Below are 72,089 nucleotides of genomic sequence, written 5' to 3' on the forward strand. Positions count from 1 at the left end.
GAGGGAATGCTGGGGCTACCTGAAGTGAGAGAAATCAATATCCATACCACTGGTCTGTAAGCTGCCCATGCGAAATATGAGATGTGTTTAGCCTCACTCTGACAATGGAGGAGACCTAGGACAGAAAGGTATGTGTAGGAATGGGAAGGAGAATTAAAGTGTCCAGCAACCGGGAGATCAGGTAGGTTCAGGCGGGCTGAGCGAAGGTGTTCTGCGAAACAATCACCCAGTCTGCGTTTGGTCTTGCCGATGTATAATATTCCACATCTTGAACAACAGATACAGTAGATGTGGTTGGAGGAGGTGCAAGTGAACCACTGGCTAACCTGAAAGGACTGTCTTGGTCCCTGGACAGAGTCAAGGGAGGATGTATAGGGACAGGTGTTGCATCCTCTGCAGTTGCGGGGGGAAGGTACCTGGGGAGGGGGTGGGAAGGGTGGGAAGGGATGTTAACCAGGGAATTGCGGAGGGAATGGTCTCTGCAAAAGGCAGAAAGGGTTGGAGATGGGAAAATGTGGCTAGTGGTGGGATCCTGTTGGAGGCGGTGGAACATTTCGGAGTATAACCCTTGCATTCCCTCCCTCCCCCACTTCCCCACCCTAGTCGTCCTACCCTAGACGTCATAGTCATTCCATTGTTCACATCCTTGTATCTCTTCATTGTCACCTCTTCCCCAGCCACCAATGGGCATTATGGGCTTCACACTTTCTTGTTCATCCGTTGCTGGTCCTGCTTTGTTCTGGCCTTTTCTTACCTCCAGTTTCCTCCCCTCTACTTTCAGTCTGACCCGAAACATCACCCATCCTTTTTCTCTAGAGATGCAGCCTGACCCGCTCAGTTACTCCAGCACTTTGTGTCTATCTTGGGCATCCTTCTTTCCATCCCTTTCATTGTGATGCCTCTCCAATCTAAGCCATTACCCTACCAGTGAGCCTGCATCCTTAGATGAGGAGCAGATGCTGACAATAGTCAAGGACATTTGCTGTAGTTTTCCACCCATCTTGCAGTTGCAACTTGCACTTTGCTTTGGAAGATACGTTTTCCACTTTATTTTATTTTCACTGTCTGCCATTTCCTACTTGTTCCATTGTAAAATGAAATATTTTGGATGGATTACCACTTAATCATTTTTACATGAGGAATACAATAACTTAATAATCTGAGGCCCTTCAGCCTATTGAACATGCTTTACTATTCATCTAGATTGTGGCTGATCTTCTGTCTGCACACCATTTTCCTGCACTATCTCCATATCCTTCTAACGATCCCTTGTTTTGAATGAACACAAAGACCGAACATCCTTGACTGTCCAGGGTAGAAGATTCCCAAAAGTTCACCATCTCAAGGAGCAAATGTCTCCTCATTATAATCCTGAACAGCCCACGCCTTGATTCCTCAACCAGATGAAACATGTTCCCTGCTTCGATCATGTCCATCCATTTAAGAATTCATCATATTTTGATGAAGGGCCATGACCTAAAGCCTTCATTGTGTTGCCTTGCCATGGATGCTGCTTGATCAGCTGTATCTCGAGCATCTTTTGATTTTAGCTATTACCTTAAACATATTGCCCATTGATTTCTAAAATTAAAAGCTGTCTTAATTTGTATTGTGAGTCAGCATCCAATGCATATGACTTGAACGTGACTAATTTTGGCAGCAAATAACATAGTGTCCTATAAACAAATATATGACTCAGCCGCTTATTTGGTTTATAAAATAGGGTCAATCATACAAAACAGTCAACTTTAATGACATAGCATCTTCCATAAATACACTTAAAATGATGGCATAATTCCCTATGATTGATTGCTATTCTCACAAGCCTGATTTAAATAATCAATGTCTGTATTTATCTGAAAAGTTAATGTGGACCTCCTGAGTTTCAACTGTGAGGCAATTGGACAATGATTTTTCAGTAACAGTAAAAGGTTTTACATTTAATTTATCTGTAAATTAATAATTATGAAAGATTTTTGTCCCACTTGATTAATGTCAACTTTAGTTTAGTTTAGTGGGTCAGTATGGACACGGGTACTTCAACCCACAAAATCAGCACCGACCAACGATCACCCATATACTAGTTCTATCTTAAACCCTAAGAGCAATTTACAGAAACAAATTAACCTACAGATCTGCACGTCTTTGGAATGTGCGAGGAAACCGAAGCACCCAAAGTCTACTCGACATTCAATCACAGCTGATCTATATTTCCCTATCAACCCCATTCTCCTGCCTTCTCCTCATAAACCCTGACACCCTTACTACTAATCAAGAATCTGTCAATACCTTCAAAAATACCCAATGACCCCTCCACAGGCAATAAATTCCACAGATTCACCACCCTCTGAATAAAGACATTCCTACCTATCTCCTTCCTAAAGGTACCTCCTTTTATTCTGAGGCTCTGGCTTCTGGTGCTGGACTCTCCCACTTGAGGAAACATCCTCTCCACATCTACTCTATCCAGGCGTTGCACTATTCGCTAAGTTTCAATGAAGTCCCACCTCATCCTTCTAAACACCATCGAGCACAGGCCCAGTGCCGCCAAAAGCTCATCATACGTTAACCCTATTTGGAAGAATTTCAACATTTTACCGCTTGGTTCTTAGGAGAACGACGCTGGAAATTGGAGTCTTGATTCCGTGGTTTTCATTTTATCAGGCTGGCCAAAAATACACACACCAGTTTGTGGTCACGTTAGTGTGGAAAATACAACATAGCTTTTGATCGCCAGAGCGTCTGTCAAAATACAGCTGTTTCTTTTTGATGTTGAACTTACGGAGTGAGTGCGTAATCGGTCTAAATCGTGCGTTATTGTTCTTTCTTCACATATAATTTGTCAAAAATGACAAATTGTAAAGGGTGCTTAGGGGTGATCTGTGTGCAAATACTTGTTATCTTTTTGTGTGTGGACTTTCTGACTCATCCAGGCTGGTCGGTTCCTCGCCAATCTAAACGCCCTTTGTCTCTCCATTTTCCTTACTTTAATGGTGCTATTAAACACTACTGCTTCAAAACGATTCTTTATGGAGAGAAAATTACACTTAAATAGGGCTGAATCGATCGGGACAGGAAGAATTTACGGGGTATTGTTTGTTCGCTGTATGTCAGAGCTTACACTCAATGTGACATTTCTCCTGGTTGCGAATGCAAAGCATTTTTTGGAACCGAAGCTTGTTCGCGGTCTGGAGCAGGCTTGCCTCAATGGGCAAGCAAATCCGTCTCTTGTGCTGCATTGCTGTCTGGTATTTTGACTACATGGCTCCCAAAATAAATCCCAATCCTACCGCCATTGCTTTGAGTTTATGTTTTGCTCTGTAGAACTTCTTAATTCACCTCGAATTTAAAATAACGCAAAAAATAAATGCCCGGGTGATCGGCATCGTTATATATAAGATGCGTCTACAGATTAATACTTACCCCAACCCTCTAATAGATAATTTGAAAGCGTTTGGATGACATTACACAGGTTTATAAAACAAATGTTACACGCCCGTACATTATTATCGTAGAAATATCACGACTTGTATTCCAACAAGTACCAACATAGTGTAAGGACAACTTTTCAATACCAAGTGTAAATGTCGCCGGAGCAAGTAAATGCAATTTATGTCATGCATTATAAATAGAAGCCCGGTCAGTCCAATGGCATAACCCTGTTGAAAAGTTAATGGAAGACCGAGTAAAGAACATGAAATATCACCGGATAATACTCCATGGACACGCATCAGACATTGCCTTCCTCTGGTCCACCAAGTCTCTATTACATGCAGAGGGACGCACTGAAGCTTGGTGCAGCCAACGCCAAGGCTCTGTGGGGGATGACCACAGTCTCGGGTTCTTCCGCTGTTGCACATTGGGGGGCAGGGTGTGGTGGAGACGCCCCTCAAGCCAGGGAAGGGATCTCAATGTAGGGGACACAGGAGTGGCAAGTGTAGACACAAAATGCTGGAGTAACTCAGCGGATCAGGCAGCATCTCTGGAGAAAAGGAATAGGTGACGTTTAAGGTTGAAACCCTTCTTCAGACTGGCAAGGGTGGATGGTGTAAGGATCGTTTTGGGAACACTACCAAATACAACGCTAATTAATGTATGTGTATTTGTAACTATTTTTAATGTACATATTCTGAATAAAGTTTTTTTATGGGGGGGGGGGGGTCATTGCGGTATGAAGGTCACGCAGATAGGGGGGGGGGGGCAGAACTAATGAGGGTCGGCAACAGATTACTAATATAATAATAATACCTAACTAACTACCTACATTTACCTACCAACCTACCTACCTAACTTACCTACCTACCTACCTACCTACCTACCTGCCTGCCTGCCTGCCTGCCTACCAACCAACTACCTACATATGTCAAAATACCTACCTACTTAGGGTGCATCGGAGTAGGAGGTGAGTCAATCCATTGACTTTGAATTGTTTCTGTACCAAATGCAGTACATATAATGTTTATCTGTTTGGAGGAAAGCGAGCATCGCCCCACCAATTAATGTTTCTGTCTGTTACTCCAGGTGTGGATAGCAACTGTTGGCAAAGCTGGTGCATCGTAAGGTATAATTATCTGCTATTACAATAATAGTTATGAGTGTTTATGATGGTTTCATTTTGGGAGGGAGAACATGCGGGGAAAACACAACTCTAATTGCAAATGTGACCCATAGCAATTAGTAACGTTGAAATAAAGCAATTACAGCTCAAAAGATCCAGCATTGTAAACCAGACAAGGCCGGCATTTAGTTCTACCCAGACGTTTCAGGAGCGAGCTATATTGTTTATCTTCTTGACCATCAGGCACAACGTTGCATAAGAAAAAAAACAATTAGATAATGTGAAATAAAAGGACAATTTGTGCATTTGGGGATACCATCAAAAAAATGCATGTTTACCCCGAGGAGAAGAACTATATCCGACGAGGAGTGCAAAAAGCCATAAGCAATTCAGTGAGAGGGGTCTTGGTTGTCCGATTGAGTTTTTCAAGGAAAATGTTATTTGTTGGACAATATTAAATTATTCCCATCACAACACAGACTGTTAATAGGAAGAACTGTTCATCATTATAACACATTAGCAACAGGAATTCAGTCTTCAAACAGCTCAGTATGCTTAGTCTGCAACAAGTTGCATTGAAGGTCTCGACCCGAAACATCACCTAACCATGTTATCCAGGGATGCTGCCTGACCCGCTGAGTTATTCGAGCACTTTGTGTCTTTTTCTGTAAACCAACATTTGCAGTTCTTAGTATCTCCAAGTTGCATTGTATGTCGCCTGCTGGCTTTCTAGAAGGAAAGGCGAAGGAAACTCGAGGTGTGAAAAGGTACAAAGCACAAATGAATCATTTGAACTTGAGGTTCTCGTCACTAGACACCAGACCCATTCCATACCAGCAGAATTCCGCAGTTGGATTAAGAAAGTTTGACGAGGGGTGACTGAGTGTAAACTTACGCGTCCTTGGCTCGAAAATTACGCGACTTCGTGGTCGCTTGAGGCGCACGGGCACCGTTTGGCCGCGCGGGACCGGTCCCACTTAGAAGCGCGGAGGGGTATGTAGTTGTGCGGGGCCGGTCGCGACATCGCGTGGGGCTCCGAAATTCTTGTCGTGAACGAAATCTTGGCGCGCCAACGGCCTGTCGCGGAACTGACGGCCAAAGTGGGACAGGCCCAAGACCCTGGCGCGACGCAATGTCTCACCTCCAACAGCAGCAGAAACAGGGAAACGATCGGCGAACTCGGCCTGGGGCTCACGGCCGTTGCAGTCCGGATCCGCCCCCCACTCTACTCCCAGAGCGGGGCCAAGAAAATTGAAGATAGATACAAAATGCTAGAGTAACTCAGCGGGACCGGCAGCATCTCTGGAGAGAAGTAATGGGTGACGTTTCGGGTCAAGACCCTTCTTTTCAGACTGAAGAAGAGTCTCGACCTGAAACGTCACCCATTGCTTCCCTCCAGAGAGATGCTGCCCATCCAGCTGAGTTATTCCAGCGTTTTGTGTCTATCTTACTTTGGTTAGCATGGGTAAGGAACATTCATTTGAGATCGACCAGTACAGGTGCAGATGATTTTGAAAGGAGATCTTAGATCAATCAGCAGGCGTGGGGGAAATGGGTAGAGTCCAATTATTGGCAAATGATGAGGAACGTTCGACGTTAATATATATGTACCTGTAATTGGGGCGGTGGGGGTAGATAAATGTTAACCAATGGGAAATAATGGGGCAAGTGAGTTAAATTTCAAACAGGAACGGCAATCGGAAAAATGTATACTTTCACAGCGATCAGAATAGACGATGCATGAAGTGGGGACAAAATGCTGGAGTAACTGAGCGGGTCAGGCAGCTTTTCTGAGGAAAAAGGATAGGCGATGTTTCGGGTCGGAACCCTTATTCAGACCTATGAAGTGGATCGGTTCCATCGCCTTAGATAACGGGAAGGGATGAGGTTAAGAATTATAGGGGTGCCAAGAGCAGAAAGTCGTAATTCAAAATCCGTGCGAGCATTGGAGGAAGATTGGATTGAGGTCGGTGAAGAGAGGCGCTGTAAAGTGTGGGTCTGAGATTAGTGCAGTGGAAGAAATTGGGGTTGTCATTCCTCGGGCATTTACATTCTCAGTGGATTACAATATGAGTTTGAGATGCTTTATTTAATTCGTGCATATACTGGTCACTATTTTATAGCACAGTCTAGACTCACGGACAACACCCCTGTAGCCCATTCTCTGACATGAGGTCGGAGATTTAACCTGTTCGCATCTTTCTCGCCTCCAGACAGACATGGTTATCTAACGTGTAGCAGCATTTACAATCACGCAGATTTGCGTTAATATGGAGATCCAGCAACTATACTTTGCCATTTCTCCACATCTCTGCGTCATCGCGTCCACACAAACCTCATGCCTGCTGCAAATGAAAAAAAGGCAACATTTCCTCTGTAAAAAAACATTTCAGCCAATGCACTTGACTCGAACCTGCCCCGTTTGAACCCTGCCAAACCTTACCCATGTATTGCATTATGAAAATATGCGAGTAATTTCTTTTTGAGACACAAGAGATTGCAGAGGCCGGAATAAGTGGGAAATAAACGAAGACGGTTGGACGAATTTAGCGAGCCAGGCAACGCGTGGCGAGGGAAATGGACAGACGATGTTTAAGGTCAATGATTCATTTCGCTCCGCCCACGGGAAGAAGATTCAGGAGCTTGAAAACTGTGACCACCGGGTACAAGAACAGCCTCTTCCCAACAACCAGCTTGGTTGCTACATAACATTGACATCAACTATGGTTTTCTGTGGACTTTGCTTGCACTAAGGAATTCGGATTTTGCACTGCTGTTCCGGTTATTAACGTATTGATTTTTTTTTAAACAATATATTCTACATTATCTGTGCGTCGGAAGAAACTGCAGATGCTTGTTTATACCAACGATAGACACGAAAATGCTATAATAACTCAGCGGGACAGACAGCATCTCTGGAGAAAAGGAATAGGTGACGTTTCGGGTCAGATCCCTTCTTCAGACCGATAGACTTCACAGATGGACTTGTCTCTGGGTATTGCGTTTACGGGCCAGTTGTGCGGCTGCAAGTAAGAACCATGACGCTCATTTGTAGGCATATGCGACAATTAAACCCTCTTGGCTCAGTCTGATGAAAGCTGCCGACCCGAAACGTCGCTTACCCATTTCCCCCCACAGATGCTGTCCGACCCGCCGGGTTCCTCCATCAGCTCTCCTTAATTGCCATTCATTCTGTTCTGGCGCTACAATATGTAGTGAACACTTACACCATAATAACTTTAACGTGAAAATGTGATCCAACTCTAAGTTCATATGGCGTCCGTCCATCGCGTTGCAAATTACTTTGGAAATTTGCACAAAAATTAACCAGTTTTAGTTGCACCGGTCAGTTGTGGGTAACTAAACGTCGTGTGTAGTCTGAAGAAGGGTCGCGACACGAAGCGTCACCTACCCATGTTCTCCAGACATTCTGCCTGAGCCGCTGAGTTACTCCAGCACTTTGCGTCCTTTTGTTTTTTTACTCGGTACCTCCTTGGTCACCGTGGTTGGTTCATGCAGAGCTTTTTCATGTTGAATATGGAGAAATAAAATGATGTTTCCGCGCTAAGATAAATAGCTGGCGATCTTATATATTGTCTCAGTGGACTATATATATATATACATTGCACTTAATCTAAGATGTACTTGTGTATAGTAATACTTTACTGAACTGTCTGCAAAATAAATACTTTCACTGTACCTCGGTACATGTGACAATAAAAAAAATTGAACCATTTGCGTGGGAGAAGGAACTGCAGATGCTGGTTTACACCTAAGACAGCCACACATTGCTGGGTTGACTCAGCGAGACAGGCAGCATCTCTGGAGAGAAGGAATAGGCGGAGTTTCGAGTCGAGACCGTTCAGACGATGTTCTTTCTCAAGTTAGGTTAGTCAGTCGGGGAGTGCGTGTTGAGCAAAGATCCTATCGCTATAAGATCTTTGGTATTGAATAGGCGCCTTCCACACTCAGACTCACTACTCGGTACACAGTTTGATGTGGGGTTTGGGGAGATTGCACCCACCGTTTCATCGTCGCTTCCCGTAATTTGGCTCTTAATCCCATCAGTTTTTGTAACGCAAACCTGTCCCCCGTCGTTGTAAAGTAATTATCTTACTCCGAAGTCCCCGAAATTGAGTGGGATGAAGTGGCCGAGCGACTGCCACCGCTCGCTATAGTTTGACCACACACATACACTGATACACATACTAGCCACACACTCTCACACACAAACACGCACACACACTCTCACACAGACACACATACACACGCGCACGCACATACACATACACAGACGCGTACAGCTACTAACACACAGACACTCACATTAGTGTGAGTCACATACACACACACGCACGCATAAACACGCACACACGTACACGCACACTGATACTAACACACACTCACACGCACACACACACACACACACACACTCACACATGCACACACACACACATACATGCACACACACATACGCGCGCGCGCATACACACACATACGCACTCATACTCACACACACACACACACACATAAACGCACACACATACACACTCACGCACATACACACACACTCACACACTCACACACACACACACATACACACACACACATACCCGCGCGCGCATACACACACATACACACTCATACTCACACACACACACATACACACTCACGCACATACACACACACTCACACACTCACACACACACACACTTCACACACACACACACATACGCGCGCGCGCATACACACACATACACACTCATACTCACACAAACACACACACATAAACGCACACACATACACACTCACACACACACATACGCGCGCGCACATACACACACATACACACTCATACACACACACACACACACACACACACACACACACACACACATATACATACACACACACACACACACACACACACACACACACATACACACACACATACACACACACATACGTGCGCGCACATACACACACATACCCACTCATACTCACACACACACATAAACGCACACACGTACACACTCACGCACATACACACACACTCACACACTCACACACACACACACGCACACGCACCACACACACGCGCGCACACGCACACACACAAGCGGTGGGTGATTTTAAACGTGCCCTGGATCACCCGAGCAACTGAAGCTGTCGCTACTGCTGCTTCATCGAGAGCGGACAACTAATGGTAAATCATCCTCTCACACACACAGGGATGGGTCTTCCCGCCGCCGCCACGCAGAGCCTCGTCTGAAGGCTCTTGCTCGAAGCCCGCGTCGAGAGGTGTGGATGGGTTGGTGGGGAGACTCCGCTGCTCATCAAAGGCATGACAAGAAACCTCGTATCTCTTCACCCAGAGAGAAGGGGAGGGTTAAACAAACCCAGTCACCGAGTATAATGAAGACAGAAATTTATACATGTTTAGGTTTCATCTAATTCAAATGATTTAGTGTCAGTCGGCGCTTAAAGTAATAGATGAGCTTCCAAAGGCGAGCAGTCACGATGGGGCGAATGGCCGGCTCCCGCTTCTGTACATTATTCATGATACTGAACAGAATGAGAGGAGACAATTAACAGTGGGCCAGGGGTCACTTGTTTAAGACAATTCAAGACTAGAAACTACATTAGGGTAAGCCCGCCCTAACAGGGTTAGGCGCAAAATGCTCTGCGGGTCAGGCACCATCTCTGGAGAACATGGGGAGGTGACTTTTCCAATTGGGACCCTTTTTCCCATTGTCTTTGGAATGGCTGTGGGTGCAGATCGAGCGGCAATAAGCACAAGGATATTGAACAACGGTTTGAAGGCAAAGAATACCAGGGACTATATCGGTGCAGGCTCGAAGGGCCGAATGGCCTACTCCTGCACCTAATTTCTATGAAATATAAAAAATGATGAGAGGCGTTGAAAATATAGGTATTCAGAATCTTTATGTTTCCCAGGGTGGAAATGTCAAGAATTAGAGCGCATAGCTTTAAGGTGGGAGGGAGAATGTTTCAAGGAGTTGTGCGGGGAGAAACGCATTGCCCGAGATGGTGTTTAATGACGGTTTAGATAGGCACATGGATATGCAGGGAATAGAGGGATATGGACCATGCTTTGCTTGGGCGTTGGGGGCAGAATTACTGCTCCATGCTCTATGTAAAGAAGGGATGCAGGATTAACTGGATCAACCATTTGGGGAGGGGGGATTTAATGGGAACTCGGGGGGTTATGTCTTTACACAAAGAGTGGTGGGCGTATGTAACAAACTGCCGGAGGAGGCAGTCGAGGCAGGTACTATCGCAGCGGTTAAGAAACATTTAGACAGGGATAGGACAGGTTTAGAAGGATATGGGCCAAAAGCAGGCAGGTGGGGCTAGTGCAGATTAGGACATTTTGGTCGGCGTGGGCGGCACGTTGGGCCGAAGGGACATTTTCCACGCTATATTACTGTATGACTCGATGAATCTATAACCAGTATGGGCACGACGGGCCGAAGAACGATTTAAATCGCGAACATACATATAGAGTGGTTTACCGATGTGGTTTAATAAAGTGAGCGGGTCGAGGGTTATGCAAAGTATCGGACGCTCGTGCAGAGTTGGAAAGCTCCGTGTGATTCACCTCCGGGCTGGGGGCGGAGAATTACAACTGGACAAAAACTCTTCCGATATTTCTTATTGGAAGAGGACCAGCGATACAGATCTGTTGTTTGCTCGATGTCGAGGAAGTCCAATAAATGGGCGCGATGGGGTGTCAAGATAAGTAAATGAGAAGACCTGACGTAAGGAGGAAGATGGAACTCGCTTATAAATAGGAGCGGCGGGAGGACGGGCTGGCTGGCAAGTGGCAGAAACTTGCAGGGCGCCTCGATGATGCCCACGTCGAACCCCTCGTCCGCCAGAGGCTTCCGCAGGGCGGTCTCTGAACTGGACTCCAAGCAAGCCGAAGCCGTGACGGTGAGCTCCGATGTCTTTCTTCCACCTCTTTGATCGCATATGGGTGCACTTATGCGCGCATAACTTACATCCATCCGTTTTGCAGAAGGGAAATATTTTTCGGTCTGTCCCCCCGAGTTCCAACATTTTGTGTCTGTCGTCGGTTTAAGACAGCATCTGCAGTTCCTTCCTACACTATTTTCCGTCCGTAATGTATTTATACGTAGGATGAGATGCTGGTTTCCACTTTTACTGCTGTTGTTAAATTTGAGGTAGACTTTTCTTGAGTTGAGTTGAATTTAGTTTACGTCTACCGAGGTACAGTGAAAAAACTTTCGTTGCGTGCTAACCAGTCAGCGGAAAGACAATCCACGATTACCCACGAGGAAACACTTTTTCTCACAGCGAGTGGTGAGTCTGTGGAATTCTCTGCCTCAGAGGGCGGTGGAGGCAGGTTCTCTGGATGCTTTCAAAAGAGAGCTAGATAGGGCTCTTAAAAAGGAGCCCGGGGCTATGGGGAGAAGGCAGGAACGGGGTACTGATTGGGGATAAACAGCCATGATCACATTGAATGGCGGTGCTGGCTCGAAGGGCTGAATGGCTGACTCCTGCACCTATTGTCTATTGTCTATTGCAATCGAGCCATCCACAGTATACAGATACATGATAAAGCGAATATTAACCAAAGATATGAAACAAAAATTAGTAAATGGAGTTATGTTATTGAACATTGACACACAGTGGAGTAACTCAGTGGGTTGGGTAGCATCGCTGGGGAAAAAGGAATAGGTGACTTTTCGTGTCCAGATCCTGCTTCGAACTGAGTCAGGGGAGAGGGTTACTAGAAATATGAAAAGATACAAAACAAATCAGATGGATACCAATAGTGACACTGGTGGGATGACCAGGGGAGGGAGGGACAGAGAGAGAGAGAGAGAGAGAGGGGAAATGGAAGGGTTACTTGAAATTAGCGAAATCAATATTCATACCTCTGGGTTGCAAGCTGTCCAAGCGAAATATGTTCCTCCACGTGTTATTCATACGTGATTAATGCTTTCGCTTAAAAATATGTAGATGAATCAGATTTTAGCCTCTTCCCAATCGCCACCATGGGTCAATAAGGATAACATATTTGGAGACCAAGGAACTGCAGATGTTGGAATCTTGATCACAACACAAAGGGGCTGGAAGAACTCAGCGGCTCCGGCAGCATCTCGGGAAGGATGGTCCGGCGACGTTTTGGGTCAAGTCTGAAGAAGGGTCCAGACCCGGAAAGTCGCTTGTCCATTCCCTCCACAGATGCCGTCGGACCCGCTGAGTTCCTCCAGCACTACGCGCGTTGCTCTGGGTGAAACATTCGAAATGGGCAGTGAAATCATCATAAACTTCACGATAATCGAGCATCTTACAAATATGCCTTGCCATAAAGGGGAGTTGTTTACACAGCACGAAGGTTTAACTCTCACGCTCACAATGGAGAGTGTCGAAGGGTAAAGAGTGAATTGATTTACCCGGAATATGTTTCAGAAAGTGCCCGCGGTGCAACAACAGAGCTCCGCCGAAACGCACAGCAATGCAAACTAAATATAAGATATAAGCTCCGAAGATAGACACAAAGTGCTGGAGTAACTCACTGGGTCAAACAGCATAGACACAAAACGCTGGAGTAACTCAGCGGGACAGGCAGCATCTCTGGATAAAAGGAATGGGTGACTTTTCGGGTCGAGACCCTTCTTCAGATCCCTAGAGAATCGGAATAGGTGATGTTTGGGGTCGAGACCCTTCTTCAGACTGACCCAAAACTTTCAGTCTCGACCCGAAACATCACCGATTCCTTTTCTCCAGAGATGCTGCCTGTCCCGCTGTGTTACTACAGCATTCTGTGTCAATCTTCGGTGTAAACCAACATTTGCGGTTCCTTCCTACAGCGAGTATAAGCTCTATTTGGCATCCAATGATTTTTTATTTATTGCATGTGAACCTCTTTAAAACATTGACAGTTCATCAGCTCGGTAAAGAGGCAGAGCGTTTGGAAATAAGAGACCTATCCAAATTAGTAAATGCACATCCATGGAGGAGGTGAGTTCATTTTAATCAGGATCGCTCTCGGTGCGATGCTGAACTCGCCTGAAAGTTGGGCGTTGTGGGACATTTTTTCTCTCTACAACTCTCTATTTCAAGCTGCTAACCTGCTTGAAACAAATCGCTAGTGACATCTGTCACTGCAACAAACGTTATTCTAGCGCCCCGCCATTCACACAGCAAGCGAGCAAACTGGACCACCATATTTCTCTTTGAGGTGGAATTTTCTGATTTGTACTTTCTTAGAGGTTTGGTAGGTGATCAAGAGGAGTGCATTTGCTCCTGGTAACATAACGATAATATAATTTCACATCCCAGACATCATCATCCCAGACGAATGGTTGGAACTGTTTATCTATCCCATGTCAGAAGAAGGGTCCCGATCCGAAACCATTCCCTCCACAGATGCCCTCCGACCCGCGGTATTCCTCCGGCACTTTGTGTTTTACTCATGATCCCAGCATCGGTAGTATTTGTATCTTTAATTTCCCCATGTGCTTGTTTGACCCACCTCAATCTAATCTCTTACCTGTTAAGCATAAAAAAATAGTCCAACTCCTTATATACATGAAACGATTCCAAATCAAGGATAACCGGAATCCCAGTGACCATATTACCTTCAGACGGATACTTTACATCGTGAAGGACACAAAGTATTGGAGTAACTGTGGAAAACGTAGAGAACGTGCATGAGTGAAGGAGAGTCCAGGCCCTAAACTTCACCTGTCCATGTTCTCCAAGGATGCTGCCTGATCGGCTGAGTTACCCCAGCACGCTGCGTCCTTCTCTGTAAACCAGCATTTGCAGTTCGTTGTTCTACTTTACACCGTTTGCTGTTCAGTTGCTGTGAACAGTTTCTTTACAGTGGCGCAGAGGTAGAGTTGCTGCGTTACAGCGCCATGCGTGCTGTCTGTACGGGGTTTGTACATTCTCCCCGTGATCGCGTGAGTTTTCTCCGGGTGCCCCGGTTTCCTCCCACACTCCAAAGGCGTACAGGTTTGTAGGTTAATTGTAAATGTCCTTAGTGTGTAGGATATTGCTAGTAAACGGGATGATCGCTGGCCGGCGTGGAACCGGTGGGCCGAAGGGCCTGTTTCCACGCTGTATCTCTAAAGTCTAAAGTAAAGTCTAATGCTGAATGGGGCGCACTGTCTGTTTGTTCCTAACCCAGACACGGTGCAATCCCGTATATAAATGCAGGAGGATTCATGAAAAAAAAAATCTTCTTCTGAGATAGTCTCACATGATCTACCATAAATTATTTCTATTTGTTTGGGAAGTGAATAATGGGAGCAATGTGGTGCCACAGACCATGTCTCGATGGGCACTATGGTGATGTGGGCAGAAAGAACTGCAATAGGCAGATGGGTAGTTTGGGGGTGTGGTGCACAATCGATAAGTTTTGCTTTAAAACTATTTCCATAAGTTCACTTCTATCCATAAATCTAATGAGAAAGTAAACCTGGAGAATCAAGGAACTGCAGATTCTGGAAACTTGTGCAAAACACAAAATCCGGAGGAAATCCGTGGATTGGGCAGTATCCTTGGAGGATATGGATAGGTGACATTTTGGGGAGGGGCCCTTCTTCAGGGAAATAATGTATTTTACTTGAGAATTTAAACCTGTTTGTTCTCTCCATCCAACCTGTTCTCTTTAATTGAAAAAAAGACACAATGTGTTGGAGTAACTCAGCGAGTCAGGCAGCATCTCAGGGGAACATGGATTTGGGTTAGGACCCTTCTCAGAATGGAATCTGACAGGGATCTGAAGAAGGGTGCCGACCCAAAATGTCATCTATTCATTTTCACCAGAGATACTGCCTGACCCGCTGAGTTAATGCCCCTGTCCCACTTAGGAACCCTGAACGGAAACCTCTGGTGACCTTGTGCCCCACCCAAGGTTTTCATGAGTCGCCAGAGGTTTTGGTCCCTCGCCTGGAAAGCCTCCATCGAAGTGTGAGTTGCATCTGACCAAAGATCCCACAGGATATTTGCTACCGACCGCACACACACACACACACACAAACACATCATGAAGGTGGGGGCCAGGGACAACCGAGGAGCACTGTCTGCATGATGAAGAGGAAGGTAAACAGCTGCCACAGAGCACGGTAAGTCTTTTAGAGAGCGCGGGAGCGAGGGAGAGAAGGGGAAAGAAGGGGAGAGAAGGAGAGAGAAGAGAGAGAGAGAAGGGAGAGAGAAGGGGAAGAGAAGGGGGGAGAAGAGGAGAGAAGGGGAGAGAGTAGAGAGAAGGGGGGAGAAGGGGAGGGGGGTGGAGATAGTTTTAAGAAGTTTAATAAAGTTAGCGGGCATTTTAGCTTCCGGCGGATCTTCTAGGTTCTGAAAACCAAAGATCCTAGGATCTTTGCTGAAAACTCCAATGAGCCAATCAAAATGGTCGGTCAGCGAAGGAGATTGCCTTCAACTGCCTGTAAGTAAATAGCAACCCCACTCCACTGGCTTCGACCAAACGGGTCGGTTTTGAATTTGTTGAATTAATCGCAGGAACATAGAAGAAGCCTCGACTACGCGGAAACCACTTTCGACCATTAGGGAGAGTGACCAAACCTCTGGGAACCTCACGGAAACCTTGGGTGGGGCGCAAGGTCACCAGAGGTTTCCGTTCAGGTTTCCTAAGCTCTTTGTGCCTTTTTATTGCCACCTGCAGTTCCTTGCTTCTACTTTCCCTCTAACCGATGCAAGTTTTGTTCCCTATGGTTATAATGTCATTATCATTTTAAAACAAAGTCAGAAAGGGCTAGAACACTTGGTGGGTCGGTCAGAATCTGGGGATAAATTTGCTGATTTGCTGCCACAGGTTTAAAATGTTTGTTCAGTCATTAAACGAATCATTTCCCATTTCATCTTAGCATTTGCTTTGCCTGGCCTACGGATTTTTCTGTCCTTTTATGTGGATCAACACATTTGAATGACCTCATCCTGAAACTCCCTTCCTAAGCTATACTTCTTTGATCCACTCTTTCTTTGATCTCTTTTCAATTTATCAAGAGTAAAGAGTGTAACCCAAACGTCACCCATTCCTTCTCTCCAGAGATGCTGCCTCACCCGCTGAGTTATTCCAGCATTTTGTGTCTAACTTCAATAGTAAAGAGTGTTTTACAGTCATATGTCCCGAAATGGAACAATTAAATCCTTACTTGCAGCAGCACACCAGATAAGTAAACATAGTACTCTGTAAACACCATTGGTCTCTTTTATTCCTCATTTTATTATTTCCTATTGTCGTGTCTTATAATTTCTACCTCCCTTGGGAATCCCAATGATTCAGATGTTTCTAACTATCCATCAGAGGTTGTCAGAGGTGTCAGAGGTTAAGGGGAGAAGGCAGGAGAATGGGGTTAGGTAGGTATGTTACAATACTTACCTTCAGCGGTGCTGCAATTCTGCCACTGGCCGTGTGCGCAATTCTGGCGCGTTTGAGGGAGGGCGGGGTTAAAACGCGTTTTTTTTCCGACCTGGTCCTGGATTATATTTTGTTGGAGTGCAAGATTTTGCTAAAGAATCGTTCCGACGGCTGTTCTGTGTGTTTTAAAAAAAAATTATTACGACAAGTTCATCTCTGGAGTGATTTTAAAATCAGCTTCTGAAGCCGTCAATGCCGACAACGGGGCCGGATTTTATGTCGGGGACAGGTAAAAGGAAGTCGTTTATTTTTATGTATAAAAGTGTTTCTTAAGATGCATTTAATTCACATTTTAAGTTGCAAAAATATATATTAGGCATTTTGGTGCCATATGATTGTACTTACTTCTAATAAAATAAAAAATAAAAATAAAAAAAAGTTGCGAAACAGTGATTTTTTTCCCCGAAGAACCGGCAGTGTATTTGCTGCCGATATGGGGAACTAAATTCACCACAACATCAACGTTCCAAATGGTCGCGTTCCAGAAAAACCCACTCGCAAGCTGATTTAAATGGCCATTAATTTACAGGTATTAAACATTAAATTCCTTCCATTTGGTCTATAAACCCATGACAATGAGATTTAAAAATTATGTTATATTGTGAATTCTTGTGTGAATGTTATTTGGACACTTAGGCTATTTAAAAATGTTAATCTATTCTTAAGAAATGGATAGATGTTTAGATCTAGTAATTGAATTTTGTAATTTGCTACAATTAGGTAACTAAATAATTATATGCTTTAATTTCAAGATCTAAGTAAGATTGTTTCATATTTGTTTCAGAATGCTTCAATCTAAAATAACTAAAATTTTATTTCAATTCTCTTAATTTTTAAGAAAGTTATGGGCTTTTGACTGTTCTCGATCACAGCTTTTCTGTTAAGTCAATGAAAAAGCAATAGGGAACAAGATGCCAATTCCTGAGTATGAAAATGGCTATAACCTTTTAAATACTGAAGATATGAAAGTGAATCAGGTGTCAAATTAAACTTCTTTTTATGCTTTATCTGATGGGATAAATTAAAGACTTGATTTTTTAAAATCTCAACATTTTGTAACATTGCTAGGTTAGGAGGGAGAAATAGATCAGCAATGGCAGTGTAGACTTGATGGGCCAAATGGCCTAATTATACTCCTATCTCTTATGATCTTATCCTCTATGTCTGCTTTCCACTCCTCTTATCCCCTTTTGCCCTTTCTCTGTTCAGTTTGTGTCACTTTCGTCTGCACCTTGTTTCTATCCATTCCTGATTATTTGTCTCTGGTGTGCTTATCTATTCACCCTATCTATTCCCCTCATGATTTTATACATCTCTACGAGATCTCCCCTGCACTCCCAAGGAGTAAAATCAGGTTGAACGTTGCTTTCGTGAATTGTCAATGGGTCTGTGAGGCTGAATTCTGAACCTGTCTGATGTCCTTTCTTTGCGTTGTCAGTCTCCCCACTTCATCGGACGCAGGCAGTCGCTGATCGAAGATGCGCGGAAGGAACGGGAAGCAGCCGCTGCTGCCGCCGAGTCAGCGGATTCTGGGGACCAGCTGGTGTTCGAGGAGAAGGATGGCAGAGCTATGGTTAACCTGTTCTTCACTCTCCGCTGCAGCAAGGGATCTGCTCTCTCCCGCACGCTCAAAGTGTTCGAGGTAACATCAAACATTAGCCATTGCGGCCATCAGTGTGTCACAACATCCAATATTGGGCATGATTCATGAAGTTAAATTAACTGTTTTGGACCTTGGATAATACAAGATAATCTTGTCCTTCAAACTGGTTAACAATTACCTAGTTAATGAGACGAAAAAAAAATTACATTTGTCAGATTATAGCTTCGAGCCTAGAAATACATAAAATTATAAAAGGCCTAGATACGGTAAACAATCAGTACCTTTATCCCATGGCGAAAATGTCAAGGACTAGAAGGTGAGAAAGGCAGAGTTTAAAGGAGATGTGCAGGGCAAGTTTTTTACACAGAGGGTGGTGGGAGCCTGGAATGTGCTGTCAGAGGTGGCGGTGGAGGCAGATTCTATAGTGGCATTTAAAAGGGTTTTAAATAAGCACATGGATATGGAGGAATATGGTTCATATAGAAAGATAGAAAATAGATGCAGGATTAGGCCATTTGGCCCTTTGAGCCAGCACCACCATTCAATATGATCATGGCCGATCATCCAGAATCAGTACCTTTTCTGTTTTCACCCCTTATACCTTGATTCCGTTAGCCCTCATGTGCAGGCAGATTAGTTTATTTTGGTATCATATTTGATGCAGATATGGACCGAAAGACCTGTTTCCTTATTGTACCTTTCAATGTTCTATGTGTTTTGATTGAAAAAAAAGCATGGATAAAAGCTTTACGTTTAAGAAGGAACTGCAGATGCTGGAAAATGGAAGGTAGACAAAAATGCTGGAGAAACTCAGTGGGTGAGGCAGCATCTATGAAAGCTATAAAAGCTTTTTGGTCCACCAAGTACACCAAGTTCACCAAGTTCACCAAGTACATCAAGTACACCAAGTACACCAAGTACACCAAGTACACCGTGACCAGTGATCACCCGTTCACACTCGTTGTATGTTATCTTACTTTCTCATCCACTCCGTACACATTAGGAGCAATTTACAGAGGCCAATTAACCTACAAGCCTTAGTTCTTTGGGATGTGGGAGGAAACCGCAGCACCCGGATGAAACACATGCGGTCAAAGGGAGAACATGCAAACTCCGCACAGACAGCTCCAAAGGTCAGGATCAAATCCGGGTCTCTGGCGCTGCAAGGCAGCAGCTCCACCAGCTGCGCCACTGGACTGTAGCTGACACTCTGAGATCCTTTGGTGTTCACGTCTCAGAGTTACACTGGCAACTGCTTCCATATTGAGGTCAGTGACTGAAGAGGTCTATACATTCATGTCAGAGTTGGTGACTTCAGACAGACTCAGGCAGTGTGGACAGTGTTTGAAATGATTGAGTTAAGGCGATGTTGAGTTAGGGCAACACAGAGGTGCAACGGCAGAGCTGCTGCCTTACAGTGCCAGAGACCTGGGTTCAATCCTGACTACGGGTGCTGTCTGTATGATGTTTGTGCGTTCTCCCCGTGACCATGTGGGTTTTCTCTGGGTGCTCCGGGTTTCCTCCAAAGTCATGCAGGTTTGTTAAAATTGTCCCTGGTGTGTAGGATAGTGTTAATGTGTGGGGGTGATTGCTGGTCAGCGCTGACTCGGTGGGCCAAAGTGCCTGTTTCAGTGCTGCATCTCTAATGTCTAAAGAGACAGGAGTTTGCTCAAATCATTATTCCGATGAATTATTGACAATTCAATTCCAAAATAAATTGGTATGGTTCAAGGTAAGAACAAACTCAGGCAAGATTGTCCGCACTCTAGTAAGATGAAAAACATTGGCAATGCACTTTATAAACATGTTCAGAAAGTTGTCGATTGCGCTGCTTTAAAATAAATCTTTCACCTGAGTTTAGGGTTCATCCATTATTAGCAGGGCATGCAACCTGACATTTCAGCTTCTGAAGTCCACAAGTTGTTTGTGGTGATGTGATGGTAACTAATGCACAATGAGTTAATGGGGCTTGAGGGCTTGAGCCTTTAGGGCTAAATGTGGACCTCGTAGGTTCATGCAACGAGTCTGAGGCAAAAAGCCATTGCCCGAGTGTGAAGAAGGGTCTCGATCCAAAACGTCACTCATTCCTTCTCTCCAGAGATGCTGCCTGTCCTGCTGAGTTACTGCAGCTTTTTGTGTCTACCTTCGGTGTAAACCGCCATCTACAGTTCCTTCCTAAATAATTCGCCCAAGGATTCTTTCTCTTTTGGTTTATCTTGAGTTTACAAGGAGGAGACAAACCATCACAAATTTCACTTCATATATCATGTCAGTTTTTGCAATATATTTGGGGCACAAGGAACTGCAAATGCTGAAATCTTGCATAGAACACAAAATGCTGGAGTAACTCAGCAGATGAGGCAGCATCTCTGATGGAAATGGATAGGCGATGTTTCTGGTTAGCGTCCTTCCTCAGTGATAGTAGTGGGGGTGGGGGGGGGGGGGGGGGGGGGGGAGAAAGCTGAGAAAGAGGTGGGAGCGGGCCTCATTTGCCAGGTTTTGTCCCAACCCCATCTCTTTTCCTGCTTTCTCCATCATGCTACAATCATTCTAAAAGAATGATCTCGACCAGAAACGTCACTTATCCATGTTCACCGGAGATGCTGTCTAACAGTAAAGATGCGGGGGTGGGGTGGGGGGGGGGGGAGGAAGGATGCATTTGGTGCATTTTTGTGGAATAAAAGGTGAAACAAACAAAGTCCCATTTCTGTTCTGAGGCACAGACACTAATGCACAATTTCAAATTGGAGCTATTACCTTAAGAAAGGATCAGAGATTGGCAGACCCACATGGATGATATGTGAGATAACGGCATTTATTTCTAGGTCCCTCTTGGCAAAACAAATAAATCGTTAAAACAGATTCAGTTACAATGGTATTTGCATGCTAAAGAACAGCCTCTGGGGCAGAAGCAAGAAACCAGCCATACATTATTATGGTCACACAGAAGGGTAATTTAATATTCCATGTCAGGTTTTTTTTAACTTCCAAGCTGATTGAACAAGTGGCCTTAGCAAGGGTAGGAGGCCGGATAACAATCAGGCAGAAATTGAATTCACAGTTAACATCACTTTGTTTTCATTACATCAACCATGTGAATTAACAACTCCTTTTCCCCATGCTGGAGTCAACCCGAGGGAATTGAAGGAATTGAAATCACTTGCATCACTATTTACTTCATCACGCAAATTGGAGGAACAGCACCTCATATTTCGCTTGGGCAGCTTACAACCCAGTGATATGATCTTGATTTCTCTAATTTGAAGTAACCCTGTCAAACCCTCTTTCCCCTTGGCTTCTGTAAATTCTCCCAATGTGTGTAGTTTGCAAAATGTGGGGCAACATAGAACTAGATAGACACAAAATGTTGCAGTAACTCGATGGGTCAGCCAGCATCTCTGGAGAAAAGGAATCGGTGACGTTTCGGGTTGAGACCCTTCTACAGATCAGTGTGTGGATGATTGCTGGTACCATTTTATTTTACTTTGACCCTTAAACCTAAAAACATGGAAAGTCCGACCAATGAGTTGTCTATTTACTTATTTGAGCCTGTTTTTGTCATTCAATGTGATCACTGCATATCCTGTGTTTAAGTTTAAAGATAGAAACATTGCCATTGTTTCAATGTACAGAAGGGGATAAAGCAGACTCGAGGGGCAGAAATAAAGCAGACTCGAGGGGCAGGGCCGAATGGCCTATTCCTGCACCTAATTTCTATGTTTCTATATCACTTAAGCAATTCCCACAGCTAAAACCTGGGCTCTAAGCTCCATTTTTTATAGTAATGACAATTGATTCTTGAACCTTGTAGGAGTAACAAAACACATTCTTTAGTCTAAGGGTGGTGAATCTGTGGAATTATTTGCCACAAAAGGCTGTGGAGGCCAAGTTAATAAATATTTTTAAGGAGTAGATAGATAGATTCTTGATTAGTACATGTGTCAGGGGTTATTAGGAAAGGGCAGGAGAATGTGGTTAGGAGGGAGAGATGGATCAGTCATGATTGAATGGTGGAGTAGACTTGACAGGCTGAATGGCCTAACTTTGCTCCTATCACTGATGACCTTATCACATACATGTACTTTTGTGGCAGAGTAATACGTTTTGTATTGTATCACATAAGAATTTGATTACAAGCAACACAACATGCATTAGCAGTAATGGGAAACCGTGGAGATTTTGCCTTTTGGGGTAGCCAGCATCTGCCACAACCTGGGGTAACGGAGTAGTGACAATCTGTAAATTATTTTGTAATTTATGCAGCCAAACTCAGTTAGATTTGCATCACTGGGATGCGGAAGGACAATGGAGTGACACTAATTGAGACAATTAAGATTTGTAGTGAAATTTATAGCCATATAAATTAAAAACTCACCAGCATAATTAATTTTGTTTTCACTACATGACGCAACATAGATTTATTTGTATACTTTGATGAAAAGACCAATCTGTGAGTGTTAAGTATATTGTCGACTGCAGCAAATTTGCTCACTGTGCTGAACGACATTCATTGATCGGAAAACAATTCTTGGAGAAGTGACGAAGATGGGTCCAGAAGGCTTCAGAGGCCACTTTCTGAGTAAAGGTATAGGAGAAAAGAGAAAAGATTAAGAGCACATGATACTTTGGTCTAACGAAGTATTCTTACCTATCCTGCATATGAAAGGCAATAAATATATGACTAGAGGGCACTAGTACAAAGCATATTAATTTCAGGCAATATTTATGAAGAAAACAATAAATTCCTGGATAGGCACAAAGTGCTGGAATAATTCAACGGGTCAGGCAGAAAAAGGATGGGTATGTTTCGGGTCGGGACCCTTCTTCATATTGAGAGTAAGGGGTGGGGGGTAGGGGTGTGAAGAGCTGTAGACGAGAAAAGACCAGGATCAATCAGGGCCAGCCACAAATGATCTAAGGCAGGGCGGTGCCTGGCAGGTTAATTATTGGTTAGGGAAGGTACAATCTCATGAGGGAAACAATGTGAAGAACTATGGAACTGGTAAAATGACTAGTGTGGAGGAAGGAGGCAAGAGGGAAGGGGAGTGTAAGTAGAAGTTTCATAAAAGTAGAGAATTCAATAGTCATACATCTGGGTTAAACTGCACTCCCCTCCCACTTACCCCTTGATTGGGCCTGGTCTAGTCTAGCCTACAACTTCACAGCCCCCCCCCCCCCCCCCCCTTTCTGTCTGAAGAAGGGTCCTGATCTGAAATGTCACCCATCCCTTTTCTCCAGGGATGCTACCTGACCCTCTGAGTTACTCCAGCATTTTGTGTCTATCTTTGGTGTAAACCAGCAACTGCTGTTCCTTGTTTCTATATTTTGAACTTGGAGTTCCTTTAATGGGCATCTGAACTGATATCTATTGATTAAATGCCAATCAACAGTGATGTAGAAATTTAGTTTAGTTTAGTTCAGTTTACACATGGAAACAGGCAGAGCCCAATTAACCTTCAACGCCACATGTCTTTGGTAGGTGGGAGAAAACCAGAGCACCCCGAGGAAACCAATGTGGTCACGTGCAAACACCACAAAAACAGCACCCAATGTCAGGATTGATCCCGGTCTCCGGACGCCCTATACATTGTTACCTATTTTCGGGGAAATATTGGTGGAGCTCATTGGGTAACCTGGATGAGGAAATTAATGGGAATTGGAATGGGAGCTAATCAGTAGTGAAGAGAATTATGCAGTAGAATAATTTTGCATGGGACCTGGATGTTATGGTCTGAAAATGCAACTGTAAATTTCTGCATTGTTTAAAAATTATTATTTTTTCTCCCCGTACCACAGACCTTTGAAGCTAAGATTCACCACATTGAAACAAGGCCATCCAAGAAATCTAAATATAACCCGGAGATACTCGAATTCTTCACCCGTTGTGAAACAAACAGCTCAGACATCAGCACCTTGGTCAGTTCCTTGAAAAGAGTTGCTGAAGAAGTGAAAACAACAAAAGAAGAGAAATGTAAGAGTGTTGCTCTTTTACTCTCTCTAACTATTCTGCGTTTCCTCCTGGGTTCGATCCTGACCACTATCTGTACTGAGTTTGTACATTCTCCGAGTTTTCTCTGGGTGTTCCGGTTTCCTCCCACATTCCAAAGACGTGTGGGTTTGTAGGTTAATTGGCTTCCGTAAATTGCCCCTTGCGTGTAGGATAGAACTAGTGCATGGGGTGATGGTTGGTGCATGGTCTCGGTGGGCCGAAGGGCCTGTTTCCATGCTGTATCTCTAAATTAAACTAAAACAAACATAAATATTCAGGATGAGAAGTACAACGCTAAAGTATGTAAAGATATAATGCCTTATCCAGTCCTTCAGAATATTCCACGATGTAGCATGTACACTGGATTAATATGTAGGCAATATGATTATTATTATATGTGAACCACCTATATTGCACACATTATTAACCTAGATCTGATGATTTGCATTGCTGTTATTTGAGAGAAGCATGTTACCAGAGGAATCATAATTAAATAATGCCACAGGGTCTTTAATTTCTCATTTGATAAAGATATTCTGTGGTTGCTTAGCACTGCAACGAAGTATCTGAATGTTTAATGTTTCCAAATCCTGGCAGAAATCTTGAGCCCATGTCCTTCTGGCCCAGAGACCAGTAGGAACAGAGACAAACTGCTCATCTTTATTTCAACTGTTGTAATTTCTTTAACCTATCCAGAAGTTCAGCTGTAGATTCTATTCATATGCAATAGATGGCATGTAACCACCTTTAAAGATATGACATACATTCAGTCAACATGCCTAGATAACACATAGGTTATAATCAAAATATGCATCCCAATCACACGTCCACATCTCCATAATTTCTGCTAAACATTGGTACTGATGATTGAAAAGCAGACTGAGTAAGGTTGAAAGAACCAGGCGATGATTTTTCACATCTCTCCTCATGCCCTGGAGCAGAGTGCAAGCTTGACAATAATTTTGCAATTACACCAAAGAAAGATTAAACAACGTTGAACAACAGCTGGACCTTGAATATATTGAATAATGACTTTCATAGAACATAGAACAGTACAGCACAGGAACAGGCCCTTCGGCCCATGATGATTGTGCCTTCTCTTATCTACCAGCGCAATATCCACAGCCCTCCATTCCCTACACATTCAGTGGTTCTTTATTATCACGTGTACAGACCTGGAGTGAAATTCTTATTTTGCACATAGTTCAGTAAAGTATTGCCACACCCAAGCACAATCCCCATACTACCAAAAGTGCATTGGGGAACGCATGTTGGCATAGTGGTAGAGTTGCACCCTTACAACTCCAGAGAACCGGGTTCAATCCTGACTACAGAGTTTGTACATTCTCTCTGTGTTGCCTGGTTTTTCCCTGGGTGCTCCAGTTTCCTCCCGCACACCAGAGACATACAGGTTTGTAGGTTAAGTGGCTTCGGTAACAATTATGAATTGACGGTAGCGTATAGGATACTATTAGTGCATGGTAATTGCTGGTCAGCGCAAACCTGGTGGGCTGAAGAGCCTGTTTCCACGCTGTACCTCTGAACTAAATTAAAGTAAATTAAAGTATAGAAATAGTCCACTGAGACCACATGCAATAGTCGCCAGGATTTGGTGCCATTTTTTAAATCAGGCTCAGTCCCTGTGCTGGGTCTCATGGAGCAGCGCCCGATCCTGGTGAGCCCCAGGTCGCTGCAGGGCCGCCAACCATCACCTTCATCTGGATTGTCCAGCGAACCATCATCCCTCAACTCACCTGGGCCACTCTCAGACATTGTGCCCCTGGGAGCGCTGGTTCACTCTCTTACAGGTCCTTGCTCTTGCGGCCAGGTGAGCAGGGGCCGGACTCGGCGGCTCCCTCTAGAGGCCATGGCCCGTCACCTCCTGCCTATCAAAAGTAGCATCTTAAATGCTATGATCATACCTGCTTCATGTACCAACCCTGGCCTTGCATTCCGGCACTCACCACCCTCTGTGTAACAAAGTTGCCCCAAACTTTCTTTGTATGACGCATTATCTGCCGCATTTCTTGCAGCACTCCCTGCCGAGCTGCAGTGTGCCCAGGAGTTCTGCCGTATTCCTCTCCCTTAAGCTGTGCTACTATCAGACTGAAGAAGGGTCCCGACCAGAAACGTCACCTACCCATGTTCTCCAGAGGTGCTGCCTGACCTGCTGAGTTATTTCAGTACATCAGCACCGAGTCCAAGCCGACTAGCGATCCCTGTGCACTAGCACTGACCTAGGGAAGATTCACAACTTTACCAAAGCCAATTAACCTACAAACCTGTACATCTTTGGAATGTGGGAGGAAATCAGAGCACCTGGAGAAAACCCATGCGGTCACAGGGAGAACGTGCAAACTCTGTGCAAACCTGCATCGATCGTGGGTCTCTGGCATTGTGAGGCAGCAGCTCCACTGTGCCACCATGCTGCCACCTGTGTCTCCTAATTATTTTGTTGATTTGTATCCTAAAGTGCTGCAGGATTATCCTATCTAATACTGATCCAGCTTAAATGGATTATCCATTGTATCTCTTTGGGCACAAGGCTGGCTATTCAATGCAGGAAGTACTGTTCTTTATCTGTTTTTGCATTTTGTCCCTATCTCTAGATCATTGGTTTCCAAAAAAGCTATCAGATTTAGACAGATGCCATCAATTGGTTTCCAAATATGACCCGGACTTGGATTTCGATCACCCGGTAAGTTCTGTAAGAATTTTGGAAAGCAATCTTGCTGGGATGCTGAGGAGAATTGTGAACTTCCACAGTGAAGGGTGAATCTCGATGGTTGAAGGAAGGAGTCTCATGAGAATCATAAACACCAGTACAGAACAGGGGGCTCTGGGGCCTGTTTCTGTGTTGTAAAGATCATGTTAATTTATGTCCTGACATTTCAGCCTGAAGTTGTGATGAATTCCTGAATAGACTTTTGATTTTAAGGCTTTTAGTTTAGCTTAGAGATGCAGCGCAGAAATAGCCCTTCGACCCACCGAGTCCATGCTGACCAGCGATTACCCCGTACACTAACACTATCCTTCACACTAGGGACAATTTTACAATTTTACTGAAGCCAATTAACCTCCAATTAACCTCCAAACCTGTAGATCTTTGGAGTGTGGGAGGAAACCCGGGTTCGATCCTTACTACGGGTGCTGTCTGTACAGAGTTTGTACAGCCTCCCTGTGACCGGTGGGTGTTCTCCGGGTGATCCGGTTTCCTCCCACATCCGAGAGATGTGCTCGTTTGTAGGTTAATGGTCTCTTTAAATTGTCTCTAGTGTGTATGATCTTGATCTTGATCTCTCTTGATTGAACTAGTGTATGGGTGATGGTTGGTCAGAGTGGGCTCGGTTGGCCCAATGGCATATTTCCACGCTGTATCTGTAAACAAAACTAATCATGAAAAAGGGTCTCGACCCGAACGGTCGCCTATTCCTTCGCTCCATAGATGCTGCCTCACCCGCTGAGTTTCTCCAGCTTTTTTGTCTACCATCTGTACAAGAAGGTGCATGTTTAACATCTCCTCTGAAAGACCGTAGCATTCCCTCAGTATGGCTCTTAAGTGTCTTATTTCAGTTTGTATTTGACATTCTTGAGTCGGACGCTGCCCCAACAGCAAATACAACTGAGCTACAACTGAACTCCAGATAGAAGGGACGAGACAACTGAGGTTTGTAGCCACCATTGGAGCTCCATGGCTGATACTTTCTGCAGGTTAAATGCCACAAGATGGCACCATTGTCTTGTCTTTTCAAAGCAGATCATGCTTTGGGTTTAGGTTTATTATTGTCACGTGTACCGAGATGCAGTGAGATGCTTCGTTTTGCATCAAATCAGATAATACGTTGCATAAATACAATGAAACCAAACTCAATTATAATTAACATAAAGGGTGGTGGATGTATGGAACGAGCTGCCGGGGGAGGTAGTTGAGGCAGGCACTATTGCATCGTTCAAGAAACATTTAGACAGGTACATGTGTTGGATAAGTTTAGAAGGATATGGGCCAAATGCAGGCAGGTGGGTCTAGTGTAGATGGGTCATGTTGGTCAACGTGGAAAAGTTGGGCCGAAGGGTCCGTTTCCTCGCTGTATGACTATGACTATTAGATTAAATGAAAGGAAAGATACACAGTGCCAAATATAGTTCTCAGCATTGTAGCGCAAATGTTTCAGACAACGTCCAATATCTGCAGTGAGGTAGGTTGGAGAATTGGATAACGGAGGGGAAGATGCTGTTTCTGAGTCTGGTGGTGCTAACTTTCAGGGCTCTATCTTCTGCCTGATGAGAGCGGAGAGAAGAAGGAATGACTGGAGTGGGGAAGGTTATTGGATATGTTGGCTGCTTTCCCAAGGCAGCGTGAAGTGTAGATGGAGTCCATGATGGGGAGTCTGGTCTGTGTGATGGACTGGGTTGCATCCACAACTCACTGCACAGTGAATGGTGCCTGCACATTGCCAGGGCTCTATGTACAAGCCTGTCCTTGCTGTTGCATTGATGAGGGAAGTTGTAGACTGTCTACATCCAACGCATCTCACCTGCCTGGCACTCACCCCTTCATTCTCCTCCATTCTCCACACACTAGGTATTCGATCCAGCACTCCCTGTTGAGAACAGCACCAACAAATAGTTTTTTTTAAAGAGCTAATTTGAGAAATTTAAAACTCAAAAAAAAGAAGTGAATTTGCTACAAGCTCAGGGAATATATGACCATAAAATCATGACATAGAAACATAGAACATAGGCGCTTTGTTTATTGCTCAAGATTCCAGCATCTGCAGTTCCTTGTGTCTCCATAAGATAATATATACTTGCCTACTAGATCTTAGTATGTCTGGATTTTTAATTGTCCCGCCAAAATTTCCTGACCAAAAAGGCCAAGATTCCAATGACAGTAATGACATAATCGAGGGAACTGGTTTTACTGCAGCTCTACGCAGGATCACCATACAACCAGCAGAGGGCAATAGAGGACGAGTTGTCTAATTGGAGACAGACACTGAGTGCTGGAGTAACTCAGTGGGTCAGGCAGCAGCTCTGTAGAATATGGATAGGTGATGTTTCAGGTCGGGAGTCTTTTTAAGACTGATTGCAGGGGGAAGGAACCGAAAGGAGCCTTCATAACTATTGGATTTGAGTATAGGATTAAAGAGGTCCTTCCGCAGTTGTACAGGGCCCTGGTGAGACCACACCTGGATTTAATGAAGGACATCCTTTACGAGGTTAATCCCTGGGATGGAGGGACTGTCATATGAGGAAAGATTGGAAAGAATGGGCTTGTATTCACTGGAATTTAGAAGGATGAGGGGATGTCTTATAGAAACGTATAAAATTATAAAATTATAAAAGGATTGGACAAGCTAGATGTAGGAAAAATGTTCCCAATGATGGGGGAGTCCAGAACATGGGGCCGCAGTCTAAGAATAAAGGGGAGGCTATTTAAAACTGAGATGAGAAAAATCTTTTTCACCTAGAGAGTTGTGAATTTATGGAATTCTCTGCCATAGAAGGCAGTAGAGGCAAATTCACGGATGAATTGAAAAGAGAGTTAGATGCAGCTCTTGGGGTTAGCAGAATCAAGGGATATGGGGAGAAAGCAGGCACAGGTTGCTGATTGTGGATGATCAGCCATGATCACAATGAATGGCGGTGCAGGCTCGAAGGGCCAAATTACCTTCTCCTGTACCTATTTTCTATGTTTCTATGTTTCTATTAAAGGAATAAAAGAACAGGCCAAATACAGGTATGGGGGGAGGGGGTGATGATTGGCAGATGGGTGAACACGTTAGGGATGGGAAGTGGACAAAAGGCTGTGAGATAAGGAGAGACGAGGCACAAAGTGTGAAGCCAGAGGAAGGAATATAGGCAAAGTGGGACAAGGGAAAGGGAAAAGAGGGTGGGATAGTGTGAGAAATGAGTGCACATTCGGGCGAGTCTCAGTGAAGAGATGGGGATGTTGTTGGTTAGTTGCCTAAAATTGGGGCATAAAATAGTCATCCCAAGAGGAAACATGAGGTGCTATTCCTCGAATTTTATGAGCTGTCTTATCCCATCAGCCATCCACAACTCTTTAAGTTTGATCTTGATAAGTTTGCCTTCAAAGTGATCCCGACCAAAGGAAAATATTTACCAATTCCAGGATGCATGGAATTATGGGGAGGAAAAGATAAAACTATAGTAGTTGAAGAGAAAAGAAAACGAGCAAGGAGGGAAAGAAAGAAAGGAGTGAAGTGTCGTTTGATTGTCCCCCAGTGGAGTATAAGACAAACAGCCTGCATTTTAACTACCCTGCTTTTATTTTGGTGGGAGACTCATACTACTGGCATGACAAAAACAGAGTATTTAGTTTAGTTAATTTAGAGATATATAGCATGCAAACAGGACCTTCAGCCCACCAAGCCCATCCATACACTAGTTCTATGTTATCTCGCATTCACATCCTACACTCTAGGGGCAATTTACAAAAGCTAATTAACTTGCAAACCCACACATCTTTGCAACTTGGGAGGGCAGCACAGTGTCGCAGCGGTAGAGTTGCTGCCTTACAGCTCCAGAGACCTGGATTCAATCCTGACTCTGGGTGCTGTCTGTAGGCAGCTTGTATGTTCTCCCTATGACCGCATGGGTTTTCGCCGTGTTTTCCGATTTCCTCCCACATTCCAAAGACTGACCGGTTTGTAGGTTAAATTGGCTTCGGTAAAATTCTAAATTGTCGCCAGATTGTTGGATAGTGCTCGTGTACAGGGTGATCGCTGGTCGGCGTGGCCTCGGTGGGCCGAAGGGCCTGTTTCCATTCTGTATCTCTACAAGTATAAAAAAAAGTGAAAGCAACCAGAGAAACCAGGGAAAATCCATGCGGTCACAGAGAGAACGTACAAACTCTGCACAGATGGCACCTTTAGTCAGGATCGAACCTGAATCTCTGGTGTTGAGAGGCAGTAACTCTACCTCTACACCACTGTGCCTCTCAAAAGTCATACCCAGCGTGGGGGGCCACTGAGGACAAAGAGGGACCCGGGGGCGCGGGGGGAGCAGAAGGAAGAGGCACCATCGGGACTATATTAAATACTATTGTAACTTTGTTGGCACGGTATATGTGCCGATTCGTTGGATACTTGTGCATTGTATGCAAAGCAAAGAATCTCACTGTACCAAGTCCATGTGACAACAAAGTATCAATCAATGTTAAACATTTAACTAACATTATGAAAAGGAGTATAGCCATCTCTTTGGGTGCAGGAGATTTATCAGAGTGATCCACAATGCTTTGTGTAGGGTGACCAAGCTAGCACCTTAGCTACAACCTGTACCTGATAACCTTTAATACAACCTTTAGCACTGTGAACATAGAACAATACAGTTCAATGTGATATAAATACTACTAACAGCTTTATTTAAAACAACTAATCTTTTGGCATTGTGGCGCAGCTTAAGCCAGATCCTATGAAGCTGGTGCAAAATGTGGTCCACCATCACTTGGGAGTTTATTTTATTTTGGTCACAGCTGGTCCCCATCGTATAGCTGCAGCATAAGAACCTGCCACAAAGATCAGCGTAACTTTTTATGATTTGTTTTCATTGAACAACAGACAGAGTCTAAAATCCTATAAACTTTCCGCTACGTCCCAGCAGAGTTCAGGAAGTTTACGGGACTCTGCCCAGACTTAACATTCTGCTGAAGCACATCGTGTACTTCACATCTGTTGCTGCGTAATTTACCGTGGCTGCAGCCAGCGTCTCCATCCACTTGTTTATTGTAAGTGTGAGCACTGGCTTGCGGTTTGGATTGCCATTTTGGCCTTTCCTATGTGTCTTGGGAGCCCAGAAAATCCTAAAGACTATGCTGGGAATCAATTCTTTCCCAAGTGAGGTTGAATATAAGGGGAAAGTATACAGTTAATGGCAAGACCCTTCACAGCATTGATGTGCAGAAGGATCTTGGAGTCCACGTTCATAGCTCACTGAAGGTGGCAGCACATGAACGAGTCAAGAATGTTTTATTCATATGTCCCAAAACGGAACAATTACATTCTTACTTGCAGCAGAACAACAGATATGTAAACATAGCACTCTGTAAAAACCATAAAGTGATAAACCATAATGAACAACAACAAATGTTCAGAAAGTATATATATATATATATATATATATATATATATATATATATATATATATATCTGTCATATATATATCTGGACATATATACACACACACACACACACATATATATATATATATATATACACACACACACACGCATACGCATATATATATATATATATATATAAACAAACAGTAATAGTACTATAGTAAACAACAAGTATTTGTAATTGATAGGGTGGTAAAGAAGGAGTCTGGTGTGTTTTCCTTCATTACTAGGGGCATTGAGTATAAGAATCAGGAATTCATGATGCAGCTCTACTTTTGGGGTATTACGTGCAGTTCTGGTCAGCCCATTGCAAGAAAGATGTGGAGGCTTTGGAGGGGGTGCAGAATAATTTTACCAGAATGCAGCCTGGATTGGAGGGTTTTAGCTGCAGGGAGAGGTTGGATAGACTTGGATTGTTTTCTCTGGAACGTCAGGGGTTGAGGGGAGATTTCATAGATGTATATAAAATTATGAGAGGCGTAGATAGGATAGACAGTCAGAACCTTTCTCGCAGAGTGGAAACTAGAGACATAGCTATAAAGTGACATGGGGCAGATTAATCTCCAGGTGTTTGTACAAAATCATTGTTTTCCCAAAAACTACAATAAGTAGTATTAATAACTTGGACTAGATATAGACAAGTCATAAGGCAACTTGCATTCATTAGTTACCATTGTTCAAAAATGCTTGAAATTAATCCGTGGCGATTAATTATTTTTCTTATTTATTCTGATTTCCGGTTATTGATTTGGCAAGCAGAAGAAACATTTACCAAAACTCTGCAAACCTGCATGTATTAAAGATGTAAGATAGGTCACACCTTTATCGTCTAAACCGTGATGGAGAAACCTTTACTTTCCAAGGACTTCTTCGTAATAGTAAGCTATGCACTGTAGTTAAATTCTTACTGTGATAGGATATCCAAAGACACCTTTTTTTAAATCAATTTTATAATTCAAACCCATAGTCTTCTGTATTCAGTTTCCAAATCTGAGAATGACTCCAAAGCTGCAGCCATAGTAAACGGTGAGGAAGTTAGTCACTGTTTTCAGGGAGAAATAGACGGGCTGGTGGAATAAATACAAGCATAAAGAGCATGGAGGTAATGATTGATGTTCAACAGTTTAAACCTACTGATTGCCGTGGACATTAAGAGATAAATTCTCAACATATTCATGCAGCATCGCTTTGATGTGTTTTCCTATTTGAAATAAATAGCACACTCTATGTTATAATATTGCACAGAATACCATCAATGCGCCAAACGTTTGCTTGCTGTGAGTTATGTTTAGTCTTCCATCTCAGGAGATTTTGTTTTATTTATTAAAACATTTTGTTTCATTTTTGTTATGCAGCGTGGGAACAGGCTCTTTAGTGCACCGACTCTGTGCCGACCAGTGACCACTGGTACACTAGTTCTATCTTATACACTAGGGGAAATTTACTAGGGATTTACCGGAGCACCCAGAGGAAACCCATGCGGTCACAGGGAGAACATACAAACTCCATACAGACAGCACCCATAGTCAGAATTGAACCAGGGTCTCTGGAGCTGTTATTCAGCAACTCTAATGCTGCACCACTGGGTTTTGGGTCATGTTTTGTCAAATTTAGATGGAAGCTTTTAATAAAAGGCAAAGTTGGCATCATCTCCAACTATTACATTCAGCAGGTTTTCCCACCAGTTGATGATCCACCTTGGGCAATTTCAGATTAAATTGTAAAGCTTTAACCCGAAAGTCACTTTCTCCAGTCAGTGCTTCTGTCACATGTTTGTGTGAGAAATACCATCACTTTGGAATAACACTACAAAATTGCCTAAAGATCATTTTAGGAATTACAAAATGAGGAAAGATCCTGGTCAATCTATCTTCCACAACATGTTAAGGGCACCATAGTGATGCAGCTGGTAGTGCCACTGCCTCACAGTGCCAAAGACACCAGTTCGATCCTGACCTCGGGTGCTGACTGTGTGGAGTTTGCACCCTGTGACCATGTGGGTTTCTGCCGGTTGCTCCGGTTTCCTCCCACAACTCAAAGAAGTGTGGGTTTGTAGGTTAATTGGCCTCTGTAAATTGCCCCTAGCATGTCAGGAGTCGATGTGAAAGTGGGAGAACATAGAACAAGTGTGAACGGGCGATGAACGGTCGGCATGGACTCGGTGGGCCGAATGGCCTGTTTCCATGCTGTGTTTCTAAAATTAAACTGGTGATTATTCAACAAAATGATGGAGGTATTGGTGAATCATAGCAATCAATCAATCTCATCAGTTGGTCAAAAAACAAACTGCTGGAGGAACTCAACAGGTCAGACACCATCTACTGCATCTCCATCTATTGGTCTTCAATGTATCCAAATATAATCTGATGGGACAACATTTATACTGGTTCTGCTGCCTTGCGGGATTGTAGAATGTAACACTATCACCTTGTTTCATTTTCATTTTTGTTTGATGCTTTATTACAGGGTTACTCTGACGTTAAGTACAGGGAGCGACGGAAGCAGATTGCAGAAGTTGCTTTAAACTATAAATAGTAAGTTATATGCTCACCCCAAATCTCTGTGATACCACTTTCAATGGCTCAATGGTGCTTTTATCGTCACATGTACAAAGTATTAACACAGTGAAATTCTTTTTACTTTGTTAGAATTTACGCTGTCTCTTTTGTGCAATCGTCTTAATTAAAAATATTAATTCCTCCTTGTTTCTGCAGTGACAATCCAATCCCCAGAATAGAATACACCGCAGAGGAAATTGCAACTTGGTTAGTCCACGGTATATTCCACTAAGTCTCCTCTCGTGTAAAATTTTTCTCGTCAATGAAATGTGTGGTATGATTATGATATGTGGTGGTCTTGGGAAACATAATGCCAGTTGTGTTAATTAACACTCACATCCCAAATTTCCTTTTCTGACATCCACCAGTGTAACAATGTTTTCCTTTATTCCTCATTAATTTCACATTGATGGAAAAAGCATAACCATATTAGAGTGATGTGGATACATTCCAACATTCCTTACAGGCAACAAATCCTTCCACTTCTTAAGATGGTTAGAAAGTGAACTCAATGCCTTCTGGAATTATGCAAGATGCAATCTAATGCATAATATCCATGTTGCTCTAGTATAAAATTGTGGCAAATTGTTGCATATTGACACCTTACATTAAGTTATCTCCAGAATAATTTTGTCCACCTTCTAACCAGTTTAGATTATGTATAAGAACTGGGAGGATTTTTTTGCTACTAAGGAATTTTGAATGTATGCACCTTGCTCTGACATATTTTTGCAAAAGTGTGCTTTGTCGGTCAAGCTGAGGTACACGAGGATAGATGGAGGTGGCTTCCAATTTCAAGTAACCAGGTCAGTTAAGGGCAGCGCAGAGGTGCCGCAGTAAAGTCGTTGCCTTACAGTGCCAGTTCAATCCTGACTACATATGCTGTCTGCATGGAGTTTGTATGTTCTCCCTGTGACCTTGTTGGTTTTCTCCAGGTGCTCCGGTAAACGTGCGAGAACTACCACACCATAAACTCAACAAAGTAGCCTTTACATTTTATCTTCCACTGATGACTCACAATAGGTCTCCAGCCTTTACAGACACCATCTACTGCTTCAATGCCAACATTCAAAGATGCAATGGAACTTGAGATATCTGTTTATCTGTAAAGACTGATTTTTTTCCATATGGAACAGTGGTAAGGAAGAGCAGTTCATTGGTCATAAAATCAAAGAGTCATACAACACATCTTATGGTGTCATGAACCTCCAGGTCAACTCTACATTCTAGGGACAACAAACTCCATTTATACCTAGAGGAACAAGGAATCACAGATGCTGGCATTTTGCATAGAACATAAAATGCTGGAGTAACTCAGCAGATCAGGCAGCATCTCAGTCATAGAGTCATGGAGCCATACAGTGTGGAAACAGGCCCTTTGGCCCAACTTGTCCATGCCAACCAAATGCTCCATCTACACTAGTCCCACCTGCTCGTGCTTGGCCCATATCCCTTTGAACACGTCCTATCCATGTACCTGTCCAAATGTCTCCAAATGCAAGTACCTGCCTCAACTACCTCTTCCAGCAGCTCGTTCCATATACTGTCCACCCTTTGCGTAAAAAAGTTACCCCTCGGGTTCCTTTTAAATCTTTCCCCCCTCTCACCTTATAAACTATGTCCTCCGGTTCCCTGGAGGATATGGATAGGTGGTTCTGGTCGAGACTGTTATTGTTATCTTCATTATATCAGTAGCTTTTTAAGACCAAGCACAGAAACAAAATGTAGCTTGTCAGATGTAGCTTCTACTGCAAAGGAATTTGGAAAAGCCTGATGCCTGCTGTGTTAACTGTATGCACTGTTGACCTTTTTGCCGTGTTGCTGTCCAACAGGAGAGAAGTGTACACAAACCTGAAGACTCTGTATCCAACACATGCTTGTTCAGAACATCTAGAGGCTTTCAGGCTACTGGAGAAGCAATGCTTCTACACTGAGGATAATATCCCTCAACTTGAGGACGTTTCCTGCTTCTTGAAAGGTTAGCACTGGTTTAAAACGTTAACAGTTAGTTGAAAGGACTTAATATTTGAAGCCTTTTTTTTAATCCAATAATAATTTTAATCAACCATTTACAAAAATACACACAAAATACAAACAAACCCACCACCAAAATACAAAATAATCAAATATTCTTAAATATTAAATAACTATTTCCCCATCTTTATTGAGGATACATTCCATCCCCCGCGGTGCCCAGCGATCCCGGAAATCCCCCAGGGTGCCCGTGGACAGCACGTAGTCCCTTTCTATAACCACCCAGGCGCGGACGTAAACCCCGTAAACATATTTGAAGCATGGCGGTGAACGCACCAACAACCTTTACTTGTACAGAAAATTCAATGCAGTAAAACATCCCAAAGCAGTTCGCAGGAGAATTGCCAAAACAAAACTGACAAGGGGAGCCAAGGAGCGGACACTTTGGTCAAAAGGGAGTGACTCTATGAGCTAGCTATGCCAGCTCATAGAGTCATAGAGTAAAACAGCGTCGAAACAGACCTGAGGCCCAACTTGCCCAAACTGACCAGCATGCCCCATCTACACTTTGCACACATCCCTCCAGACCTGTCCTAGCCATGTACCTGTCTACCGGTAGGTATTTTTTAAATGTTGCAATAGTACCTGCCTCATCTACCCCCTCCAGCAGCTCGTTCCATACACTCACCACCCTTCATGTAAAAAAGTTATCCCTCATGTTCCTATCAAAACTTTCCCCCCTCACCTTAAACCTATGTACTCTGGTTCTCGATTCCCCTACTTTGGACGAGAGACTCTATGCGTCTACCTGATCTATTCCCCTCATGATTTGATCTTAAAAGATTTGGAAAAGTGACAAGATTAAAGAAAAATAAACACTGCTTAATGCATGGACAGCTGAAAGCCGGGGCAACAAAGGGGAAACAGGGCATGAGAATTATGGTTCATTAATTGTTCGAAAAATCAATCAGGGTGGCACAGTGGTGCAGCGCTGGAGCTGCTGCTTGTCAGCGCCAAAGACCCGGGTACCATCCTGACCACGGGTGCTGTCTCAAGGAGCTTGTACATTCTCCCTGTGACCACATATGTTTTCTCCGGGTGCTCCGGTTTCCTCCCACATTCCGAATAACATGCAGGTTTGCAGGTTAATTGACTTCTGTAAATTGCCCCTAGTGTGGAGGATAGAACTAGTGTACAGGTGATTACGGTCGGTGTGGACTCAGTGGGCCAGAGGGCCTGTTTCTACACTAGCTCTCATCTAAACTCAACAAAATGTTTATTTAATTCTTCAATCAGTAGTCATTAACCCATTTGGTTGACTTAAAGGAACATATCAATTCATAAGTCCACGGAGCAAGAATATTAACTTTTCTGAGTCAGATTGCACGTAACAACTACTAAAAGACTAGAAATGACACACATTTACTTAAAGTTATCCTTCTAGAGTTATATCACCAGACGCACTGCACAGCAGGTTACTCCGAGGTCAGTCATGTTGGACATAGTTACTGACACATGTTCCCAGGCTGTTACTGAAGGACAGAGACGTGGATTGTTCGCTTCCCGTGAGTTAAAAGGAACCAATAAAAGGTTTTAAAAGCTCCTTTCATTTGCACATCAGCATTGGCCAGGAACACATGCTGCGTACTGGCACCTTTAACGATCGCAGCCAAACTGATGCTGGAGCTTCTAACAGGTCCAGGGATAGATCTGTTTAGTTTCTGACTCTTAACTGTTGGTCTATAGAGTCTTGGTGTTATTGTAGTGAGTAGGCTGTGTGTAGGTCATCAGGGGGTTATCAGAGTTACTGGTGGCAAAACCGGTTCACATCCACTAAGAGACACTGAGAACACTGCCTGTACTCAGATACTTAGCATCAGTTGATACTTAATATTGGGACTTGGGCCTCTTTTCATGCAGACAAGTCACACTTTACAAATGGGAAGCTTCAGGAAGCTCACTGTAGGAAATCTCTTAAAGATTGGAGCTCTGTAGATAAGTCTGAGAGAGCGGCCGGAGGGAGGGGGCGGGGGAGGGGGGGGGAGTTTGGAGGTCCAGGGGTATGAGTTAAGTGGGCCATTTGGCAGGGATTATGGCAGTGGTGGTGATTATGTTGCAGGGAGCTGTGTTGGAAGTGGAACTGGGTTGATATTTCCGACTATTGGCAGCCCCTTGTAATAAAGAAGGCGGCACAGCAGTAGATAGCAGCGACAGAGACCCGGGTTTGATCCTGACTACGGAGGCTGTCTGTATGGAGATTGTACTTGGTGGGCTGAAGGGCCTGTTTCCGTACTCGTTCGCTCATGCGTCAGCCGCTGTCAGCTTCCGCCGTTGTCCAACATGTTGACAGAATTGGCTGCCTGTCACTGAGTGCATGGTGTCATCGTTTCTGGGGATCGTCACGAGGAGGCTTCTGTCATGATTCCCGTTTCCACACTGTATCTCTAAAACCAGAAAGTAAAACTACAACTAAAGCATAACATGTGCTCCATGTTTGTTTGTACCAGAACACTCGGGGTTTCAGCTGTGGCCCGTGGCTGGCCTTCTCTCCGCCCGAGACTTCTTAGCAAGCCTTGCGTTCCGAATCTTCCAGTGCACGCAATACGTCAGGCACGCCTCCTCGCCAATGCACACTCCTGAGCCGTAAGTCGAAGCAACAGACTGAACATAGCTATCGTGTTCTGCAGTTAGATTGCTGATAACTTGTAATGAGAAAGCAGCTACGGGAAATGAGCAGCCTGCCTGTGCGTTCCTGCTAATGTAGCTAGGGAGCCTTTTGCTTCCTTTATGGATCAAGGCAGCAAGTCTGTGGGCTTCCGGCCTGTGATTTCTTCACTCGTAGACCTGGATTTCTGCGTCACTCTTGGGTGAGGTGGGCTGATTGGATTTCTTTTGTCGTACACGGTCTACAGTGGTTACGTTAATGTCACGTTGGGGGAAATTTATATAACTGTAAAATGTTAACACATTTGCTGGGGCAGCACTTTGGCACACTGGGAGAGTTGCTGCCTTACAGCGCTTGCAGGGCCAGAGACCCAGGCTTGATCCCGACTACAGGTGCTGTCTGTACGGGGTTTGTACATTCTCCCCGTGACCACCCAGGTTTTCTCTGTGATCTTTGGTTTCCTCTCACACTACAAAGATGTACAGGTTTCTAGGTTAATTGGCTTGGTATAAATGCAAATTGTCCCTAGTGTGTGTTAGTGTGCGGGGACCGGAGGTCGGAGCGGACATGGTGGGCCGAAGGGCCTGTTTCTGCGCTGTATCTCTAAACTTAAACATAACTTTTATGCCTCAGAATTGTTGCATTTCACTGAAAAGGAGAGACAGGTCCACCACCGATTTCCCAGCAACCTTGATATCAGAGCCTTGACGATTATCCGTTTTGTTTTGTTGGACCAGTAGATGTCACGTAATTATAATTCAACAATATACCTCTGACTCATTCATTATTAACCCCCCCCCCATGTCTCTAAAGTACTATGGAATGTTAGAAACTTAAATAAAACAAATATTAAATGTTAATTAAATTTAGAGCAAAACCTGTATTTCTATCATGGGCCAGTTAATGAGTTGCCCTCGGAAGTTCCGATGAGTGATCTGGCAGGATTACAATCATTTGTGAGATCAGCTCATTATCAGCTATTCACAGAACATTAACAGTCCTTTGCCTTTAAATGAGCTATCATGTGGCTGTGGCCAAAGATCTTTGGCTGTGGCTGCACGATCCCAACACGTTCAGACAAGTTCCAACCATTTTGAAGCAATGGGGAAGTTGTGAAGGCAAGACATTGTTTAAAAGTGTCCAGAGGCCTCCCAATCTTTTCCATCAGTTGCCTACTTCTCTGTTTTGGCATCCTTTACTGATCACTGTTGACTTTACAGTCATTTACTGATAGAATTGTTTCTCTTACACTATTCTTTCAACTACATCTGGTTACTCCACCCATTACAGTCAGCTAAGTAGGCCCCAAAAATATCTCCATCCTCACTGGAGACAGACTCCATTCTCACTGTGCTGGGCCCAGCATTTGAGCTGTTAGTTAGCTTACTTTAGATTATTATTATCACGTGTACCATGGTACAGTGAAAAGCTTTTTTTGTTTTGTGCTCTGTAATCGGAGGAAAGACTATACATGACTACAATCAAGCCGTCCACAGTGTACAGATACAGGATGTTAATGTTTAGTGCAAGATTAAGTCCAGTAAAGTCTGAGGGTCTCCAATGAGGTAGTTGGTGGGTCACGACCGCTCTCTAGTTGGTGGTGGGATGGTTCAGTTGCTCGATAACAGCTGGGAAGAAACTATCCCTAAATCTGGAGGTGTGCGTTTTCACACTTCTGCATCTCTTGCCAAATGCGAGAGGGGAGAAGAGGGAATGTCTGGGTTGAGGCACATCCTAAAGAAAAGGTTGAAGCATTCACAACCATGTTCAGCTAGAGGTGCTAAGATATGATTCATCTGTTTCCTCATAAGTCTCCACGCCTTCACAGAGGCCAGTCAATAGTCAATCGGATTTATTCTACGAGATTTCATGAAATGGCTGAGAGCACTGGATCTAGCAAAGATGAGATAAAGTTAATGTGAAAAAGATGTTTCTTGAACCAAATGGCAAAGCCGCAGAATAAAAGGACGTACCTTCAGAATGGAGATGCGGAGGAATTTCTTTAGTCAGAGGGTGGTGAATCTGTGGATTTCATTGCCACAGACAGTTGTGGAGGGCAGGTCATTGGGTTTGATAGAGATTGATAGAGTTTTGATTAGTAAGGATGTCAAAGGTTATGAGGAGAAGGCAAGGTTGATGGGGTTGATGAGGGAAAAATTGATCAATCATGCTTGAATGGCGGGGCAGATTTGGTGGGCTGAATGGCCTAATTCTGCTCTTATGGTCTTACAATGGAATCAGGCTACATCCCAGCTGTAGTAGTGAAGACCTATGCTCCAGAACAAGCTGTGCCTTGAGCCAAACTGTTTCATTGTAGTTACAATACTGGCATCTACCCAACATTGCAGGGAATTTGCCCAAGTACTTCCAGTTCACATAACAGCAAGACAGATCCAATCTGGCTACTAACTGCTCAATCATTCTTCCATCAATCATTAATAAAGTAACGGAGGCTGTCATTAACAATGCCGCCAAGCTGCACTTACTCATCATCAATAACTACTTACTGATGGCCATTTGTCAGGTCCACTCAGCTCCAGCCCTCATCATAGCCTTGGTCCAAGTTCACCAAAGAGCCAAATTTCAGAAGTGATCAGACAGCGACTGCCTTTGACATCAGGGTAACATGTGACATTGTGTCACAGTCACAGAGTGCTGGTAAATGCATCACCGGGAACATGCTTCATTGGTTGATATCATCCTCATGCAAAGGAATGTGGTTGTGTTTATCAGAGATCAAGAATCTTAGTCCCAGAACTTTACATCTAGAGTTTTCCAAGCGCAACGGCCCAGGCTCAAACATCTTCAGATCTTTCATCCGTGATCATGATGCCAGCTTGGAGCATCAGCTGAAAAGGAACTGTGGTGTTCATAGACACAGAGGGAGGAATGGATTAATTGGAACCTATCCAGTGAAAACATGGGCTGGGAGAACGATAGCAATCAGCTTTCCCACACCAATGTGGCAATAGGCAGGAGAAAACTGAAGGAGCTTAGGAGGTTGAAGGTGCACAAAAATGCTGGAGAAACTCAGCGGGTGCAGCAGCATCTATGGAGCGAAGGAAATAGGCGACGTTTCGGGCCGAAAGACTTCTTCAGACTGATGGGGGGTGGGGGGGAGAAGGAAGGGAAAAGGGAGGAGGAGGAGCCCGAGGGCGGGGGGATGGGAGGAGACTGCTCGAGGGTTAAGGAAGGGGAGGAGACAGCAAGGGCTAGCAAAATTGGGAGAATTCAACCTTCATGCCATCCGGACGCAAGCAACCCAGGCGGAATATGAGGTGCTGTTCCTCCAATTTCCGGTGTTGCTCACTCTGGCAATGGAGGAGACCCAGGACAGAGAGGTCAGATTGGGAATGGGAGGGGGAGTTGAAGTGCTGAGCCACCGGGAGTTCAGGTAGGTTATTGCGGACTGAGCGGAGGTGTTCGACGAAACGATCGCCCCACCTCCGCTTAGTCTCCCCGATGTAAATCCGCTGACATTTAGAGCAGCGGAGCTGATCGTTTCGCCGAACACCTAGTCCGCATAACCTACCTCGCATCCGCTGCTCTAGATGTCAGCTGATTTACATCGGGGAGACTAAGCGGAGGTTGGGTGATCGTTTCGCCGAACACCTCTGCTCAGTCCGCAATAACCTAACTGAACTCCCAGTGGCTCAGCATTTCAACTCCCCCTCCCATTCCCAATCCGACCTCTCTGTCCTGGGTCTCCTCCATTGCCAGAGTGAGCAACACCGGAAATTGGAGGAACAGCACCTCATATTCCGCCTGGGTTGCTTGCGTCCGGATGGCATGAGCGTTGAATTCTCCCAATTTTGCTAGCCCTTGCTGTCTCCTCCCCTTCCTTAACCCTCAAGCTGTCTCCTCCCATCCCCCCACCCTCAGGCTCCTCCTCCTCCCTTTTTCCTTCCTTCTCCCCCCCCACCCCCCATCAGTCTGAAGAAGGGTTTCGGCCCGAAACGTCGCCTATTTCCTTCGCTCCATAGATGCTGCTGCCCCAGCTGAGTTTCTCCAGCATTTTTGTGTACCTTCGATCTTCCAGCATCTGCAGTTCCTTCTTGAGCTTAGGAGGTTGGTGAGTTACAGTATGTGTCAGTTTTGATCAAAGATGCGGAGACTGATAAGGGCACATCATCAAATTAGGTAAGACAATAAAGCATTGAGGTCGACAGTCTCAGACAAACAGTCTATGCATTGTATGTTGTGTTTTATATTCTTTAGGTTTGCAGGGCTTGATCTTTGAAGGTCATGAAATGGAAGGACCTAAAGGCAAACTGAAAATTCAAGGCTGGATTATTAATATTGTGATCTGAGGCAGCCACTTGACGGACATCATTCCTGCCTGATACTGATAATTGACTTTGACAATCTCCGTGTTGCTTATCTCTTTTACCAGGGCTGGGTGCAGGTATCCTGTCAGTCTGAATGACGATAAAGGTCACGGTTTCTTGAACCTACTTCACATTTTTTCTGTCTGATTCTTCCTTCATTATAAAAAGCAGTTTGATCTACTGACAAAGCAAATGGGAAATTATCTTATACTTGCCTTGATCACCAGTTCTGGTAACTTGATAATATCAGCAAGTGAGGATCACAACTGTGCATTCAGGAATAAACATATTGATGCCGCCTACGATTTTTAGAAAGCACATTGATCGTATATCGACAAAGAGATTTCTGACATTGTCTTTTGTGAGTTAAGCAAATGACTCATTGAGATCTCCAAAGAAGGCAATCTCCATATAAACCATATAACCATATAACAATTACAGCACGGAAACAGGCCATCTCGGCCCTACAAGTCCATGCCAAACAATTTTTTTCCCCCTTAGTCCCACCTGCCTGCACTCGTACCATAACCCTCCATTCCCTTCTCATCCATATGCCTATCCAATTTATTTTTAAATGATACCAATGAACCTGCCTCCACCACTTCCACTGGGAGCTCATTCCACACCACCACCACTCTCTGCGTAAAGAAGTTCCCCCTCATATTTCCCCTAAACTTCTGTCCCTTAATTCTGAAGTCATGTCCTCTTGTTTGAATCTTCCCTATTCTCAAAGGGAAAAGCTTGTCCACATCAATCTCATTGGGTATCAGGCTTAGAATTCATCCCAGTACATGATAGCAGAATTTTATTGAAACTTGGGGAAATGCTTGCTATTAATCATCATCGTTATAAGATGACACTAAACATGCTGAATCTGTTTCAGCAGTAGGTGTAAGTTTGCACAGCTGTGGGTCAAATTAACACTAGATGGCTTCTGATAGCTCTGAACACTGCAGCAGCCACCATTGAGGGAATGATGATCAAGATTCACTTTAGAAACTTGGACTTGGAACTCAGGGCTGATACACTAACCTACTGCCGAGGAACTTGTGGCACTGTTGGGGATAAGTATAGGAGCTGAATTAGGCCATCCGGCTCATCCAGACTAATCCACCATTCAATCATGGCTGACCTATCGTTTCCTCTCAACCCCATTCTCCTGCCTTCTCCCCATAACCCCTGACACCTTTACTAATCAATCTCTGCCTTAAACATATCCATTGACGGCCTCCACAGCCTTCTGTGACAATGAATTTCAGATTCACCATACTCTGACTGAAGGAATTCCTCCCCATCTCCTTTCTAAAGGAGAGTCCTTTTATTCCGAGTCTCTGGCCTCTGGTCCTAGACTCTCCAACGAGGTAGATAGTAGTTCAGCATTGCTCTCTGGTTGTGGTAGGATGATTCAATTGCCTGATAACAGCTGGGAAGAAACTGTCCCTGAATCTGGAGGAGTATGTTTTCACACTTCTATACCTTTTTCCTGATGGGAATGGGGGAGGGGAGGGAGTTTTTGTGTTACAGAGATGGAGAATATGGCCACCAGAAAAGCGACCAGCTAGAAGAGACTGCCTGCCCAAACTCCACCCGAGGAGGGGTCTATATCTGGGCGGCAGCCACCAGTAGCGGAGGAGCTATTTCAACGCTCCCGCTCGACAACGAGCCGCTGTTGCCGCCGGTTTTTCGAGTGGCCAGGGGTGTCCTTGATTTTGCAACTGGCCTTGCTGAGGCAGCGTGAGGTATAAATGGAGTAAATGGATGAGAAGTTGGTTTGTGTGATGGTCTGGACTGCGTCCACAATTCTCTACAATTTCTTGTGGTGTTGGGTGGAGCTGTTCCAAAGCCAAGCTGTGATGCATCCTGATAATATGCTTTCTATGGTGGACCCGTAGAATTTGCTGAGAGTTGTAGGGGACATGCCAAACTTCCTAAGTCTTCTAAGGAAGTTGAGTTTATTGTCATGTGCACCAGTACAATGAGGTACAGGTACAATGAAAATCTTGCTTGCAGCCCCATCCAGACACATAGTCACATGTAACACCCTTGTCGGACAAACTAATCTGAACTCCAGTTACACTTGACTTCTCCACCCAGCACCCATTTGTGATGAGTCCACCTCCTGGGGACTAAACCAGATCCCTGAGCTCCTGATACCACCCCCTCCTCTCATCACTACCATCACTAACCCACCAATCTCTCGCCTACATCCACCCTCCATAACCATAACCCATACCCCCCATTCAGCTATTTCTGGAGTGACTTAACAAAGTAAGACCTCTGAGTATGTGAGATATGGAAGAACTCTTCCATTCAAAAAATAATTACTGGAGTAACTCAATGGATCAAACAGCATCTCTGGAGAACATGGATAAGTGATGTCAAGACCCTTCTTCAGTCTGAAGAAGTGTCTCGACCAAAATTGTCACCTATTCCTTTTCTCCATAGATGCCTCCTGACCCAGTGAGTTACTCCAGCTCTCTGTGTCTATATCCAGCTCTGTGTGTAAACCAGAATCTGCAACTCCTTCCTTCACATGGATAGATGGTGTTTTGGGTCGGGATTTTTCTTCAGACTTTTCAGACTATTAAATACTTTGTTTTGGGCCCAGTACATGCTTTGTTGGTCACCATGTGCCAGCTATTTGAGATGTCGCCCCTGGCAATTCCAGGCCCATATATTTTCTTTCAGTGGATACAAAACAATCCAAACTTAGTCCAACTAATGTCAGTCCCAAAGCTGCCAATTGATTTTGAAAGATGCGATCCCAGAGATGCTGGCTCAACACCCTCACCTGCCCAGTTTAGTTTTTATAGTTTAGAGATACAGCATGGAAACAGTCCCTTTGGCCCACAAAGCCCATGCCGACCAACGATCCCCGTACACTAACACTCTAGGGACAATTTACAATTCTTACTGAACCCAATTAACCTGCAAACCTGCAGGTCTTTGGAGTGTGGGAGGGAACCGGAGCAACCGGAGAAAACTCACGTGGTCATAGGGAGAACGTACTAACTCCTTCAGTTGGCACCCTCAGCCAGGTTCGAACCTGGGTCTCTGGCACTGTTGGGCAACAACTCCACTGTTGCGCCACTGTGCCGCCTTTATTGGGAGAAGGTGGAAGCAGTGTTCATACAGCGGCATCATGGTGTAACTGGTAGAGCTGCTGCCTCAGTGCACCAGAGACCCAGGTTCAATCCTAACCTCGGGGGGCTGACTGTGTGAAGTTTGCACGTTCTCACCAATGAATGTGTGGCTTTCCTCTGGGTGCTCCGGTTTCCTCCCACATCCCAAAGATTTGGGGATTTGTCGATTCATTGGACTCTGTAACTTGCCGTGTGTTTATAAGGAGTGGATGAGAAAGTAGGATAACATAGCACAAGCGTGAACAGGTGATTAATGACTGGTGTGAACTTGATGGGCCAAAGAGGTGGTTTCCATGCTGTATGTCAAAACTAAATCCCCTCTGCTGGAATTTAATATGCAATCAAATCGTCAATAACCAGGTTTGAAGGGATTTATTTTTCGGACACACAACTGAATAGTTGTCCTTTATTTAATGTCTGAAGGACATATGAAATCCGTGACACCATTACCTACCTCAAATATGCATCAAGATAGTGTTGGAGGGCCCTTTTTGCACCATTTTGCAGACAACATGCAGGAACCCACTTGGCTACTCATGTGTTGACCTTTTAAAGCTTAATTCTGAGTGTGTGTGCCTGTGATGTAAAGAACATTTTCATTCTACGCATACCTCACTGTCCTTGTGCATATGACAAGAAACGACTAAATCAGCATTGGAGGACGGTTTGATGAAGAGAAAGAGCATGGTCATGAAGATTTGGCATTTATTGATACATTGGCCAAGATGGAAGTATAATGGATCAAAACACAAAGTGCTGGAGAAACTTAGCAGGTCAGGCAGCAAACCAGGCAATGTTTCAGTATGAAGAAGGGTCTTGATCCAAAACGTTGTCCGTCAATTTCTTTAACAGATGCTACTCGACTCGCTGAGTTCCTTCACCACTTTTTGTTTTGCTCAAGATTCCTTCATCTGCAGTTTTTTGTGTATCTTGGAGGTATAATGGACTTCTTTTGGCTTTTCACAGAGTATGGCTCTTGCAGGAAAGATCCCTCTGGATGAAATTAATTTTCTTTCTGTTCACATTAAGGGACTGTTGTCATGAGCTACTGGGACATGTGCCGATCCTGGCTGACAAGATATTTGCACAATTCTCTCAGGTATTTCCACTTTCCTTTACTGTGAATATATACTCCACAGAACATGGTATACGGTGGGCGGCACGGAGGCGCAGCGGTAGCGTTGCTGCCTTAGAGTGCCAGAGATCTAGGTTCGATCCTGACTACGAGTACTGTCTGTATGGAGTTTACACATTTTCCCCGTGACCAAGTGGGTTTTCTCCGTTTGCGCCGGTTGCCTACCACATTCCAAAGACGTACAGGTTTGTAGGTTAATTGGCTTCAGTAAAAATTGTAAATTGTCCCTAGTATGTAGGATAGTGCTAGTGTATGGGGTGATTGCTGGACGGCGTGGACTCGGTGGGCCGAAGGGCCTGTTTCCACGCTGTATCACTAAATTAAACAGACGTGCAGCATGAAAATAATTGAAATAAATTATCATTCTAGAGCACCGATAGCCAAAAGAAACATAAAATGTTTTCAAAGTAATTCAGAGTTTTGATTGAGAAACAATGAGGAAACTGTTTTCAATGGCAGAATGTTCAATAACCATGGGACACAGAATTAACTGCCAGAGGATTCAAAGGTGAATAAAGGTGATTTTTTTTGGTAATGCACTGAGTTGCCATAATCTGGCATCACTATCTGAAAGGGAGTTGCAAGTAAATTCAGTAATAACGCCGAAAAATGAATCAGACCAGTTTCAAATGCAAGGATTATGTGGAATGGGTGAAGCGGGACACCAATCAGCAGGCACAAACATAATGGCAAAGTGGCCTCTTTCGATGATAGGAAGGGACTGCAGACGCTGGTTTATAAAATAGACACAAAGTGTTGGAGTAACTAAATGGGACAGGCAGCAACTCTGGAGAAAAAGAATAGGTGACGTTTCGGGTCGGGATCCTTCTTCAGACAATCTATGATTTGCATGGGAGCCTTGGTCGTTCAAAGCACCCACTAACTCCGGACTTGTGGCTTTTGTAATTTGGATAGGGGTAAAGACTTGCTAGGCCTGAAGAGAGACTAATTGTGGGACTAAAATAACTTTTGAACAGCAAAGGAAAAATAAAAATCACTTAGTGAATTGTGCCTGCACTGCTAATTAAGTGACTTGGTCAGTGATTAACGTCTAACCCTTTATCACTTCAGAACATTGGCCTTGCCTCGCTGGGAGCCACGGAAGAGGAAATTGAAAAGCTTTCCACGGTGAGTTTTACCACGTACATGCATACGTGCAAATCATGCTGCTTTTGAAATAATTTTATGGAAAATGTAAATTGACAGACAACTCCCAAACTTACGTTAATTGTCTCAAGTCGGGAAAAGCAGGGTAATTATTCACTGAAATCTGCCTCTTGCAGCTTTACTGGTTCACTGTGGAGTTTGGACTGTGCAAGCAAAATGGAGAAGTCAGAGCGTATGGAGCTGGTCTACTATCGTCCTACGGTGAACTAATTGTAAGTGAAAAATGTGGATTATAAATATCTTTATTTATTCCAGATTACTCTCTTCAATTTACAGGGAGATTTTCTTTGGTGAAATTGCTTTTCCGGTTTCTGGTTACCGTCTGCTTTTGACCACGTCTCTCTTGAATGAATAATGTGATTAGCAGTGACTGCAGGCTGTCTTCAGATACCTTGCCTCATTGGTTGAGTTTAAGTTGAGTTTAGTTTAATGTCACGTGTACGGAGGTACAGTGAAAAGCTTTTGTAGCGCGCGGACCAGTCAGCAGAAAGACAATACATGATTACAATCGAGGCATTCACAGTGTACAGATACATGATAAGGGCATAACATGAATAATGTTTAGTCAAGATGAAGTCCAGTAAAGTCCGATCAAACATAGTCCAAAGGTCTCCAATGGGGTAATTAGTTGTTCAGGCTACTCTATTGTTGTTGGTAGGATGGTTCAGTTGCCTGATAACAGCTGGGATGAAACGGTCCCAGAATCTGGAGGTGTGTGTTTTCACACTTCTATACTTTTTGCCTGATGGGAAAGGGGAGAAAAGGGTGGCCAGGGTGCGACTGGTTCTTGATTTTGCTGGTGGCCTTTCCGAGGCAGCGTGAGGTGTAAATGGGGTCAATGGAAGTGAGGTTGGTTTGTGTGATGGTCTGGGCTGCGTCCACAATTCTCTGCAATTTCTTACAGTCTTGGATGGAGCTGTTTCCCATGCCAATGGGTAGCTCAAAGCGCTCCAATGCTAACTATCTCTACAATGCTGAGAGCTATCTCTACAATGCTGAGAACTATATTCAGCACTCTGTACCTTTGCTTTTGCTCTAGCAATGCACCTGAGTTTGATTTCATTGCATTTAGTTTAGTTTAGAGGCACAGCGTGGACACAGGCCCTTCAGCCCACAGAATCCATGCCAGCCATCGACCACCCGCACACTGACTCAATGCTATCCCAACTTCGCATCTTGCACACTAGGGCCAATTTACAGAAGCCAATTAACCTACAAACCTGCAGGTCATTGGAGAGTAGGAGGAAACCGGAGCACCTGGAGAAAACCCACGTGGCCACCGGGACAACATACAAACTCCGCACAGACAGTACCCGCAGTCAGGATCAAACCTGGGTTTCTGTTGCTATCTTACTATTTGATCTGATTGGATAGCATGCAAATCATGTCCTTTCACTGTACCTCGTTGCGTGTAACAATAAGCCTAAGCGTAAACCTAAAGTGCATGGATGGTGCTGTTTCTCATCATTAGAAATTCATTTTTGAAGAGTCTGTGGAAAGGAAGGAGGAAGAGGGGTGGAGGATTTGAATATTAAGTTCTATGGCTATGGCCCTATCATTTGGCACAGGCCCAGTGCCAGCTGTTTTAGTGATAGGAGGCACCATCATCTCCTAAGGCGGCACGGTGGCGCAGCGGTAGAGTTGCTGCCTTACAGCGCCAGAGACCTGGGATCGATCCTGACTACGGGTGTTGTCTGTATGGAGTTTGTACGTTCTCCCTGTGACCGTGTGGGTTTTCTCCAGGAGTGCCGGTTTACTCCCACGCTCCATATTCGTACAGGTTTGTAGGTTACTTGGCATTAGTAAAGTTGTAAATTGTCCCTAGTGTGTAGGATAGTGCTAGCGGATGGGGTTTGCTGATTGGGGTGGACTCGGTGGGCTGAAGGGCTTGTTTCGCATTGTATCTCTAAAAAAAAGTCTAATTAGCACATGTAGGATTGATTTCACACTGTATCTGGTCATGCTTTAAGATTCTTCCGAATTAAATGTGCAAAAACTAGTTGTAGCTGCACGGAAGTGGTGGATGTGGTGATTATTGCTAAGAGATTCATAACACATGATGAATGGTATTTGACTGTGACTTCTAGCCATAGAATTGGAGGCATAGGGGCAACACATTAGTGCAGTGGTGGAGTTACTGCTTTACAGCACCAGAGACCCAGATGTGATCCTGACTACGGGTGCTGTCTGTATGGAGTTTGCACATTCTCCCTGTGACAATATGGGAAGAGCAAAGGGGAAGATACAGAATTCTCATAGGTTTTCTCCAGTTTCCTCCCACATCCCAAAGACGTGCAGGCTTGTAGGTTAATTGACTTCTGTAAATTTTTCCTTGTTTGAGCATGGAACTGATATCTGGGTGATTTTTGGTCTGCATGGACACGGTGGGTCGAACGGCCTATTTCCATGCTGCACCTCTAAACTAAACTAAACTCATTTGTGTAGGACATGTGAAGTACATGTTATTTCATGTGGCAGTCATTCACACCGTGGGTAATAAAACATCAAGAGAAAGATCAATGTCAGGTTTTAACCCCTGAAGACCTGGCTTCAATGCTGAACGAAGTTCAGTGATTTCACATCTCTATAGTTGTTCATTACCTTCACATACACACACTGTTCAACATGCCATTCACCGCCAGCCTAATGCCTATCATTGTTGAATGTCTGTCAATGCATTGAAACTGTTGTGCCTGGAGCAATTCTAAATGGGTGAAAGTACAGGATTATTTATTTGGAGTGCTGGTTGATAGAGATCTCTGGTAGATGAGTACAGTAAACCCTTGTTATAATGAACCATAGTGGGGGGAATGGTGTCCATTGTTGCGGATTGTCCACTATTACTGAGTAAGGGTTTTTTTCCCGGTGACATCATTGCCCGGGCACCGGGTCAGAATTAAACCTCCCTTACCACGCCCACAGCACCTTGGGCTGGGGAAGGGCAGAACCTGCTGTCCCTGATTCCCACATTCAGAGATTGAGAGTAAAATAGGAGGTGTGGGGCATTGGGGAGGCTGGGGCGAGGAAACCCTGTTCCACTCTATGTGAGACTCGCATGACCAAATGCCCACTCAGAGTTCAGGATGGAAAGATACAGTGGCGCAGTGGTAGAGTTGCTGCCTTACAGCGCCAGAGACCCGGGTTCTATACTGACTATGAGTGCTGTGTCTACAGAGGGTTTTTTTTCTCCCTGTGACTGCGTGGGCTTTCTCTTGGTGCTCCAGTTTCCTCCCACACTCCAAAGACGTGCAGGTTTGTAGGTTAATTAGCTTCTGTACATTGTAAATTGTCCCTAGTGCTTACGATAGTGCTAGTGTACGAGGTGATCTCAGGTCGGTACACTCAGTGAGCCGAAGGGGCTTTTTCCGTGCTGTATCGCCCAAGTTTTCAAGAGAGAGTTAGATTTAGTTCTTAGGGCTAAGGGAATCAAGGTACTATGGGGGGAAAAGCAAGAACGGGGTACTAATTTTGGATGATCAACCATGATCATATTAAGGCCTACTCCTGCACCTATTTTCTATGTTTCTAAGTCTAATGATTTTCGCCAGGCACTGACTGAATGATTTGTACACAGCATTCCCTCTCCAATGAGCCTGAGCTACGGGAGTTCGACCCTGTGGGTGCATCAATCCAGCCCTATCAAGATCAGACGTACCAGCCGGTGTATTTTGTATCTGAAAGTTTCAATGACGCTAAAGACAAACTGAGGTAAGAACCTTGTCAAATGCATCATAAGTAATGCAGGAACCCATGCACTGTAGGCTCAGTGACCCACAAAACATGATCATAAGCTCTAGGAGCAGAATAAGGCTATTCGGCCCATCAAGTCTACTCTGCCATTCATCTTTCCCTCTCATCCCCATTCTCCTGTCTTCTCCCCCCATAACCCCCACACCCCTACTAATCACAAAATCTGTCAATCTCTGCCTTAAAAAATCCACCTATGTCCCTCCCTCTAGCTTCACATTTCACTCCTCTTCTCTTCTTATCTGACAACCTTTTGTCTCCTTTCCATCTCTAGCCTTTGTCCACCCATCCTTGAGTCTATCCCTCTTCACCTGTATTCACCTATCATATGACAGACTTTGTCCTGTTCCCATCTTTCTTCTGTTTTTTTTTTCCCCATAATACAATCAGTCTGAAGAAGGATCCTGACCTGAAGTGTTACCTGTACATACCCTCCACAGATACTGTCTACAGCGCTTTGTGTTTTGCTCTGGAACACGAAGGTGGCTTTGATAAATGAAAATGGCTATGAGACTTCAGAATACAATGGCACACCAGGGAAACTTAAAAAATGGGAAGATCCAGCTGGTTTCCCAATGAGGAAGGCAATCTGCCATCCTTACCTGTGGTCCCTTTAAGACATGGCTGACTTGGAATTTTAATGGTTCAATGGTACCTCATTGTCATATGTACCTGAGTACAATTAAATTATTTTTTCCGTACATTTCATTGACAATCCAACTATACATTAGGCACATTCATACCATAGTAGACCACACTGAGTCTGTACACAAGAGTCACCATGTTTTAGGCACCATCTTGTACTTTTAGTTTTTTAGTTTAGATATACAGCGTGAACAGGCCTTTGGCCCATCAAATCCGCACCAACCACAATCCCATATATAACACTATCCTACACACCAGGAACAATTTACAATTTTATCGAAGCCAATTAACCTGTAAACCTGTACGTCATTGGAGTGTGGGAGGAAACCAGAGCACCCGGAGAAAACCCACGCTGTCACAGGGAGAACATACAAACTCCATGAAGACAGCACCCATAGTCAGGATCAAACCCGGGTGTCTGGTGCTGTAAAGCAGCAACTCTGCCGCTGTGTCACCGTGCTGCCCTCTCAAAGTCCAAAATATTTAAAAAAAATATTAGAATCTTAACTTGGCCATTGAGGCCTGTTGTCCTGGGAGGAGTACTAGGACAGAATTGCACGGGTCGTCCTGGCCAGGTGATCTTGTCGATATTCTCCATTGCTGCTCTGCCACTCCGTGCATCCCTTCCACACACCCAGCCACTTGGAGTGGCGCTCGATCTAATCGAGCCCTAGGATGCTGACGGGCCTCTCTGAATTTCTCTCTCTGAAGTGACTCTGAAAGATATCCAGTTGCATTAAATCTGTCAAAGATTCAAGATGTCTTCCATCAATGCATTCACACCACACTAGAAATTATTTTTTGAGCTGAACCCTCATAATGAGATACAAATGATTTTATTATTTGTGTATTGTTGCAATTATCATTTAGTAGTGGATATCCCTGGTTCCTTGGTTTTATCATTTACAAACCAGAGATAAGAGGTGGTATGACAACCAAGGAGATTGGCAGGCATTTTCTTTCCCTCCTGGGATAAGATGCAAGATGCGGTTGGGGGTTAACTAGTTTCAACACTCCTGGATCAGAGGACAACGCCAATATTTCTGATCCTCGTTGCAATCAAAAAAAAAAGAAAGTGTGGAACTATTGGGCCTTGACTGAATGGTAACTTTTTTTTAATTCATTTATAAAATGAAACTTCATTATCTGGAAGAATGGACCTGACCCACAATGTCACCCGTCCTTCTTCTCCAGAGATGCTGCCTGACCTGTTGAGTTACTCCAGCACCTTGTGTCTGACTTCACTGCCAAGGTCAGCGTTCAGTTCCCATCCACAACTATGGTACTGACAAGCCATCTTCTAGAACAGCCACAGTCCTTCTGACACTGATATCAGTAGGTAGCATAAATGTGGTAACCTGGAAGCTATATTTCCATGTCGAATCTGCAGTTTATCCTGCTGTTGGTAAAAAGAAGTGTTTTGACCCAAAACGTCGCCACTCTCTGTGAGAAAAAGTGTTTCCTCGTCTCCGTTCTAAATGGCTTACACCTTATTCTTAAACTGTGGCCCCTGGTTCTGGACTCCCCCAACATCAGGAACATGTTTCCTGCCTCTAGCGTGTCCAAGTCCTTAACAATCTTATATGTTTCAATGAGATGCCCTCTCATCCTTCTAAACTCCAGAATGTACAGGCCCAGCAGCTCTATTCTCTCAGCATATGACAGTCCCGCCATCCCAAGAATTAACCTTGTAAACCTACGCTGCACTCCCTCAATAGCAAGAATGCTCTTCCGCAAATTAGGGGACCAAAACTGCACACAATATTCCAGGTGTGGTCTCACTGTACAACTGCAGAAGGACCTCTTTGCTCATATATTCGATCCCTCTTGTTATAAAGGCCAACATGCCATTCGCTATCTTCACTGCCTGCTGTACCTGCATGCTTACTTTCATAGACTGATGTACAAGGACCCCCAGATCCCGTTGTACTTCCCCTTTTCCCAACATGACGTAATTTAGATAGTAATCTGCCTTCCTGTTTTTGCTACCAAAGTGGATAACCTCACAAGTGGATAACTACCAGATATGGTTTTACAACAATTCATTTGTTTTCTCCCTACTGTTATTGGAAGATAATCCCTTTTATACATTCAGATTTATTTGGTCGATTTTAAACTCCCTACCTACTGTAATACAAACAGAAAATGCTGGAAACATTCAGCAGGTCAAGGTAGCATCTGTGGAAAGAGAAACAGTTAAGGGGCTGTCCCACTGCAGCGACCTAATCTGCGAGTTTAGAAGAGTTTGCCCTGGACTCAAACTCGCAGCATGGTCGACACATGGTTCTCCTATGAGGTCACTGGAACTCTCGTTCATGCTTGAGGGAAGTTCCCAGATACTCGCGGCCTCACTTTGGTCGAGGAAAATATTTCAGTGTTGAAAAATTCTTTTGAACTCGTAGTGCAGTGGAGTGGGGTTGCTATGTAGTTATAGGCAGTCGAGGGCAGCCGTAGGCAATCTCCTTCACTGACCGGGCATTTTAATCGGCTCATTGGAGTTTTCAGGACCAACGAAAACCGACCAGTAATGTAAAATGTCCGCTAAACTTTATTATAATTGGTCTGGCTTCTGAAAAGTGTTTCCGCTCCTTCTCCCACCCTTTTCCTCCCCTTCTCTCCCCCTTCTCTCCCCCTCTCTCCCTTTCTCTCCCCGCCCTCCCCTCCCCGCTCTCTAAAGGACTTACTGTACATTGTGCAGCCGTCTTTTACCATTCTGTTCATCGTGGGTGTGAATTTCAGACAGCACTCCCCCACTTTCCCTGGCCCCCACCTTTGCGATGTGTGTGTGTGTGTGTGTGTGTGTGTGTGTGTGTGTGTGTGTGTGTGTGTGTGTGTGTGTGTGTGTGTGTGTGTGTGTGTGTGTGTGTGTGTGTGTGTGTGTGTGTGTGTGTGTGTGTGTGTGTGTGTGTGTGTGTGTGTGTGTGTGTGTGTGTGTGTGTGTGTGTGTGTGTGTGTGTGTGTGTGTGTGTGTGTGTGTGTGTGTGTGTGTGTGTGTGTGTGTGTGTGTGTGTGCATTCAGTCGATCCAGCTCGCGATTTCATCGCTGACGGTCGATCCAGCTCGAGGTTTATCATGCGAATGCCCTCGAGCTTGAAGGTCGAAGACAGTCACTGAAAGGTTGCGTCAGTGGGACAGGCCCTGTAAGATTTCACTTCTGGAACCCTTCATTAGATGTAGGAGAGTGAGAAAACAAGTTAGTTTTCATTAACGGAGAAGGTGGGGGGAGATGGGTGGAACAAGAGAATATCTCTGTAAAGAGCTATGACTTAATACGGGCAATTCAGATTGAGATTTATTGTCACCCGCACCAGTATGCTCACAGAGTCACCAGTATACATAGAGTCATGATAAATGAAACAATATATACAATGATGAGAACAAAACAACAAAATGGTGCAAGAGTTTAGTGCCAAAATATCTAAAATTGTGCAAAAAAAAAATAACGCACAATAGAATAATGGAATGAAGTAGAGTTTAGAGCACTGGCAGCACCTTTAGAAAATGGTATGATACAGGTGATTGATTCAGGAATCGGATAGCAGTGGGGAAGAAGCTGTTCTTAAGTCCGGAGTGTGGGAGGAAACCTGAGCTCCTGGAGAAAACCATGTGTTCTCGGGGAAAATGTACAAATTCCATACAGACAGCACCCGTAGTGAGGATCAAACCCTGGTGTCTGGCGCTGTAAGGAATCAACTCTGCCACTGCGCCACTGTGCCGTCCCGTTGCTTAAATCTCTATTAACATTTATCACTGGGTATGGCTCGTCTGTAGCTCTTGAACCTAATGAACTGCAGCTCACTTCTAGTACTTTAGTTGAGTTGACCCCTCATCTTTAAGTACGCCTGATGCTGATTTTGCATTAACTCTTATATTCCTCATTGAAACTGTGTTGATGCCCGGGCTACCCTTGGACTAACTTTAATCGGACCTTATGGACTTTATCTTGAACTGAACGTTATTCCCTTTATCCTATGCACTGTGGACAACTTGATTGTAATCATGTATAGTCTTTCCGCTGACTGGATAGCATGCAACAAAAAGCTTTTCACTTGTTACACGAGTTAATAATAAACTAAACTAGACAATTATTCAAACATAGTTTGCCCAACAATTTTATTGTTCAAATGTTATGTATTTTTTTCTTTTCTCACAATTCTGGAATATACTGAAAAGAAAATGTTATGGGATTTGTGTTGTGGTTAATACACTGCATAGTTAATGTGCTGAATAAAAATATTTGTGCTGATCTTAATCTCTGACGGAATTGTGACTTTTGTATTTATAGAAAATACGCTGCTAATATTAAGCGTCCGTTTTCAGTGAAATACGACCCATTTACCAAGACAATGGAAGTATTGGACAATCCACAGAAAATTAAGAAGTCATTGGACGGTCTGAAGGATGAACTGAAGATGCTGGCTGATGCATTGGATATGTTATCCTAACTTTCTGTACCACACCCATTATAGAATGCAGTTGTGCTTCTTTCTATACCACTGTTGCATTGTCAGCTTCATTTGTGAGTCAGGGCTCTTAGCTCTCATTTTAGCCTAACACTGTATGCTGTTGTACTAATATATAGATAAAGCAAATGGAGGGTTTGCTTCACTGTCAATGCCGGGTGGATTTATCTTCTTTTGGATCTTCAGCAGTGCTATACTAGAAATGTTGTGTGTGTGATGGTGTGTGTGTGTGTGTGTGTGTGTGTGTGTGATGTGTGTGTGTGTGCGTGCGTGCGTGCGTGTGTGTGTGTGGTGAATGGGGTGCTGTGGATGGGAGAGATAATGCTCCTTATAATTCAGTGCTGGAAGAGATTTGGGTAGTAGGGTCGTAGGGTTAGTAATGCGTAACTTGGTCTTACCTGTATTGCATATTGAGTTTATAGCAAGTCAGAAATCTGTTCAACATGGATATATAAAATAGTGCGCAGTCTATAGCAGACTGCAAATTCTCTTTTGACCTAATTTGCAATGATGACTGATCTCAATCCCAATCTAGTTTCAACTAATGTAAGTGGTCTATTTGAGTGAAATGGGTTCTACTTTTGTTTGTGCTATATCTCCTTTTCTTCAATGTTGATTGATGAAAGTTACATCTGTTGAATAATGATATGATGATGTGGCACACTAAATGATGAAGATGGACACAAAGTGCTCGAGTAATACAATGGGTCAGGCAGCATCTCTGAAGATAAAGGATGGGTGACGTTTTGGGTTGGAAACCTTCTTACTGAAAGTAGCGGAGACGGAACTGGAGATACGAGACACCATATCTAGCCAACAACATACCGACCTGTCAGAAGTAATTTGTGACAGGACCCTGTTGCTCCTGGTCTTTTCTCGCCTCCAGCTCTTCACCTCCCCTCTACCCCCTACTTTCAGTCTGAAGAAGGGCCCCAACCCAAAACATCACCCATCCTTTATCTTCAGGGATGCTGCCTGACCCGTTGAGTTACTCCAGCACTTTGTGTCTATCTTTGGTATGAACCAGCATCTGCAGTTCATTGTTTCTTCATTGTCAAGATAATCAGCAGCAGAGAGATTCCAATGAAGGTCTATTTACTGGTTATACCACTGGCATTCAGACAATTTGACAAACACAATCCACATCATGCTCCTTCTAACAGCACCAAAGTTGCCACCAGTGCAAATAGAAAACACGGAGAGCATTGAATTGAATTGAATACATTTTATTAGCCTAGTATGTATACATACAAGGAATTTGCCTTGGTGCTTTGCTCACAAGTACCAACACAATATACAGTAAACAATTAAGAATGAAACACATGAAGAATGAAATAAAATACCATGTGGTGCCAGTTTGGGTATTGTTGGAACATGGGGTGGAATAAAGAGAGAAAGAACTTGGAGCTGAAAATATTCCCGAGCATAAACATTAAGGATTGAGAATAGGGACAATGCCATAATATCGAAAACACAACCCACAATTTCCTTCAGAGAAGCATGGAGATTTTAAATCATGTGTGAATCATGAAATATTACAGTTAGCGGAAGCTATACAGCTTGTGAAGTTTATGATGATTCTTTAAAAAAGTATTTAATCCCACACTGCGGCCACTTGCCTTATTGCTGCAAATTAGTCTTCTTCAAATAATATGTAATTTTATTTTCAAAAGGTCTTATGGAATTTACTTGTATTCTCAGTCTGAAGAAGTGTCCCGACCCGAAACATCACCCATCCTTTTTTCCCCAGAGATGCTGCCTGACCCGCTGAGTTACTCCAGCACTTTGTGCCTACTATCGATATAAACCATCATCTGCAGTTCTTTCCTACACTACTTGTATCCACGTTAGTCTATTCCGTTATCTCAACGCTCTCCATGTAGAATATTTCTCTTCTCACCTCTGCTGGCAATTATTTTCTGTCCTTTATAAATTTACAAATCACTCATCATTCTGAACACCTTAACTTTACTCTTAAACCCTATCTAAACCCTATTACTCCAATCTCTCTGCAAGTAAACCACATCAGCCTGTTAGACCACAACATCCTTCCTGAAGTGCAGTGCCCAGAGTTGTACATCTTCCTCTAGCAGCAGCCAAACCAATGGTTTGTGAAGATTTACAAAGCATAGACCACCCAGGCGAATGTTTGTTCTCCACTTTAGCATAACATCTCTGTTTTTTTGCATTCAGCTTCATTATTTACAAAGCCAAATATTCAAACCCTTTCTTAATTGCTCTGGCATATAGATATTTATAACATGTTCCTCAGCTATCCTGCTTGCGTCAGCTAGAAGTAGCATCATTTAGATTATACCATCTCTCTATTCTGTTTGTCCAGCAGTGCACAGTTAATGTGCCTACATTAATTGTATTTGTTACATGGTTACATCATTCACAGTCAGCCCATAGCAGCCAAACTCTCCTTCTAACCTGCTTATGACTGTCTATGGCACCAATCTCTGTATCATGTAAACCTCAAACGGTACTCCATAAACCCGTCTACTTTGTTCAATGATTCTACGTTAGTTTAGTTTAGTTTAGAGATAGCGCGTGGAAACAGGTCCGTCAGCCCACTAAGTCCGCGTCGACCAGCGATCACACGTACGGTAATTCTTTCCAGCACATTAGAGACAATTTTACAGGACAAATAATCTACAAATCCGCACATTTTAGTAATATGGGAGCACCGGGAGAAAACCCATGGAGAATGTACAAATTCCGTACAGACTGCACCCACGGTCAGGATTAGAATTAGAATTAGAATTTTTTAGATTGAACCTGGTTCGACCGCGGCGCCATCGTGCGGCCACTTCATCAAATAACTCAGACATGATTTCCCTCCAATATACTCATGCTGGTGTCCCTCGTTACCTCATGCTTCTCCAAGTGGCAGATGATTTTGTACTTTAAAGAACAGTTTCCTTGTAAATTAAAGCATAGCTTTTTTCGGATGTCTGCAAATTGTTGGGAATTAGTCCTGTTGCCTCTGCTCGCCCAGACAGTTGCTCACACAGTCGTGCCTCCTTTACACTGTGCAGTCTCGCCAACGAGCCGGCCACCTGTCAAATAGGCTCTTGCTGCTCTCGTCCGTGTATTCTGTGGCAATGTTCAAAGTCCTTGTCTAACGCAGCAACCATCAGCAATTGGAATGGAATGTTGTCTTTGCTCTGCCAATGTATTAAACACTGTGTTGGTTGGAAAAAAAAAATCAAATCTGTCGTTTTGTACCGCATCGTCCCTGTGGACATGTTGAAGCACTTACAGCACAATGCATTGATAGAGTTGTATAGTTGCAGAGTTGTACAGCGTGGAAACAGGCCCTTCGGCCCAACTTGTCCATGCTGACCAACAGGCTCCCATCTACACTCGTCCCGCCTGCCTACTTTTCCCCCATATCCCTCCAAACCTATCCTGTCCATCTACATGATACATCGCTTCATTGCATTGATGTGTACAAAGGAGACAGTGTGGGTGTAGAATGTGTTCACACCATGGGATGTGTTTTGCGTGCTCAATACTTCTCATGTACTGTTTGTGCAATGGTTTTGAGGTCTGACACCAAATTATCACTGCCTCCACGCCCTCCCCCCCTCCAAACATGCAAAACACATTCACCAGGGACACTGTTGGCATGGCAACACAAGCATGGCATCAAGTTTGGACCAGACTCGTATTTTCACTGAATAACTTTTGCAGAAATAGAATGGAGAGTAAAAACACGTAGCCAATGGACTGAACAATTTCATATCCATTTAAGCCCACATTAGATTTCGGAATCTTCAATTGATGATAGGTCATTGACCCAAAATGTTTATGCTTTTGCTCTCTCCAGAGATGTTGCCTGACCTGCCAAGTATTTAAAGCATTTTCTCTTATAGTGCAAATCTGCAACAGTTTGTCTTGAATGAGCTTCATCAGAATTAAAGTTGAAAGGTTACCACAGCTTATTATGTCAATGAAGGACACAAAGTGCTGGAGTAACTCAGTGGGTCAGACAGCATCTCTGGAGAACATGAGCAGGTGACGCTTCAGGTTGGGACACCCTCCCTCCGACTGATTGTAGCAGTGGGGGGTGTGATAGCTGGAAAAGGGAGGGTCATGTTGGAGCCCCAGCATTGGGAACTGTTGGAAGTGACAAGTTTCTACAATCCATTTACCAGGATGCTGTTTATCGGGAAACACATCCCCAAGAGTTTTGGTCGTATGTACCAACAATGGAACAGTGAAATTCTTACTTTCAGCAGCTGAACAGGGCTGTAAACACAATACACATTGATAATATAAAACTATAAATGCTAGTGCAAAAATGCCCAAAGTCCATACACTTCAACTTTAATTCTGTTGAAGGTCATACTGCAACCAAAAACAGTCCATAGTTGTGATTAGTGTTACGTTGTGTCAAGACCTGATGGCTGTTAGGAAGAAGTTTGTTTCCGCATTGTATGACTCCAAGACTCTATGATTCCACTCCCTTTGTCTATGCTGGGCTCTAACATGACATTTTCATGCTTGCCAACTGCAAGCGCGAGTGGAGATCACAGCTGCTACATTATTGGAGGACATCAGAAGTGTGTCAGAGACACACACACACACACACACACACACACCGCAATCTGTTATAGGACTGAGCTATCGGGAGAGGTTGAGCAGAATAGGGCTTTATTCCTTGAAGTGTAAGAGGATGAGGGGTGATCTTTTAACGGTGTACAAAATCATGAGAGGAATAGATTGGGTAGACACACAGAGTCTCCTGCCCAAAGTATGGGAATCAATAACCAGAGGACATGGGTTTAAAGTGAGGGGGAAAAGATTTAATGGGAACCTGAGTGGTAACTTTTTTACACAGAGAGAGGTGGAACATGCTGACGGAGGAGGTAGTTGAGGCAGGTACTATTGCTATCACTATGTTGAGGAACCATTTAGACAGATACATGGATAGGGTAGGTTTAGAGGGATATGGGCCAATAGCAAGCTGATGGGACTAGTGTAGATGGGACATGTTGGTCGATGTGGGCAAATTCGGTTGAAGGGCCTGTTTCCACGCTGTATGACTCGATGACTCTGACTCTAAGAAGGGCGCCAACCCAAAACTTCTGCCTGTCCATTCCATCCACTCCTTGCATGACTCTACGACTATAACTGGTCCAATTTCCTGACCTGCAGCATTTCAAATGGGCGCAGTTGAATTAAAACATACACCAAGTTATCTTTATTGCCATTTTATGCATAACAATGGGTTCAAATTAGTGCAATTCATTGGCAAGATATGTCTATACATATAGCTAGAGTACAAATAACCTGTTATATTTTCCAGTATACCAATCTTTCAAATCGAGAAAACAACATGAAGGTTTGCCAATAGAACAAGATTAAAATTAGGGTGTGCCTTTGAAATGGAAAAATGTCAGCGTTAATCTTTGCACAAAATGAATTTGTAACTATGTTTGTTAAAAAACATACTGCGAAGCATGAGGTAAGATCTTTAAATGGCCGGGATCCCGCCTTTATAAGACAAATCTAACTGTAGTTACAAACTGAGGGAAAATTCTACATCATCCAACATCACTGATTCCTCCCGCAAGTCCTCCAGTTTGTTCTATTCCAAATTGATTCTTTCAATCCCATCCCATGCCTGGTGCATGCTCACAACAGAGCTGTAAAAGGGAATGCCAGTGACTTTAGACTTACCGACTTTAGAGATACAGTGGAAATGGACCCTTTGGTCCACCGAGTCGGTGCTGACCAGCGATCCCCATACACTAGCAAACTAGGGACAATTTTACCAAAGCCAATTAACCTAGAAACCTGTACACCTTTGGAATGTGGGAGGAAACCGGACCAACCGGAGAAAACCCACGCGGTCTCGGGGAGAATGTACAAACTTCGTACAGACAGCTCCCGTAGTCAGGATCGAACCCGTGCTGCTTGGCAATAGGATGCTCTAAGAAATGGAATTCAGTCAGATGCTCTCCTTGCCCAAGTTTAAGGTTTTATGTCGTAATGAACCAGTAATCAATAATTGAACTGTTTGGAGCAACAGATGTAACAAAGTAGATAATTGCTGGCGGCAGTGGTACAGCTGATAGAGCCACTGCCTCACAATGCCATAGACCAGAGTTGAATCCTGACCTCGAGTACTCTATGAGTGGAGTTTACACATTCTCTCTGTGACCATGTGTGTTTCCTTCCTTGATCCTTGGAACCTCTTGCCTCCCATTGACCTTCAACCCATGGATCCTTGCTTCCCATTGACCTTCAACCCATGGAACCTCTTGGCTCCCACTGACCTTCAACCCATGGAACCTTGCTTCCCATTGACCTTCAACCCATGGAACCTTGCTTCCCATTGACCTTCAACCCATGGAACCTCTTGGCTCCCACTGACCCTAAACTCAGGCAACTTCTTGTCTTTCACTGACCCTAAATCAAATCGGCCTCTTTGAATTGTGCAACGTGTACCATATTAGCAGAAACGTGGAGGCTCGTTGAGTTCATGGTCTTACCCCCAAATATGTTGAGGGGCTGGCTGTTGTAATGAAAATATTCCTTGCAACAGCCTCACAGACACATGGTCCCAGACAAAAACAAATTATATATGAATCACATGCAAAATTTCTAAAGGAAATAAGACTATGCAAAAATAAAGCAAGGCATTAGCACAAAACACAATCAGTTTAAAAGTGAGGACAAGAGACAAAATGCTGATAGCTTAACTGGATTGAAGCTGAACTCAAAAATTGCAGTGATGTCTTGAGAAAGAAAGATGGAACTACATGGGCTTACTTTTCAACAGAGGGTTGGAATTATGTAACAGCTTCATCCCATTGCCCCAATCGTAAACACTGAGAGACTAACCCCAGCCTACAGCCTACAACCATATGTAATACGTACTGGCATTGCAACTGTTGATATTCACACCCTGAAAACGTATAGTTAATAAAGTCGGTGTTGAATCTGGATCAAGTAGTCAAGGGCACCAGAGACCTGGGTTTGCTCCTGACTATGGGTGCTGTCTGTACTGAGTTAATATGTTCTCCCTGTGTCCATGTGGGTTTACTGTGGTGCTGTGGTTTCTTACCACACTCCAAAGACGTACGGGTTTGTAGGTTAATTGGCTTTGGTAAAAATATCCCTAGTGTGCAGGATTGTGTTAATGTACGGGGTGGGACTCGGTGGGCCGAATGACCTGTTTCCGCACTGTGTCTCTAAACTCTAAATATCAAATCATTGAGGACATAGCTTCTCCTGGGATTTGCAGCTGTTATGTCCCACTAAGACCATAAACACACTGATTTGGAGATTTTGGTTGGGAAATGAATATTGGTAGAGATCAATTTCTCTTCCTCTGCTTAAGATCTTATACATCCATCCCATCTGAGTGTGAAGACCAGGTCCCACTCAATCTGGCTGAGTTTCAGAAAGACCCCTCGCTTTCAGCCCTGCCATATAATGTTAGTCTAGGTGACCAGAAATAAGCAAATCTGAAGCTGTGGCTCAGGCATGGGGCGTCCCAGTGCCCGATGTTGTGACACAGTGGTGCAATGGTAGAGCTGCTGCCTTACAGTGTCAGAGACCCAGGTTTGAACCTGACTACAGGTGCTGTCTGTATGGAGTTTGTACGTTCTCCCTGTGACTGTGTGGATTTTCTCCGGAGCTCCGGGCTCCGGTTCCCCCCCCCCCCCCCCCCCCCCCCCCCCCCCCCCCCCCCCCCCCCCCCCACTCTCTAAAGAGGGCAAGGTTTGTATCTGTGTCTATCTGTGTGTCAGTGTCTATCTGTCTATCTACAGATGTATAGGTTAATTTACTCTGGTAAAAATTATAAATTGTCCCTAGCGTGTAGGATAGTGCTAGTGTATAGGGTGATCTCTGGTCAGCATGAACGTGGTCGGTCGAAGGACCTGCTTGGCGGCACAATTGCATTCCGGTAGAATTGCTGCCTTACAGCATCAGAGACCTGAGTTTGATCCTGACCAAGGGTGCTGTCTGCACAAAGTTTGTATGTTCTCTCTGTGACCGCGTGGGTTTTCTCAGGGTGCTCTGGTCTACAGTCAAAAGAAGTGAGAATGAGGCCTTGGAAGTCATCTCACTACTAACTGCTGTCACGTGGCCAGTGATGGAGATGAGGTGACCAAATTATTTGACTGGCTGGGTTCGTCCAGCATCTTTTATTCCATGTCCTGAGTTACAGCAGTTGGTTGGCAGAGGTGGGACAGCTGAAAGGGAAGCCAGTGCAAGACAAAACTGTAGACCATCACCAGAAGGAGAGAAGGCAACGAGGATACATGTTGGTATGTGATAAACTAAGTGATAAATATGTCTTGGCCAGAGATGGGCAGGTGGAATACAAGTCATAAATAACCAGATAAGCCCCATCTCCATATTACAGGGGTTCTCAATTGAGATGTTGTACTGCACATCTTGAGTGCATATACCAGGGATTTAGTTCACACTATACTCTCTTATCAGCTGAAAAGAGGTGTTTTAGTTTAGAGATGCAGTGTGGAAACAGGCTCTTTCTTCGGCCAACTGAGTCCATGCTGAGCATCCATCACCTATTCAGAAGAGTTCCATGTTATCCCACTTTCTCACCCCTTCCCTACACACTACGGGCAATTAACAAAGGCCCATTTAACCTGCAAGCTCACACTTCTTTGGGATGTGGGAGGAACCCAGGGTACCCGGAAGAAACCTACGCGGTCACAGGGAGAACGTGAAAACTCCACACAAACAGTACCTGAGGTCAGGATGGAACCCGGGTCACTGACGCTGTGAGGCAGTTTGGCTCCACAAGCTGTGCCACTGTGACACCTGTTTCAGGCTAATTGCACCTGAATGCCATGAAGTCCGAAGCTCTACGAATGATTAAATAATTTATGAATAAAGGGTGTAACTCACCACCCTCAACTGATTTTTTGTTTTCAGCTGCTGACAGACGTGGCGTCGAATTTAAGAATTTTCCAATTTTATTTTGCTCAGGAGATCATATTTGCTGTGCCAGCAGAGGGAGCTGGCAGCAAGGATTAGTTTCAACCGACTAAGAATGAATGAATTACTGCAGCCGTATTAGATTCTGTGATATAGTGCATGGCACAACCGCTTCATTGTAACTATTTGTACCTCTTCTAAAACAGTGTACGAATCTGCTAAAAATACCCTGTCAATAGTAATCTCATAGTTTTTGGAAGCTCGCTTATTACAGGCACCAAGTGGCCAAAGTACACTTCATTAATAAGGCTGGATTCACCATAGATTTAAAACATTTCCTCGAAATTCCTTCCTGATCAGTAGCACCTAATGTTTTGTAGAGTGGTGACAGCGCATTCCAGAATTCAATCCATTAAAATCGCCAACCCAATTCCAAAAATACATCCGCACCTAATCTGCTTTTATGTCACTCCTACCTGGCAGTGTTCATGAGATGTCATTGAGAGAAGGATCCAAGTTGTGGCTGCACGGTGGCATAGCAGTAGAGTTGCTGCCTTACAGTGCCACCGACCCGGGTTAGATTCTGACTGTGGGTGCTGTCTGTATGGACTTTGTACGTTCTCCCTGTGACTGCATGGGTTTCCTCTGGGTGCTGTGGATTCCTCCCACACTCCAAAGACATGCAAGTTTCTGTAAATTGTCCCTAATGTGCAGGATAGAACTAGTGTAAGGGTGATTACTGGTTGGCATGGGCCCGATGGGTTTAAGGCCTGTTTCCACCCTGTATCTCTAAACTAAACTAAACTTCCACTTTGTTGCCTTCTGACTGTGAAATTTAACATCAACCTTCTTCCTGGATATTCCACGTTGGAATTTGAACTGCTCCAAAGGAGAGACGTAGATGTTATAAATCTGGCAAGAACTTTCCTAATGGAAAGAGTGCAGAAATTCAACATCTTGGGAATACACAGCATATTGAGTCATACTGGTGTTGAAGATACGGTATGTACACATTGGCTGCAACACGTCCGACCTCACACACAAAAAGCATTTCTCAGAATCACCAAGAACTTACAGCAGTGAATTCACAAGTTCACAGGTTCATCAGTTATAAGAGCAGAATTAGGCCATTCAGCCCATCAAGTCTACACCCCCATTCAATCATGGCTGACCTATCTTTCCCACTCAATCCCATTTTCCTGCCTTCTTCCCATAACCCTGACCAATGAAGGCAAGCTTACCATATGCCTACTCTATCACTCTATTTATCAGTGTTGCCATTTTCAGGGAGTTACAGTATGGACTTGATCCCTCTGTACAACAATGCTGTTAATGATCATGCCATTAATTGTATATTTTCCCCTTACATTCAACCTCAAAAACTGCTTGGATTAAACCCTGAGCAAGTTCCAATGATTCACCTTTCACTGGGTAAAAGAAAATCCTCTCGTCGATGTCCCGAATATCCGATCCTTTATTTTGAGTGTGTGACTGTGGTTCTAGGGGAAATATCAACTGTGTTTAATTTAGTTTGATTTATTTTAGTTTATTGTCCTGTGTGCTGAGGTACAGTGAACAGCTTTTGTTGCATGCTAACCGGTCAGTGGAAAGACCATACATGATTACAATCATGCCGTCCACAGGGAACAGATACAGGATATAGGGAATAGCGTTTAATTCAAGATAAGGTCCAGAAAAGTCTGATTAAATATAGTCCAAGAGTCCAATGAGATCGATAGTAGCTCAGGACCGCTCTCTAGTTGTTGGTAGGATAGTTCAGTTCCCTGATAACATTCATTCATTCATCATTCATCATCGTTGAAAACATTAGCGGCACAGTGGTACTGGTTCCCGACGGGAACGGTGACGGACGCACCACACATCTCTGTCCTCCAGTTCCTGCAGACGTCTACCGCTGGAAGTACAGGATTTTGGCGTGTGTGCTTTATCATCCTTCCTTACAATGCTATGCACGACAGTGATCGCAACTTCTACTGAAGTGTGGATGGCCTTGGGCTCGCTAGAAGCTCATCTGCCCTTTGACAGGTCTTGTTTTTGGTCCTGCTAGGAGTCCACAGCCCCCTCCTCACCTGGCAAACCAGGTGGGGGAGACGGTTTAGTTGTCAACTATCCAACCATGGAGCAGGTAGCACGGGACTACATGGTACCCGTGGCAGTGGGAACTCCCCCCGACCCAACACCTGATAACAGCTGGGAAGAAATCTGGAGGCGTGCATTTTCACGAGGGGAGAAGAGGGAGTGGCCGGGGTGCGACTTATCCTGGATTATGCTGGTGCCTTGCCGAGGCAGCGTGAGGTGTAAATGGGGTCAATGGAAGTGAGGTTGGTTTGTGTGATGGTCTGGGCTGCATCCACAATTCTCTGCAATTTCTTGCAGTCTTGGATGGAGCTGTTCCTAAACCATGCTGTGATGCTTCCCAATAAAATACTTTCTACGGGGCAATTGTGGAACATTGAGAGAATTTTAGATGCTTTAATGAGATCACTTCCCAATATTCGAGCCGAGCACAGGCCAACCTGTTTAATTGTCACACGTACAAAAATAAAAAAGATATAATAAAATATAAAAAATATAAATAAAGCACTGCGATTAACAATAGCCCAGAGCTGGACCTGGGTCACTAAAGAGGTACGAGAAAGCAGGTAGTAAAGGGAAAAAAAGAAATAGCTGAACAGTGGGAAATATAAAGTGAGCCATTAATCTTTCAAATATGGAAAACCAAAGGTTTCTACCTGTAATGGGAGCAGTGATAGCAAACACATTGTCCGCCCCATGTCAATATAGTTCTGCTCCATTCCTAGAAAACTGCTTCATCAATGAATTAACAAGGTCATTAAGATGGTCAACCCAGCATTTTAAGTGCTAAAGAGTATCCCATTTTCATCACAAACTCTAATAAACAAGGCAAAGAAATGCAATTAATATAACAGCAATGTCAACCAGAATGGTCCCAGTTGTTACTAATTGACAAGTGGGAACTTTAAGAGCTGTTCAGCTGTTCAACAGCTCTTGAAAGTGAAATGACCATGTTTTATGAATGGCTTCTGATGCAAAGCATAAGTGAATGGTAGAGATTACCAGTGCAAACAACCACAGGATATCTGTTAAATGAGTTGCAAAATGTGATGATTGCCTAATGTGCAAAGACAGCAAAATTTCATTTGAGGATCAAGGTGAGTGTTGCTTAAAGTACGTAATGTAGAATTAAAAAAACACACATGAGGCACATGCTATATAAATTTACAGGTTTCCCAACGGACATTTCACATTGAAAAGGCTCAGAGTCAAGCTACAGCAGACTGATCAGGTAATATTAAATAAAATGCTTTAGATTGCTGTTGAGATGTGAATAAGGTGTTGAATTTGATTTAACGCTGTTAAATTAGTGAACCCTTCCTCTCTGTGGCATCTTTGGCGTCTTTGGTTTGGTGGTTGGACTCTCCTGTCTCTGAATCAAAAGCCGCTTTAAGAAATTTCCCAGGCTGGAAACGTCAAAGAAGAGAGAGCACAGCTTTAAGGTGAGAAGCACTAGGCGTGAAGGACATGTGCAGGGCAGGTATTTGATGGTGGAGGATCCAGATACGATAGTGGCATTTAAGAGGCTTTCAGATAGGCACATGGATCAAGTCGTCAAGTCAAGAGAGTTTATTGTTTAAGAAGGAACTGCAGATGCTGGAAAATCGAAGGTACACAAAAATGCTGGAGAAACAATGGGTTTATTGTCATGTGTATCAGATAGGACAATGACATTCTTGCTTGCTGCAGCACGACAGAATATTTTAGGCATAAGTACAGATCAGGTCAGATCAGTGTGACCATATACCATAGAATATATATATACACACATAAATACACAGATAAAGTACAAAAGGCTGTTATAGTTCATAGTTTGTTTGAAGTGTTTAATAGTCTGATGGCTGTGGGGAAGCTGTTGCTGAACCTGGATGTTGCAGATTTCAGGCTCCTGGATCTTCTACCTGATGGCAGCGGAGAGATGAGTGTGTGGCCAGGATGGTGTGGGTCCTTGATGATGCTGGCAGCCTTTTTGAGGCAGGGCCTGCGATAGATCCCCCTCGATGGTAGGGAGGTCAGAGCCGATGATGGACTGGGCAGTGTTGCAGGGAACAGAGGAATATGGATCACGTGCAGGCAGATGACATCAGTTTATTTTGGCATTATGTTTAGCACGTACATTGTGGGCTGAGGAGCCTGTTCCTGCGCTGTTCTTTGATATATGTTCTAAGACATTGACCTATTACTTAGGTTAACATCTCAGTCCAGTGCTGAATGTTAAGTATTGTCTGTAAGAACAAGGGACTACAAATGCTGGTGTACAAAACAAAAGACACAAAGTGATGGAGTAACTCAGCAGGTCAGGCAGCATCCCTGGAGAATATGGATAGGTGACATTACAGGTCAGGACTCTTCGTCGGGTGTGAGTAGTGTCTATTGTGCAAGACATAAGCCAAGGAGTTCAACAGGTGCACTCAAGTTAGAAGTGAAAGGAAAGGAAGGAGATGCCAGGTTAATATTTGACGCCTCAGCCAAAAGCACTGAAACAGGGATGTGATGCTGAG

The 72,089-nt window shown here is 44.0% G+C and overlaps 2 protein-coding genes across 3 annotated transcripts in view; both read left to right on the forward strand.

The window, feature by feature from the left end:
* The first annotated feature begins 9,771 nt into the window (after positions 1 to 9,771).
* On the forward strand, positions 9,772 to 58,807 carry th (tyrosine hydroxylase). Its single transcript, XM_055649669.1, has 13 exons — positions 9,772 to 11,515; positions 18,439 to 18,642; positions 24,400 to 24,574; positions 27,202 to 27,290; positions 35,205 to 35,272; positions 35,453 to 35,503; positions 37,129 to 37,274; positions 39,778 to 39,913; positions 48,436 to 48,505; positions 49,613 to 49,669; positions 49,825 to 49,920; positions 53,283 to 53,416; positions 58,386 to 58,807. Exons 1-13 carry the CDS (start codon positions 11,429 to 11,431, stop codon positions 58,543 to 58,545), a joined length of 1,473 nt encoding a protein of 490 aa, XP_055505644.1. The 5' UTR covers positions 9,772 to 11,428; the 3' UTR covers positions 58,546 to 58,807.
* Positions 58,808 to 70,633: 11,826 nt separating this feature from the next.
* The window catches only part of LOC129705839 (insulin-like), a 5,047-nt gene continuing 3,591 nt past the window's right edge, over positions 70,634 to 72,089 (forward strand). Inside the window, exon 1 of one of the 2 annotated variants that reach the window (XM_055649671.1) lies at positions 70,634 to 70,685. In XM_055649671.1, coding sequence (XP_055505646.1) covers positions 70,649 to 70,685 — 37 coding nt within the window. In that variant the 5' untranslated portion in view covers positions 70,634 to 70,648. Of the gene's footprint in view, positions 70,686 to 70,766; positions 70,820 to 72,089 lie in introns of those variants that run through there. The other variant, XM_055649672.1, reaches the window with a different exon arrangement.

Source organism: Leucoraja erinacea, chromosome 18 (assembly GCF_028641065.1).
Source record: "Leucoraja erinacea ecotype New England chromosome 18, Leri_hhj_1, whole genome shotgun sequence".
Lineage (NCBI taxonomy): Eukaryota > Metazoa > Chordata > Chondrichthyes > Rajiformes > Rajidae > Leucoraja > Leucoraja erinaceus.

Bases quoted from the DNA above. Each gene is read 5' to 3' on its own strand.
- th (XM_055649669.1), top strand. From the start codon at position 11,429: ATGATGCCCACGTCGAACCCCTCGTCCGCCAGAGGCTTCCGCAGGGCG. The intron at 39,914-48,435 runs GTAAGTCGAAGC...GTTCACATTAAG, and splicing joins CCAATGCACACTCCTGAGCC to GGACTGTTGTCATGAGCTAC. The intron at 48,506-49,612 runs GTATTTCCACTT...TTATCACTTCAG, and splicing joins TATTTGCACAATTCTCTCAG to AACATTGGCCTTGCCTCGCT.